Raw genomic sequence first — 72,089 nt, forward strand, 5'->3', positions numbered from 1 at the left:
ATTAGAAAAAAATCTGCCCGCAAGTTATTTTACTTAATTCTGATTTTAGCCTATATTTATGTGCCAAAGGAAAGGGCATATAACTTTCTTTTTATCTTTATGTAATCTTGGTGAGAAACATATGTTTAGTGTAAGACTGTGCCCCAGTGCACAGAGAAGGGTCCATAAAGGCACGGTTGGATGAGTTGGGTGTGAAAGGACTTGACTGTTGTCACAGAGCCCTGACCTCAATCCCATCGAACACCTTTGGGATGAAGCGGAACGGTGACTGGGAGCCAGGCCTTCTTGTCCAACATCAGTGCCTGACCTCACACATGTGCTACTGGATGAATGGGTAACAGTTGATACAGAAACTATTCAAAATCTTGTGAAAAGCCTTCCTAGAAGAGTGGAAGCTGTTATAGCAGCAAAGGGTGGACTAACTACATATTAATGTGTCACAAACCACGACATAGTTCGTCACCCGAGTACCCGCGCCTAGCTCCTGTGCGCAGGGGGCTCCTCCTCTTGTGCAGGTCCTCCTTGTTCGACAGGAGGAGGGCGGGGAAAGCACACGCTCACCACACCCCCTTCTTATCCTCTGCCTCCATGACGACGGAAGGATGCACATTACGTGATGTTACTAGCTGGGGGCGGGGTGGTTGAGCGCGACAAGTTATTGTGTTTGCTGAGATCACTGCTGTTAGTAGTGTATTGCTAAAACTTGTAGTTCTGTTATTTTCTACAGACTGTTTATTTTGTTACTCTGCATCTCTACCTGGCGTACCTGTTCCTCTGAAGGCCTGGTTAACTACACAGCGCACATCATCTCTACCTGGCGTACCTGTTCCTCTGAAGGCCTGGTTAACCACACAGCGCTCATTATTTCTACCTGGTGTACCTGTACTTCTGAAGGCCTGATGTACTACACGGCGCTCATCATTTCTCCAAGGTCTGCTTTAAGCCTTATTGTCTAAGTGACTCTCTGCATTTCTGTCATACCTATCCTGTCCTGTTGATGAATAAACCTGATATTGAACGCTATTCTCTGCATACTGGGTTCCTTCTCCGTTACCAACGTTACATAATGTATATGTATTTAGAATTAAATGTCACCAAAGTTCCTCTTGGTGTAATGGTCAGGTGCCCCAATACCTTTGTCCATATAGTATATAAAGAGAGATTTATTATAGTATATTTACTCAGGGCTGGTTCCCCATTTTTCTGTTTTTGCCTCAAAAATTGTATTATCTTTCATACAGTTCATGCCCTTTTGGCCTCCCTTTTATAGCCTTATAAAGCAAGATTTGAAAGCCAGTAATTGGAAGTGGAGAGAATAACATTGTATTTCCGTTGAACTGTATCTCTGAATAAATAGCAAAACAAGAACTTTGTGTAGCTGTAAAGTTAATAGTCTAGAAGCTCCTACAGGTCAAAGTTTCAGATTACACAATGACTTTGTGGAACGGCTCTTGCTTGCTAGATGTTTTGTTATTTCTGTGCCAAATGAAAGCTGTACATGTCCAGCTTTATAATTAGGATCTGGCTGTAAATGTGTATTGTTTATAGACTGCCTGGGGTAATATGACTTTTGCGTTGTGCCAGCCTGCTATAATTCATTGGACAGCTTGACCTTGCTGTGGTCTGCTACCGTATTATTTTGGTTTCTTTCGCCAATTTATTCCTTAAAAATAACTATGTTCTCGAGCAGTGTGCCAGGAGAAATGTGAAAAACCTCAGCCATTCCAGGAAAACAAATTCAAACGTTTCCTTCATTTGGTAGGATAAACAAAGGATATAGATTGCATTTATAAAATAAGTGTGTCCTTGTATGACGTAGATGACACGAATTATGTATAAAATGCAATATTGGTGCTAAATGGTAAATTGTAGAATCGCCATAGAAACCATTGGAATGTTCATGCCGATTACACGAACCTTCAACAGTTTGTATTGTGTTAACTTTTTACAATGTGTGCACAAAATTAGATAAAACTATATCCACATGAGACCATATCAATGTTATTCTACTGAACATCATAAAAAAGTGTTCTATACATTAAAGCAGAAATTAAGTTATTAATTCTGCAACAATAACCATACCGAGCTTATTTACTAACAAAGCAGGCTTGAGGCAAGATGAAAACATATACTCTTGGCGAGGAGTCCAGTGAAGATATTCTGGTGAGAGCATCGAGGGATACTGGGCCTGTCACAGTAAAACCAGAATACATTAAATATCTATATATGTAAGACAGCAAAACTCACACATACCATATTCCTTTAAAAATATAATATATGTATTTAATATGTGGGGAAATGGATGAAGAGAGAAGATAGAGGCTTAAGTCAAAGGTGATACTTTCTTTTCTTCTCCTTCTACTTCTGTAGAGTCACATAAGCATTCAGACACCTTCAGATGAAAGTCACCAAAATCAGGAATCTGCACACACTCCCCACAGGAACTCAGGTGCTTGATAAAGACCTCATCGTGAGGTCGAAACGTTGTTGTCTTTCTCCTTCAATAAATCTGCCTGATGGAACCCTTGAGTGTCTGGAGCCTTTTTCTATTTTGACCTTCAGATGAAAGACACCTCTAAGGGTCTGAAAGCTTATCTGACTCTTAACCTTTTTCTAAATTTGTCCACTAAAAAGGTATCATTTTCACCTATAGAATCCATATTCTCTAAGTGGCATAATTCAACATCAGGCTCGGTACGGTGTAGACCCATACAAATTCCTTTGATGTCCCAATCTTTTGCTGAATCAGCCCAGGGTAAACCATGCTTGCTTTCAGCCAGAGAACAAGATTTTTAAATATGGAAATGCTGGATAGAATCAGAGCTAGAGCGACGCCTAAGAGCAGGACCTTCTTCTCATTCTGTCCCAGTATACATTAAAATGTGATTATGTTATTGTTATGGGTATATTGTCCATTTTTAGGTTATTGTTAATTTTCTCTCTGCAGTATTATAACAGTGTTATCGAATCAGTAGATTTATTTAGCTATAAATAAAATAATTTGTAAAAATTGCTCTTTACTGAGGTTTCCCTAAAACTAGCAACTACATCCCATAGGCGCCTCGTGGTACATCACATATCCATTCATAACGTCACTTAGTGTTCCTACAAACAACACAAGGCAAAGCACATATCTTGTAACAAAAAATCATTAAACTATTTGTTATCAGTGAAGAATACGCGGAATTCTTGTCCTGTTTGCAGCCCTCAAGTATTGGAGTTGTGTACCCCCGGAATATAACCTTACACAGTCAGGGCAACTAAATTAACATTTAGATATGAGGTCCATTCAAAGAGACACTTGCTGTTAATCCTAAATGATTTAGTCTTCTATACATCTCATATTACTATGATTCTCAATTATTATTATTATTTATTGTTTTATATAGCGCCATCAAATTCCATAGTGCTGTCTCTACAGGCTAAGCTGCCACTAAGGGCTTATATTCTTCAACCATTTCAATAAGTAATACAGAAACAAAATAATTTAGGTTGAAAAAGAAAAGGCACAAATCCATCAAGTGAACCCTGCTGTGCAAAAACTCCACACTAAGATCACGTAAATAGTGATAAAAATCTGATTTCTTACTGGACAAGCTATAACTAATCGCGTTCTAATGAACCTTTATTGTATGTTCTTTGCTTTAAAACTCATCCAGCACATATTTAAAGACATGAATTCAATTTGTAGGGCCAATGGGTAAACATCATCTCGGTTCTCTCTTCAAAGATGCTTTCTTGTCTAGCATGATATCAATGGATTGGCAGAAAGCAAAAGTGGTACCAAAGCAAAAGGGATCAAAATCTCAGCCAGGGAGTTACAGATTTGTGAGCTTGAAATCTATTAGTGGGAAAATAATTTGAAACCTTGCAAAGGGATGATATTGAAGAATATATTTTATTAAATTCCATTAGTAGGAGTCAAGGTTTTATGAAGGATGGATTGTGTCAGACTAATTGCATTCTATTAGATTGTAAACTCATAAATGCAGGGCTCTCTTCTTCTTATGTGTGTTAATGTTATTGTCAATTTTTAATTTCCATTCTTGAATAAACTATAGAAATAAATGCAATGTACAGTAATTAAATAAAGAGATGAGTAAAAATGGGATGTTTTGGTGGCTGAGATTAAGAAAGGCTCAGGCAATATTTCTTGCAACTGGGTCAGAAACTGGCTTAAAGACAGACTTCAGAGAGTTGTTAATTAACAACGTTAATTGTTAAAACTTCTACAACTGGACACGTGCCTGTCCTTGGTCTACTGGTGTTTAATGCCTTTAATGATGTTGGGGTAGGCATTGAAAGTTTGCAGGTGTAAAAGTTTAGGTAATGTAATACAGTCTGAACTAGTTGTTACCTTTTTGCAAGGAGATTTGGTCAAAATGCAGAACAGGCAGCCAATAGCCAGATACATTTCATATTACCAAATGCAAAGTTATGCATTTTTGGGAACATTTTGCGAAATTACAACTTAAATGGGGTTTTCATATGGAAATTGTTACAGTGAAGGAAACAATTATTTGATCTCCTGTTGATTTTGCCCACAAAGACATGATCAGTCTATAATTCTAATGGTAGGTTTATTTGACCAGTGAGAGACAGAATAAGAACGAAAAAATCCAGAATAACACATTTAAAATAAGTTGTAAATTGATTTGCATTTTACTCAGTGAAAAAAGTATTTGATCCCCTATCAGTCAGCAAGATGTCTGGTTCCCAGGTGTCTTTTTACAGGTAGCAAGCTGAGATTAGGAGCACTCTCTTAAAGGGTGTGCTCCTTATCTCAGCTTGTTACCTGTGTAAAAGACCCCTGTCCACAGAAGCAATGAATCAGATTCTAAACTCTCCACCATGGCCAAGACCAAAGAGCTGTCCAAGGATGTCAGGGACAAGATTGTAGACCTATGCAAAGCTTAATTGGGCTACAAGACCAACGCCAAGCAGCTTGGCAAATGGAAGAAACACAAAATAACTGTCAATCTCCCTTGGTCTGGGGCTCCATGCAAGATCTCACCTCGTGGAGTTTCACTGATCACGGAAATGGTGAGGAATCAGTCCAGAACTACACGGAGGATCTTGTCAATGATCTCAAGGCAGCTGGGACCATAGTCACCAAGAAAACAACACAACACCAAGGTAACACACTACGCCGTGAAGGACTGAAATCCTGCAGCACCCGCAAGGTCTCCCCGCTGAAGAAAGCACATGTACAGCCCGTGTGAAGTTTGCCAATGAACATCTGAATGATTCAGAGGAGAACGGGGTGAAAGTGTTGTGGTCAGATGAGACCAAAATCAAGCTATTTGCCTTACAGTGCTGTGACAAAAAACAAAATCCCTCTCAAGCCAAGAACAGCTGGTTACTTAATGTAGGTAAAAACACCTGAGCCTCCCCTTTTTTATTTAAACCCAAAACCCTACTCTCCACACCACACACATGCATAGAGACCGTATATGAGAATTAGAACAGTGGCGTTGCAGTAGCTCTCCTCCCTGGCAGTTAACTCCCCATGTGTCAGTTTTTGCCTTGGATTGCAGAATCGTCTTGGTGTATATTTAAAGCAGAAAATCTCCCACAAGCATTTTTTTTTCTTATAGTTCTTCTCGGTATATACTACAAAAATAAAAAGCTTCCACGTGACTAACAATGTCAGGCTCATTTCGGGTCCATTTACCCTCCAGTACCAATGGGAGTCACATAATTCCATTACATTTTCCTTGTCTAAGAAGCGGAGCGAAGTTCACTGCACCAGCAACCTAATTTTACGATGCTAAGGAATCTGCTGTCTAAAGAAAATATGAATAACCATCGTAATTATTATACAGAAACATACTTGAGCAATGTAACATTTGCATTTGTGTTTACAGTTTTAATGTAATATATAGGTCTTTTACGCACATTTATATCATACAGAGGTTAAGTACATGGGCGACGTTCTCCCACGTTTACATCGTTATTAATAGTGTCAAGTAATCATTTTACTAAGACATATATATGCGCTCCATGGTACATAGTATGAAACATCCAATTCTAATATCGCAATGTTTATAATGTATATTTTTGCCAATGTTTCCAAGACCTGTATGTATTAACAGTAACTAAAAAAATGAATAAGTGGAGCTGTTAGATTGGTGTTTCACGCTAGTGAACAAAGTCTTATTTAGAGCAGTATGTTAGCTATAAGCTTTACGGTGTGGATCTTAAGATCTGGTGACATGTTAATAATGTTAGAAATCAATGCTGCTGTCCAGGGTCCTGAAGACTTTATGTCTGTAGATACCTGCGATCGGATACAGAGGACCATGCATGTTCTACAGTTGGATCAGCCAGCGTCCACAGTCTGATCCATGCTGCCATGTAGGAGATCAGGCACTGCGCCACCGCAAGCCACATCCACAGCCAAATTCCCTCCATAAACCCTCACAAACGCATGATTATAAAGTATGTTACAGACAACAACGTATACCTTCTAATAATTGCCCTCTAATCCCCAGAAAGATTTGAGAATTCTATGCATTGCTTAACCATAAGACTATCAAGTTAATATATTTTGGTGTGTTTTGGCCAACTCAACTACTTTATAGTGACAATAATGAAAGCAAAATCATACAAAATTGTGTTGTATATTTTGTATAATTTTGTTGTATAATTTTTTGTTTATTTTTAAAAATATTAATCATACTTAATGTTGGACTATACATTTCAAAAGTGGTATCAAAAGAAAGCCTATCATTGAAAAAAATGATGCATAATTTGTGTGGGTACACAAAAAAAAAATGAGAATCACGGTAGAATAACTTATCATAAAAATGCAGTTCTAGGCGTCTGGGTACAAATAGAAGAAGGGGTTAACTTAACATTACATTCACTTTTACACAAACAATTTTAAACAAATTTAAAATGCTCAACAATATATATATTGGCTTGTGAATATTGAAGTTGAACAGCACTAATCGACCTACTCTGTGGAAACTATCATGTATAACTAAATGCGGGATTAGTAACACAACTCCTAATTGTATGTCCAGAAACAAATTGGTTAAACACATCTTCTGTTGCCAGACCCAGTTGGCACAGCCACTACCATTCAGCTCCAGAGCTGGCTTGATGACTCAAGTACTTAGAACGTATTCTTTGTTGATGAAGCTCACAGGGACACTGGAGTGTTCGCCGAAACTACCCTAAAGGTTAAGAGTACCTGAACACAGAGCCAGCCATTCAGATGGACTGCAATCATGTATGTGTAGTAACTTTTTATATATTTCAATGAAATGCACTAGCATAGTATGATCACCAGGTTCACCACATGGACTAGTTTTTTCCTGGACACATTTTACATGCTGCCCCATAGAATGTATGATGCATAACTGATTGCCTTCTGTTAGGATATACAGTCTACATATTGCATGGTAGCTCATTTTACTTTCTGGTTAGGTACCCGTGAAATGTCCTAAAATGAATGATAAGTCTTGAATTATGAAAAATTAGCACCAAGTCTCTAGCAAATTTAGAGAGTCCTGCATTGTACATTTTCCATAAATGCTCTAAATAAAATATAAATGTATCAATCCTCCGCTGGTACCCAAAAACCAGCAGTATTGTAAGCTGTACTTCATAAATTTATGTAAAAACATTTTGAATGATTGTCTTAAGGCTGGCAATAATATCTTTAATAAATAAAAGAAACGTGTAAGCAGGTGGAAAGAGAACTCGATGCTTTAATACACTATCCCTTTAAAATAATGCATGGTTTTCTCACATCAGCATGTAGTCTGCGGTTCCCGATAGAACCAACGCACGGAAACGATGATATTATTTGGTTTTGTGTTCTAGTTAAACACACACTATCTTTTAACAGGCAGAGGCCAATTTAGCATCAATAAAGCCCCAAGTGCAATTAAGGTATGAATGATTTAGAGTAAATGAAAACATTATTACTTTCTAAAACATTTCACAGCAAGACTATAGAATTGCCTATTCAGATAGACGGCAACTATTTATATACAAATAGGTTGAAATACACTGGTGTGTTTTCTTGCAGGATTGAAAACAGTTGCCCCGCTGTGTGTTGGAATAAACATTTGTTAGGATTAGGAATGCTGAGTAATAAGAACGCTAGCTAATATTCAAAGCCAGGCTACGGAAAAAGTAACAGAATACTTAAAAACAAATCACACTACGATGTAGCCTGCACCTGTTACATAGTCACCATGCGATATAAAGTCATGGCCACCGCGGGCCGGAAAACGATGATGTATTATTATATATATACAGAATTTAACAAAAATACACAGAAGAGAACTAATGGAAAACTCTCCAACATCCAGCCTGGGCACACTTCCATTGGTCTTTACCAAGCCTACCAGGTAAGAATGACAGAGTTGTCTTCTACCAGCAGCTGGAGAGGTACCATTTCTAGATCACATTCAAATGCTATTTAATTTTACTAAAACTCTGCCCTGAAGCTCATTCCTCCTACAACTGATGGGGTGAAGTCAACATGGAATCCAAACTGGGTTATGATTAGTGTCAAAACATGGTAACTGGGTGGGAGAAGACCTTTTCATGCTTACTTCCACAGCAGGCTGCTGTCTTTTTCTGCGGGGGGCAATTGTCCCATTGCGCCCCCTGGATCCGTCCATGATTTGCTGGTTGTGAGTGTTCCTAAAACTTACAATAATGCATATAAAAAACAGTAGAAAGTGCGCTTATAATAGAAACTGTAAAAACAATAAAATGCTTCTTAATGTCTTCCACATTTACATGGACAGCTAGAACACAGTAGCACAAACTATCAGTAAAACCGTGATCTATCCGTGTCTTTAGCCACAGCCCCTAAATCAAAAGTTCACATTAGAAATATTAGTTGTCCATTTGTACAATATAGTTCTTTGTCGTTTAAACAATTGCTTCCTGACACATTCTAGTCCCATGTCAATGAAATAATTCAGTAGCGTATACACTGCAGTGATTGCTAATTGCCAAGCATTAAGATTTCATTCTATGTTTTTTTTTTCCTTTTTTGTCTTTTTGTTTTTTTTACAAGAGTACAACTCAATATCAATTAGTTCACGACACAAAGTATCCATACTTGAAAAACAACACAAGGGATACACTTCTCTAGGTTTTACTTAATTCACAAAACAAGTGATTACATTTGCAATTAACTTGGGGAAAAGCCTAACTCTCTTGTGCATTGATTTTCTAGCTGAATTATACAGCTGTCTGAAAATCAGCGTTAAATCTACAAGAAAGATTGGATTTTCCTTAACTAGCCATGATTAGCTCAACAGGTACCATTATTCCAAGCGTGATCCAAACAAATGGCGGCGCTGAGAGATACAAACAGAGAATTGACAGCAGATAAGAACCATTCGGCCCATCTAGCCTGCCTATTTTAACCGCTGTGAACAGCATAATCAGTCCTTGGTCTTGCAAATGCCTGTGTTGAAAAGAAATGTGACACACTGTATCTGGGAATGGCATACAATGCTTAAAATACATTTTTGCAATGCTATATGAAAATGTACATGTATGGCTTTGTCATGGAGTTCCATATATACATGCAAATTATATGCTGTCAATGCTTTTGATATTTAGGGTTTAAAGCTGTTATGGGGACAGACAGATTTTATTTTAAAGAATAAATTATTTGCTGAAAACTGCTATTTGTTTATTTTGTTTTTTTTTCTTTCTTTGTTTCCAGGTGTTACAAATATATCTATAAGTCAGTGATCGAGAAACATATCAATGCATGGGTGATACACCATATAGCTCAAGGAAAGCATAACCTGTTAAGATGAGTTCGTTTGTTAAGTAGGCATACCAGCTGTGAACATCGACATCAATTTTCCTTACTTTTCCTCAAACAAAGGATAACTTACATTACATTATATGTATTTTTCAAGCGCCGGCAGATTCCACAGCGCTGTTACTAACATTAGAATAATTTAAAATCACACAAAATAACAAACTGCTCTTGCGAGTTTACAATCTAGTCGGTGGTTGAGGGGAGTGAGACAATAGGAGAGGACTTCTTGGATGGAGATGAGTTGATCTGGTCCCGATGATGTGTTGAACCTGTTGTTATTCAGATGGCTTGATTATGATGATGGCTGAGAGTATTGGGAAGAAATGCTGTACGTTTCCCGGAAGAGGTGGGTTTTCAGATTTTTTCAAGGTTTTATACCTTGATCACCATACATCTCCATTGTAAATAGTGTGGTTTCCAGATGAGTTCAGTTGAAGCAGGTGGAAAGAGAACTTGATGTTTTAATACACTATCCCTTTAAAATAATGCATGATAATTGAATGGGGTGTCTATAATGGTAAGTGGTTTGAAGCATAACAGTTATCAGGAAAGGCTAAGGGATTGTAATATGTATATATGTAATATGGAGGAACAAAGAGAGAGGGGAGATATAACCAGAGCCGGCCTTAGGTGTTCCAGCGCCCTGTGCGGACTACTCCTCTGGCGCCCCCCCATCCCAAAAAAAGAAAGGAATAAAAACTTGTAACAAAACCCCAATCACTATATACTACGCCAAACATTGATGTGGTGTAGGCCTACCACTTCATTGTCTGGCTTAGTAGTATGGATGCACCGAAACAAATTCTGGACTGAAACCAGAAGTGCAGCATTTACCTGGCCAAAACCGAATATGACCCCCCACACACCATAAAAAATCTAACACTTTTATTTAAAGTAAGTAACACACCAAAATAGGACAAAACAATTAAATAACAATATTATATATATATATATATATATATATATATATATATATATATATATATATATATATATACTTAACAGCAATCACATTCCTATCATGCCCAGGCATACCCAGATTCCAGGATGTACTCGCAGACTTGGCATGATAGGAGTATGATTGCCCTATCTACCCCTTCTCACTCTCTTCTGCCCTATCTACCCCTTCTCGCTCCCTTCTCCCTATCTACCCCCTTTCCCCTGTCTCACTCCCTTCTCCCTAGATACCCCCTCCTAACTATCTACCCTTTCCCTCTTTGAAGTTCACTTACCTTTCAGGAGTCCTGCAGTGGGGGTGCAAGGCCTCTGCCTCCCAGCTCTGCCACTGTATGGAACAGTATAGAATGATGGGAGTTATGATGTACTTTTAGAGCATAATTAGATCATGAAAAAGACATTGGAAATGGTACAGCATAACCCATCACTCTCACACACTCACCAATCCAAACATATACTAATCCACACATATACCAATCCACACGCATACCAATCCACACGCATACCAATCCACACGTATACACTAATCCACACATATATACCAATCCACACGTATACCAATCCACACGTATACCAATCCACACATATATACCAATCCACATATACCAATCCACACATATACACTAATCCACACTTACCAATCCACACACATACCAATCCACACATATACCAATCCACATGCATACCAATCCACACGCATACACTAATCCACACATATATACCAATCCACACGTATACCAATCCACACGTATACCAATCCACACGTATAAACTAATCCACATTTACCAATCCACACATATACCAATCCACACATATACCAATCCACACATATACCAATCCACACATATACCAATCCACACATGTACCAATCCACACATATACACCAATCCACATTTACCAATCCACACATACACCAATCCACACATACACCAATCCACTCTCACTGAATGCTTTCCTACCTTTCCTCTTTTCTCCTTACTTTTTATTATTATTATCTTACAGCTCCTTTTCCTTCTCTTCTTCAGTTCTTCTGTCTTCTTCCGGGTCAGAGGGCACGGATAGCGGTGGGCGCGGCTTCAGTGTTGTGCGCCGGGATCTGACAACAAACCCCGGCGCACAGCAGCTGTTGCCGCGCGGATCCCAAGGGAGCGGTATCGGAGGTCTTTAACAGACCTCCGGCTCCCTTGAGTGATTTTAAGCCAGGTTCAAGGGAGATCCTTGAACCGGCTTAAAATCACTCAAGGGAGCCGGTGGTCTGTTAAAGACCTCCTATACCGCTCCCTTGCGAGCCTGCTCCTCCAGCGGCGGACATTACTGTCCGTCTCTGGAGGGGTGCCGGGTGCCCCCCCCGATGAGCGGCACCCGGTGCGGACCGCCCCCCCCGCCCCGCTAGGTACACTACGGTGGCGGCGTCGTCGGACCCCGCGGCGGGGTCGGACCGCGCGGCGGCGGCGCCCCCAGGAGTGTGGCGCCCTGTGCGGTCGCACAGGTCGCACACCCCAAAGGCCGGCCCTGGATATAACAGGAACATTTAAATACTTTAAAAGGATTTAATACAGTACAGGAGAGATGCTTATTTGAATGGAGGATAAATTTTAGATCAATTGGTCATAGTCTAAATCTAGAGGGTTAGGGGCTTAGATGTAATGTACGGAAGTTCTTCTTTACTAATAGAGTGGTAGATAGATGGAACAGTCTCCCAGGAGAAGTGGTGGAGAGTATGACACCAGACCAAGGACTGATTGGTGTTTGAGTCCTTACATCAGGAAAAATGGGCAGACTAGATGAACTAAATGGTTCTTATCTGCTATCAAATTCTATGTTTGGATATGCATTTATTACACAGGGACTACAAGGTGAAAGAAAATGAAAAATATTAAAACTGACAATACATAAAGTTGACAACATTAACTTTACGACATGGTGCAGAAGGAAAAGAGTGCCCCACTCTTGCAAGCTTACTATCTTTTAGGAGGTTATGGAGTATTGAGACAGAAGGTTAGGTGAGGATGACTTCATTATAGCAAGAATCACACGGAGATCCTATAAGTGAGGGGAGTGGATGGCATCAGGAAGAATGTTTGCTTCCCCGAAGCATACAATCAATGTGTGTTTAGTGAGTGTTTAAAATTAGAATAAGTAGGGGAGAGGCTGACAGACTCAGGTGGGGCATTCAAGAGACTAGGTACAGCATGGGTGAAATCCTGGAGACGAGAAGAGTATTAGGAGATAAGAGTAGAGATAAAAAGGGTGCAGTGTTAATTAAAGCTCAGTAGATAAGGGGGTTTTAGGTTTTATTATGGGGGGTTATAGGGATTGTTATGATGGAAAGCAGATTAAGAGCAAATCTAAAATGTTTAGGTTATAAAAGTGTTTTGCTGTTTTTCCAATCTAATGTAATGATATGACTACGTCTGTTTGTTTCTGAACAAACCAAATGAGTAATAATGTTTGCCCTTAAACAAATGCACACATTAAACAAAACTCACTGGGGAATGGAGTCATCTAGTGCCCACAGTTAGTGTGACAGGAGCTAAATATTCCTTCTTACTTTCCTTTGGTTGGTCCTGTCAATTACACTTTCAAAGTGATAACTGCTCAAGCATTTATGGAAGCAAGAAGATATACAAGTACTGTATAATTAAGCAGATGAGCTGCGAGTCACCAGCGCAATCACCGCGTTACAACAATAAAGCAGCAGTAAAGTCCAGTCGTTTGCAGGCATTATATATAGAGTATAGGTATAAGATGCAGGAAGCGCACACTCAGCAACTTAAACTAGGCTTGTGTTAGCCTTTAAAAAAGGGGAACTTTTTGGAAGACATAGACCCTGTTACATCTGGTGCAACGCTAACACAGCACTTAACAATAAGAACATCATACTAACAGTCAAGCTTGGCGGAGGTAGTTGTGATGGTCAGGGGCTGTTTTGCTCCTTCAGGGCCTGGGCTGTAACTGAGCCATGAATTCTGCCAGAAAACCCCAAAGGAGAACGTCTGACCATGAGTTTGTGATCTAAAGCTAAAGTCGAATTGGGTTATGCAGCAGGACAATGATCCAAAGCACACAAGTAAGTCCACCTCTGAATGGTTCAAAAGAAACAAAATTAAGGTCTTGGAGTGGCCTAGTCAAAGTCCTGACTTAAATCCGATTGAGGTGCTGTGACATTAAAAGGCAGTTTATGCTCAAAAACCCTACAATGTGGCTGAATTAAAACAATTCTGCCGAGAAGAGTGAGCAAAATTCTCCCAGTGATGTAAAAGACTCATTGTCAGTCATCGCAAATGTTTGATTGCAGCTGTTCAACCAGTTATTAGTTATTTTTTGACATAGGTTACTTGGGTTTTGACTCTTTACCTTCAATAAACAAAATGATTATTTAAAAATGTTGTGTTTACGCATGTTGTCTTAGCCTTAAGTTAAGATTAGTTGGATGATCTGAAACATTTAAATGTGACCAATAAGCAAAAATAGAAGTGATCGGAAAGGGGCAAATACTTTTTGTATCATATCTCAGAACCCGTCATCAGTTTATATACGGATATTATTCTGTGGTACTGCCCCTTGACATTAAAAACACACCCAAGGTCATTGTGAATATAGAGTAGACATAATGGAGTCATATTTGAGTGTCATAGGCCGGACACCATGTTACTGCTATGAGGTAGATTGGGCCCATACCAATGCGTAGAAAAAAGGTATCATTCTACTATCTACAAATGACTTGAAAATATAGATGTATTAATTTTGCACATGAAGGTTATTCAAACATTATTTTATTTGAAGCCTCTTATCTGTTTCTGGTTATTTTTGCCCTACATGCAGTTAGCCTCAAGGTCAATGAGATGGATTTGTGCTGAATGAATGAAAATGTCTGCCAAGACAAAAAAGCTACAAAATAAGTCTATTTATGGCATACTGCCTGAAGTTTGCTTATTGTTCCCTTATTCTAAAGCACTAATAGAACTGATTCAGGATTGTTTGCCCTTGGAGAACTTACAGCAGATGGGAAGAAGCACCATGAAGCAGGAAAATGCTGCATCTGATGCTGTATCAGGCGTGAACAGCATAAATGAAAAGGCTTTTGAGATCGAAGAAATTGGTGCAGATCGGTCTGCAAACATCATGAAGAACTTTGGAAAAAAGTGTTATGGTTCTTGCTTAGCTGGGTTCACTCAGCATGTTGACTTAAAAACTGCTTGGAATCAAATGCTGAGACTGGACCTCATCACTCAATAAAACAGATACGCAGATATATTTAGACATTATCTTGCATTATCTTTTAGGTAAAAAAGCATGATGTGGTCCTTCAAAGCAATTTGTATCATTATCATTTGTTAAAATTGTGTAACTGGAGTTGCCAACTGTATCTTTTTGATATGGACAGCCTCAAGAGCTCTCTCAACCATGTCAACAGCTCCCACCTTGCTTTGGATGTCAAGATGCAAGCCCCTCACTGGTGCTCCCACTGGTCAAAAAAAAATATAACCAGATATGACTCCACACCAACAATAAATGAAACTCTGGATAACTAGAGGCTTGCGCTAAAAAAGTGCATATATTTTTGGCACTGGTGCCCTTGTCCTGGTGGACAGAAACTTCAAACTTCAGAGAGTTGTGGTAAAGCAGTGTAGGTGTCATGAATATATTATGCTATTCTTCATATGTCCTGGTTCTCCAAGATAAACAAGTCCCTAAAATGGCAGTTGAAATAACCTAACCTGATATGGCATAATTGCTGTAACCCTTGCTATCAGATGAAGATTTTCAATGCGTTGATACAAGTAGGGCTGTAAAGGGTGCCCCCCCCCTCAGTGACAATGTGGACAAAGGTCAACGAAGTCATTTTTTATCTGTAGTTTCTTCGTTGCATATCAGCTACCCATATTATAATAAGATAAAAGCCTAAAGGTAGAAGACCAGATCTAGACACCCCGACCCTGTATTTGAATTCTATGCTTGGAAATATCTAGGAAAATTGTGATTGATTGTGCGTGAAGAAAAACAATGCTTTTGATGATATTGTACTTCTTTGCTCTTGCTAAACATAAACAAAACATTAACTGAATACTTCAACATACACAATAAATATATGGAAAGAAAGAAAACTACTGTATTCAACACCTGGGCAAAAAACAATTCAAACGAAAAGAGTTTTTGATTTTCCACTTCCACTGCTGGCAAGTCAGAATAAACTTTTATACAGTAATGGCACCAATATAACTAGGACAAGGTAAAATAGTTTGGACTTTGTGGCAGATCAGAGCTTAAGACCTTCCCTGCTGCTATGAATTAGATGTGGAGATACCTGCAGCATCCAGGGTATCCTAATTATCAAGATCAAGGACAAACTTGTACAATAAGAATATTTCAGTCTGCAAATAAGAAGGTGCATTACTGAAGTTAAAGTCCAGCAGCCTCTAATTGAAATCATGCACCAGAAGTAAAGTAGGGTATTGGAAGAGCCCAGCGGACATGCTACAGAGTCCATGAGGACACAAGCAGGAGGCCAGCGGTAGCCGGGTATCAGGGAAGGTACAGATTGAATACCCAGAGAACTCAGCAGAGCAAACCAAGAACAAAGTCTATGCCCGGGAAGTCAATTGTTAAGTCAAATTTATAATAACATGACAACTAAGCTACTTTCACTCTGTAGACTACTTTGAGAACATTATGTAAACCCACACCCCCCCCCCAAATGAAAGGACTTTCAGAAGCACAGAGCTAGAAGAGGCATCATGAAGCTCTAACTCTAATCAGAGTTTTTTTTAAATTAAGGATGAACAAAGACTCATATTAGAAAATGAAGATGGAAACATCGGAAGACTTAAGAAAAGACTAATACAAAGTTCATTAGACAAATCTTATATTAATGATTCACTTGAATTAACGTTTAGTGTTTGTTTAAACAACGACCACATAATATGTAAGAACGGGAAGGAAAAAAAAAACGAATTTGAAGAGACAGGCATGTCAAAAACCAACTAAGGCTCCATGAAAAAAGAAAAGAATATTTGCTGGAGAAGAATTCTGTTTAGAAATATATTTGTCTAAAATCATGGTAATACAGAACTTCTCAGTAAATAGCATTGCGAACCCATTCAACCTCTCTCGCGACACTTTTGTCCATATATATGATATAATTAATTGGAGCGTGGAGAAACCTCTCTCACCTTAGTTAATACAATTCTGTATTCTATTTCAACATTAGGAAGAGAACAGTTCATAGATTTAAGAAATTGAAAGTCCGTTGTTTGTTTTCTGTGGAAAGACTTCACAGAGTACTCAAAGCTCCGAGAACAAGTATACCCCATTAGTATAACACACATTTTGAAAACACAATGCCTTCAAAGTTAAACATTTCTTCTCATGTGGTATTTTTCCATTTATCAAAGTTTCTAAAATTTATACAGAAATCCAAATATATCTACCCGCATATGCTTGAATCTTGTTGTCAAAGACGATATAGATTCATCAATGTTGACAAAAAAAAATAAACCCTTTCAAACAATTTCTCAGGTCTTCCAGAACTCTTTCATCCATTGAGTTATTTTATTTTTTTTAGCTTAGCTTTGAGGTCAAAATCCATTTCACATGCAATTTCTTTTGCTGCAATGTTAGCGGCGGCAAAGCCATAGTCCCTGTTAGTATTATTATTTATTGATTTATATAGTGCCATCATATTCCGCAGCGCAGTGCACTGGGTGAAAAAGACAACTCAAGTGGTGCATCACATAAAAATTTGGACAGAAACAAATGGTATTGAATAATAATTTCTGTGTTGGAAATATTGATTTTTTTTCCACGGTCTATATGTTAAGGCAGAGAACTCCAGCCAAACTTGTTTATATGCATGTCCAGATTATGGAAACCCCCCACATGCATAGGATTTTCATGGTTTTGAGGAATCCGTACGGTGCAAATGTTTTGATAGATTTTTGTTCAGGTTCAAAATACAGTTTTTCTGCAAACTTTCCGCAGCCGCAGCACCCCAACTCTGCAAAAGAAGATCTGCATCCAAAAGATGGCCCTGAGCGTATTGAAAGAATCTGTGGACTGTATTTTTTTTGTAAAGGCTACATCACTTTATAGCTCATTAAATTGGCCTATTGCAATTTGGAATAATGTACAAGACATGTAAATACAGGCACGTACCTGGTTAAGGTCACTAGCCAGACATTAATACAAATTTGGAAAGAAATAGGCATCTACCAAATTGAATTCCTAAGCAATATATAGATCTTCACATGTAAGATGTATAGTGGAAAATCCAATGGCCTTTATTAGGAGTGCATGGGTTTGTTATAACCTGCTTTGAAATTACATACCTACATTTTTTTTGTAGTGTTTCAATATTACTCCATTGTTAAGTGCTCTCCTTCCATCACTATCTTTTTTGTTCTTCAAAGGCTCCAGTTTCACACTGTGCCATTTCTATGGCAACGGTGCATTCTAGGTTGGAGGTTGATATCTCCCCCACAGGCACTGTGAATAGGAGGTAATTAAACTGGTGGCTAGTGGAGTACATCACTTCAGACAAATGCTTTCTCACCTTTATGGTGGTGTTATCAAGGGGGCCGTGTCAGCCAGTCCCATGTGGTACCAAGGGAGCTAAGAGTAGCAGTGTGATTAGTCGGGATTTTATACTGAATTTTCCACTTTCAGCAAACATTAAAAATAAGCTCATAGGTAGGACCGCTATACTTACACAGGACCATCTAAAGGCAAAATTGGCACCATGAAGTGATGCACCTATAGAGATTAATAGATGATACCAAAAGTTAGGCACCAGCAGTAAAATTCTAGAATACCCGGTTACCGGGAAATGATTTATTCAGCATGTGTATGCAGTGCTACATAGACATACAAAGCATTGTAGAGATAATTTTATGGCATAGCAAGCAGATCATACACTAAATATTTTTTAAAAAAATCTTATTCAGAATGAGACTTAAGCTTGTGTTTGTATTTGCATAGTTGTTGGTTCACTTCCGGTTTTACAGACTAAAATTACTGTTGACATTTTAAGGATGATGGACTCTGAAACAAGATATTGCTGCGAGTCCTTTGAATAGAAGAAGAAAAAGAAACATCCTGGGGCCGTGAAAATATCTGCAGCTGGAGTCCTAGAAGCCTAGACTCCTCACAGCATTGGCACTTTAGTGGTCACTTATGAAAAGTGGTCTTGTCATAGCAACCAATTAAATCATCATGTTGATTGGACCATTCTGTTGGTTGCTATGGCGATAAAGCCACTTCAGTTGTTGTTGATGTTCCTACATGTAGTACTTTGCAAAGAATTTCACCATTCATAGAGCACCTTCTATGTCTTGAATCAAGTTTCTGTTGGTTTCAGTAGGGACTCCACTAGGTATGCGTGGAAAGCTGGCGCCACACAAGTTGCCTTTTCTTAGCCTAGTCTAGCAAGTGGTTAAGAGATGCCCCATTCTGTGTGTTCAAGTGATGTCACTGACAAAAGAGCATGAGTGTGTGCATAATAACAAACATCTTAATTAACTCCTTGTACCCTTCGTGATGCTCCGTGCCATCATGCCTATAGTGACAGCAAGAAATGCAATGTGGAAAGAAACCGAATCAGCTGAAAAAAAGCATGCAGGAGACTGCCTGAGTTGCAGGAACCATCACTGAGCTCTTTGCTTCAATACTCACAGGATTAGGTGGTTGGGCAGTGAGTGCTGCTGATTGGTCAGTGACATTCATATCAATATTTTGGACTACATCAAAAATGATAAAGAGGAATCAGTAAGAGCACCGGTTACACCAGAATAACAGAAAATGCTCGAACTTCTCTGCTGGCTGTGTCAGAAAGAATATTAAATGTAAAAATGTTCCCAGAAGCAATGGACCCCTGCTTGCTGATCTCTGTGTGGTCATCACTAGTGGGGCTCAAAGTGAAAAGTGGTGGAAACAGTGTTTCTTCCTCTTCAAAGAATTTATGAATTAAAAAAAATATATTTAAAGAAAAAAAAAATGAATTAAAAAAAATAATGAACTCCAGTAATGTCATCGTGAAATCATGAGGGGTAATGTCCAGTTCAATGAGAGATCTCTGAGGGATCACCAGAAAAAAAGTGTAAAAAGTAAAAAACAAATAAAAAAATGGAGAATATTATACATTATACTTAAAAAAAAATCTTTTTGCCCCAATCCAAGGATAAAAAAAATAAATAAAAAAAATGTTGCTCCCTTATAAAAACCTATCCATGTAGGAGTATCATATTCAAGGAATGTTCTTGAACATAAATTAAAGGTGTTTTTTTCAGTCAAGCCTAACTTGTGGAAGAAATATTTATTTTCGTGAGCTATTTTTCCTTTTTTGTTTTCTTTATCCAATGGTTGGAAACTGTTTGACCAATTCAATATGGTGCTTTTAATCTGTAATTCCTGCTGCAGTTGGTACAACTCAGTTTTTTCAGATGCACAACATCTGTTTATTTTAAACCAGACTGTGTGTGAATCCATTCAAGTACAAACCGAGCCATTCAGGCAATACACTAAAGTAATTGACAGGGTTTCACTGTTCATGACACTTACTCCTTACTCCTCAGTTTGTGTCAAAATTACTCCGGCTACGCTTTGATAAGCTTGAACCTTCAATACATACTTTATTAGGTTTGATTTTCTTTTATTATGACGAAGATCTGACTTTAGAGTTTACATAAATATAATAAAAGGGTATGGTGTTCAGTTGTGAAGAACTGGGCAACAACATAACTAGTATTTATTTACATAGCACCTTCATCCCAGTTGGACTCAAACTTTCTTGGTGCACACTCTCGGAATTAAGCAAATCAGTAGCTGAATAATAAACATTATTATTACCCAATGAAAGGTACTCAACCACGGAAGGATGAAGGGCTGAGATGACCTGCTGAGATTTGAACTCTGAGGCTTGATCAGGCTCTGCACTCATTTATTAATGGAGCCATCGCACCAACATAATCACTATAAGTAGAGCAGGAGATGAGAATGGGCTGCACCGACTCATCGTTTCTCAAACAGGCACTCTTTCATCTAGGAAGCTTCTCTTTTATTGGCCATGGTGTCTGTTTTATGACTTCTGCACCACTCCTGACTGCTTGCATGGTTATTATATATGTAGTTATATAGTGTTCATTCATGTGAACAATAGGTTTATTTTCCTCTAGTAGCAGTTAAGGATCGAACCTTGCCAGAACATGGCCTGCATGCAGTAGCCTGTGGAGCATTTCATACAAAATCTGCAGGAACAAAGGAAGGCCAGAAGACTTCTATATATAATGAAAAAGAATGAACAGCATTGTAATAATGACTATTTTTTACATATATTAAAAAAATGACAGGAAAGAATTGATGTACATAAAAAAGTATTTTTCTAATATATATATAAAAAGAGATTCTGGTGGTCTTATTACAATAGAAGTCAATCAGCATTGGCCGCTATGGTAATAAAACCATTTGTAAAGCTATGCACCAGGATGACTTTATACATAACTACTGTTAAGCTCATACAATAACACCTGGCTTAACATGCAATTTATTTTAAAATTTGTAAGGCCTTTCACACATGACTGTGTTATATGGGGCCTAGCATTGGTGTTATATGGGGCCTTCATTGCACATGAGATCACATGAATACAGGGAGTTGCTCTGTTAATGGTGAATTCACTAATTTCACTGAACACTCATCCCTTTGTTAATTAACCCTATACATACCATAAAGTGGAACACGGGCAGCTCTGGCTACCAAATCACAGAAAAAAGCTTGCAGATGTACCTGGCATATACAGCGCACTTGTGTTACATATATGTAAAATAAGGTTAACATACAACTTTAATAGCCATTGTTGACGCTACAGATGAACGGAAATCATTCCTGTGACAGTTACATCACAGAACTTGTATTTTTTACTTCTTCTGTGTTGGTGACCAGGATCCCGGCTGAAATGTATTCCCAGTGCTGGCTGGCTCTTCAGAGGGCTTCTGTCTGCCAAAGAGAGAGGCTGATGCATGTCCCTTTATTTGAGTCTTTTGCGGCGGGATTAGATCTCCATCCTTATTTTCTTGGCTCTGTTGCATTTGTTCCTTTTCTGCAACTTCATTGGCTTTGGTTTTTACGTCTTCTCTTAATTTTTCATTCCTAAGAATTTCCTAGGACAGATTTAAAGAAGTACATGAATTGGTCTCTCTAGTTTGCTAAACAAATATACCTTAGCAGATGTCATTTTATGCTTTCCTCTGGGTTTAATCACATCGAATCACAAAAGCCTTATTAGAATCATTTGTTCCCACAGTTTTTGTGGCAACAGTCTATCAATGTCTGCTTTTCTGTCGCATGATAAATGTTCCTGGTTAAAATTATGAACGAGTTTTCCACGATGAAAGAAATATTACTGGGAAAGGGTTTGGGCATTCAACAGTACTAGCAATGATGTTTTCAATGCTGCATTTATTACAATGTTCAGTTTAACAGAGTATGTAGATCACATTTAAGTATTAATAAAACTAAAACAGGAAAAATGTTCCACTTTGTTAATAGTGACTTCCCGTTTTAATGTAAGGGATGTATACTGAAATAATTAAGACTCCTTGACTCTTACCCTTACAGCTGTGTTCTTTGGTTCTATGATTCATGTCAAATGACTGCAAAAATCACTACAACAGGTAAAGAAATGCTAATATATCTACATCTCAAATGACACTTGGCACAGACTAGTGGCACATCATCAACAAAAATGGCGGACACATTTATCACTAAGCCATTACAATGTTTGTCCCTGAAAAACTGTGCTCAAAGGCAATTCAGTGAATTCCTGTGAAGAACCATTGACAACCCCCCCTCAAAAAAAAAAAACAAAAAAAAACTAGAAGACTTTCTGGAGAAAAGGTAAAGTCAGAAAATGAGTGGGAATGCAGACTCCCTCAGCATTCCGTAAAAGTTGCCTTCTTAGAGGGAAATCTGGCCCTGGCTCTTGGTAACACTTACTGTACAGCATGCCAATAGAAGATGTGATACATTTCACTTAATCCTCGAGTTTAATCTAAGAAAAACGTTTGATACTCTTAGAGATTGAAGGATTACCTAAGGTTTTATTCCTGCTGATTTGGGGACACTTAGTTCCCACGCTATATGCGAAAAATCATTATAGTACACTACTCACGTTCTTCCTTCGAGCCATTTCTTTCAATGATAAACTATAAAATATGCAATTACACAAGCAGATTGCCTTCACTGATCTTGCTTTGTGATGTCCTCATGCTACTATTAATCATTCAAAAAGTATGATAAATGTTATTTGTAAGTATCCTACCAATAAGTTATCACAACCTAGCATCTGGTTCTCATTATTCCACATGAGCAAGGGTATAATTTATTTCCGCGTTTTGAGCAGGCTACAAGATTCTATTATATGAATTAAAAATACCAAAACATATACCATGCAGGGTGAGATGTGAGCCCTGAGCTTAAAGGAACATTATACACACACAGAATAGTAAAATAATCGCACAAACCCATTCCCAGTGCTTGCGTACATGACTGCACATACACGGGCATCTCACACGGCAGCCTGACTGCCGGCAATAAATGATCCAGCACTCCAGAGCGCTTATCTCCATATACTCAAACCATCCTCTTTGCTCTGCCGACAACTAGCTGTTCTCCCCACTACTTCCCATACAAGCCTCCAGGATTTTACCTGCATCTTTTCTAACACATATTCTAATATTAACCTCTAGATAGAAACTCACCTGATTTGAGAAGAATATAACTTCTTAACACCTACAACCCGCATTTTGGAATGAATCATCTGTTCTCTACACCTTTGAGATCTTGAAGCCACTAAATCTTTCTCATGATTCTCACTTGTCATGCAGACCCTCATTTTGTCTCTCAATGCCCCTCCTAAAGGAGCAGGCCCCTTTTCTTTCTTTTATAACAGTATGTCCAATGTGTGTTTTAATGTTACTGGTAATTTTGTAATAGTAACACGGAATCTGCTGGCACGGCACAAATAAAAAGCACTATAATGATTTTACTACACCATTACAGAGAATACTTATTTTCTGACATTTCTGCTAAGCAGAGACTTCATGAGGCCTAATTCACATAAAATGCGGTTCATATAAATAGATTTGCTGTAAATCATGTGACTGTAGGTGACAAACAAGAAACGCACTTTCACATTATTCACCACACAAGGCATTTCCGAAACCCACATACACGTGAATCAGGCTTCATTAGGTCTCTGAAAACATTTCTGATGTAATAAAACCGATTCATTTCTTTGTTTTCTTGTGTGTGCTTCCACTTTGTACTGTTTGTGTTCCATCTAGCTTGTTTTGATGTCAAAAGGAAAAGACTACGCTATTTTGTTAAAGACAAATATAGTGAAGTAAACGCTTTGCTTCCCAGAACCCCCAAAGGAGGTTAAAGAAACCATTACCGTCCAGTTGACTACCATCAGTTCTCAGCCTTACTCCAAAAGTCGCCAACGCTACGAATAACGTATTAACTCTGCGAATAATGTATTGTCACAACCCAGAAGTATAAATCTGATCACATGAAAAGCTGAAACGGAACCAAGGGGAAAAAAACAAGGACATGGCAACAAAAACAGTCTTTAACCAAAGAAACTCCTGCCAGCTCAGCAACTTGAGATACGGCGGAGCCGCCAAGACACATTCCAGGGAAGAGGAAGCCTGTACGGCAAAGCCGCCGGTAAGATATACTCAGAGCTAGGTGGGGAATCTGTTCAAGACAACAAAGGCTACGCGAGCAACGCCTTCCCAAAAGCAGCAGTTTCTTTGTGTTCCTGCCAGCTAAAAGTAAACAGTTGCCAAATCAACGTCAACCCTGATTTATTCAGATTCAATTTCAGAGCAAACATCCTTTGATCAATTATAATAATTAAAATGTGAACAGTATTTGGCTTCTTTAAAATGCATTTTAAGCTCCACGTCCTTCGTTATTTTTACGGTTTCCATGAGCAACAAATCGACTTGAGAAATCTTGTTACTTGGGGACAAAATGCCCCTTGCTATTGTCCTATTGTTGTAAGGAATTTATATGTAATATTTTTAACAAAAGCTCTCATTCTTTTATTTCTATGTTTCATGTAAGCATTCACCTACCCATTATTCTCTTCTCTTTGTAAAGCTAGTTCTTGTGACCTGGAGGTCTCTTGACTTGCAACCACAACTTTAATCAGTGGCCTTTTTTTTTTGCTTTATAAGCTACAGGGTACATCTAAATATAAGAAACTATGAATGCGTTAACTTTAGCACAATTAAATATGTGTTATTTCTGGGTTAAAGGTTACAAGTCATACTAGAAATTGTGTTTCTATTGCTAAATTTGGTTATAAAACTGATCTTGTTGGTGGAATTGGTGAAACAATATCTTTAAACAAGAGAGGCTCTGGTTATTAATTCTACTAACCTGGATCATATCCACATAATTCTCTAGTATCTCTTTTCTGGTTGAATAAATAGCTTAATTGGTGATCACCAGTAATCAATAATACACACAACTTACTATAATAAACATTAATACAACAATGGTACACTCTTTAGTGCTGGGTTTCCAAAGGAAAAACAGCATTATAAATCACAGTTGATTGTATGATATTCACATACCGGCATACATTACTATCCAGGTGTCAGGAACATTCAGGACACCATATATTCATGTTATAAGTATCAGGAATTCAATGTTCTATTATCACATCAGACCTTACTGTTATCAATATATCTCAGCAAGTATAATAAAGTACGCTTGACATTTAGCAAACTTTAATTCACATTAATCATAATCTTTAAAAATGGATGATCTTGGCACTTTTAATTAAACTACGTATGAGGAGCCAATATAATAACCTAATTAATCATATCTAATTCCGAATTTTTTTGTGTGTTAATAACACATGTACCGTTACGGGTGACAATAAGCCTACCCTGGTAACTTGGCACGCATTAAAATTACTAATGCAAAAAAGAAAATAAAAAGAAAATAAACCTTAAACAGTAATGACCTTATGTATACAAAAACATCCCTGACCCCCCCTTTTCCCCAAATTCTTTGGTACAATTCTGTATATTTACCAACCGTTATGTTGGTGTTAATTGACTATTCTGTTATCTCTCTCCTATTGCTAAGTTGCTGGCTGTTGTTGATTCGTTCAGGCAGCTTGATCAGGGGATCAGGAGGCATTGCTTGATCAGGGGTGCAGTAGCCATAACTGGGTGGGCAAAACCAGGGGCAACAAGAGGGGAGTGGGCAGAGCTAAAGACCACCCCACCCACCCGAAGATAAAAAGGCTTCTCCAGAGACGCAGTAATCGGCTGCCCTACTCAGACCCTCTATGACAGAGCAAAAGTTCTCTGTATGCAAATATTTCACACCTTTAGACATTATTTCCGTGTACAAAGATAATGGCTGAACCGTAATTAAAAGGTCGCTCCTGAGCTGCATAACTATACTAATAAAAAACATTTTACCAAACCACATAACTAGATTTGTCCAGATGTTATGCAAGAACCATCATCTGTCACTAACAAACCGAGCCTGGATCACCCCCAAAAGACCACTCTCCACTTTTACAACGCGTTTATAATTCCACGTACACTCTAATTTGCCGTGTGGTACTCTGTGATCTAGATGTGGAGTGTTATGCTAAACTCTGTATCGGTTCTAGTTAATAAATGTATTTATGGCTCTAACTCCCTGCCTGAGCACGACGCCAGTTATTGTGTACGAGCCTCTCTTGGCTTATATTGTCAGCGTTGATTAGCTGTCTGTGAGCAACGAGGTTCAAATGTATCTGCACCTGCGTAGTTCAGGTAATACAGCAACCCAGCAGGTCGATACAGAAAATATCTACGGAGCAATTGACAAATGACCAACATTTCCTTGCATGTATCTATCCAGATACCCTGACCAGTGTTTCCGGTAATATATGTCACTACCGCTGGACATAATCACATCTGGCATCCAAAGCGTTTCAACGGGAATTCCATAGCGCCAGCCATTAAATAAGCTATATTGCAGTTTAATGCTTTGGCATAGGGAGTGAACTATCCTGGCACATGCTAGATGAACATTTGGCTGTTATTGTCTACCACACTTAGGTAGATACAAGTAACTAGGTTGTGTTCTAGATAATTTGAATTCTTAATTACTCTTTAGAACTTATTCCAACAGCATGAAGGCTCAGGTGAGGCACAGATCGGCTCATTACAAGCGCCTTGTATATTGCAGCCGCTTTGTACTTGCCGGATGATCACAATTAAACAGTTATTGTTCTAATAAAAGGCTACAAGAAGCAATTTAGGCAGTAAAAAAAAAGTCAGAGACCTTTTTGCAAAAAGGAAATAAAAGTCAGAAATTATAACCTATATGAAAGATGAGGCCCTTAAATGTAAGTGCTTTAGCATACCTGTTCTACCCGAGTGTGCGGCAGAGAGATAGATAGATCACTGATGCAGCACATAACTTGGCAGATGCCCGGAATACAGGCTTTTAGCACAAAAAGAGCAATTTACCGGGGCAATTGCCATTTCTGAATTGTATAGATTTTTTTTAAAGTAAAAAAAATAAAATAGTTTTTATCCCCCTGTAAACATAAGAAATCAGAAGCCGTACAGTCTGCAAATTTTTTTTTTGTGCACGTTTGCGGCTCAAATCCACAAGCTAATCAATGAACATTATATTCACACGCTGTTTGGGGAGGGGAACATATTCTACACACTTTGGTTAAAAAAAAAAAAGTATTACTCCTTTACACTATCTGAATGCCATGTCCCACCTAGTTTTCTCCATGTCCCACCTAGTTTTGTGTCCTTTACCCATCTTTTGTTCCTCTAGTACAGGGGCGTCCAGCGTGCGGCCCTCCAGCTGCTTCAGGACTACATCTCCCATAATGCTCTTTCCGCTAAAGGGCTGGCTGAGAAGTATGGGAGATGTAGTCCTGCAGCAGCTGGAGGGCCGCACGTTGGACGTCCCTGCTCTAGTATATGTACTCCAATCCTCATAAGCACCCATTCGTAATGAGGCAAAACAGTATGGCATTTTATTATTTCTTTTAAAAGTGTAATCGCATAAAAACACAAATGACAATTGAGAATTCCTGCCAGAAATGATGAATGATACAAAGTTTTAGGAATTAGAAATGTTGTTTCTCATGCAGCATTTATTAACTGTTAAATTTACACGGATTGGACATGTAATGTCTGATATTATTTATTATACCACGTCTCAGCTAAAAGACGTTACAGTGATTAAAACATGGCCATTATCGTCATAGCTTCATATAGTATTGTTATCACATTTAATGGTAATGAAGAAATCTGATCATTAAACCTTTCAAAAATTAGAATTAACAATAAGGTAAGAGAAAGGACGAGACTCATTCAGCTCATCTTCCTGATGTAGAGACTCAAACCTTAAGCGGTCCTAGGTCTCTTCTTAGATCTAGGATAGCTGTATGCCTATTCCATGCATGCTTAAATTCTCTCGCTGTATCAGCTTCTACCACTTCTACATTAGAAAGAGGGGATGAGACCTTAAAACATTATTAGATAGGGTTAGAAAAAATCTAAAACCCCTGAATGCATTCATGATATTCTAGTGCAAAGTTTTAATAGTATAGTGGAATGTTCATACCGAGTAGGCATATAAATACAAAGGTCGTTATATAAATTTCAGTAAACCGTCATTTAAAGGAAAAATAATTTGACTGATTAAAAATCTAAAAGAATACATTCTGTTCAGTTTATATAAATAGAATTAATGATGCTAAACGCTGTGTAGGTGACAGCCCCACATTAATATTCATTTACGACAGTACCTGCCATCCTCCTTGAACAATGAAATCTACTGATGTGTGAAAGAAGATGGTCCTCTATGAATGAAATCACAGACGGTGGGCCAATGGCCAGGAAATACAAAAGGTAAAACGGGCTTGGCACAGAATGAAGGACTTTAATGGTTTATATGTAAAATTTGATAAATGCGCTAACAAAAAAAGTAAATAAGTAAGAATGGTTAAAAGGAGAAACAAAATATTTTTGTACAAACGTTTCAAGAAAAGATTTAGAGAATCCCTTGTATCCCATAAGCAGTCTCTAGCGCCTGACTCTGGGATAGACCTATTAATAGAGATGTCAAAAACAAGTGTCGAAAGCAGGAAGATATTTTTGGAATATGAAATCTTTGAGTTTTAAAGATGGCAGCATAGTTTTAAATGCAAAATTCCAGCCAAACGTATTCTCGTTTAATAAAACAAACAAACCAAAAAAATCTGCATTACAAGTTTTCGGGTGTTAAGTTTGCATTAAATGCCAATTTGGAATTTAAGTTTAAGTGGCTGGAGGCCAATCCAGGTGAGTTTCCCTGCATACTGTGGTAGAGTTGGGTTTCTTAATTGGAACGGATTTAAAAAGTTTCACATTTTGGCCCTATTACTTTTTAAACAGACCAGAACAGTGGTACTGCATGGTATGTTGCCATAGCAGCAGGAAAAAAGTGTCTTTTATGTGATCACCCCCTTCATGATCATGTTTCCCCAGAGCCCCTGGTGCCTAGGGCCCCCCACTTGCTGCACTGCACAGTATGCATACTCTACTTGTTGCCAGATGGGGGCTCATTTGGTGCAGGGGGCCCCTTCTCCTACAGCAAGTGTATTTGCAGAAACACAGACTCCATTATAGGCATAAGGGATGACAGAGCCAGCTTCCTACTTCCTGTCATGTGACAGGATACCAAACACCTCCTCAAGACATTACTATTTGCTCGCATTTAATTTTTTTATCATCATAATGATCAAATATCCTGTTTCGGCTTAATGTTTTCTGTATGAGTTTTCACTCATTTTATCCATCTAGAGACTCCCATCATAACGCTGCTAACACTTTGTATCGTTCTTGAATATTTGCCAGGACAAAGGAGGCAGCCCTCAGGAACCGACGCTCATCATTTTACTGTAACTTGAATTTATTTGGGTAAACAGACAAAATAACAAAACTTGTGTCCATGTGCAAATATTTCCGGACCTACCTGGATATACTATTGTTGGTGTTTTGCTGTCACTGTAAAGTTTGTTTTTACAAATTTAGTGCTGTTTGTTAAAATAATCAGCTCCACTATTTTGAACCATTGGCTCTTTCATAGGCTAACTGGTGTGTCTACCGAGTTTCCGAGAACAAGGAACACCAAGTTACCATGTGCCTTATGTTTGAAAAATCTGGGTAACCACAAACAGTTCCTACTATCCCATCATTTTTATGCCTTAAATGTTGAAAAACTTTTTGAGCCTTCAAAACACAAAGATTAATAGATAATAGATTGTAAGCTCTCAAGAGCAAGACCTGTTTCTCCTTCTGTACCAGTATGTCTTAACATGTTATTCTTATTATCAAGATTGTTCATTTTCACTGTCCCCCTATTGTAATAGCGCTACGGAATTGGCCATTACAAAGTTATGCATTTAAGACTTGTTAATTCAAGTGAGATTCTAAGGAATGAAATCTTCTTCTATACAACGTGACCTCATAGTTTGGAATAGGGATCTGCCGTGATACCTTAATCTAAACGTCTCAATGATGTGTTAAAAGCTTGGCACTATATATTGTGTGTACCGTAGCTGCTGATCTTACACACAGAGATTCCCAGATATTTCAAGCACAAATATTCTGACAGATGCAAAAATTCTAACCACTTAAAAAAAAAAATACTAAAAGCTTAACATAACTTTCAGGACAGTGACTGAACTTGAACATTTCTTGCAATTATCTCAAGTTTCTGCTATTTAGGTGGATATTTCAGTAACTTACATTTTTTTTGTTCAATATTACAAGTACATTTTCTCCACACACTTAAAACAGTATCTGTCACAACAGTATTTAAGAGAATAAAGGTAGGTGGCACTACCACAAAGTAAAGTTCCTTTCATTTAGTTTTACCTCCTACCTGCACACCAAGCACACTGTGTAACAGAACTTCTCCCAAAATATCATATATCATAATGTGACAAATAAAAAATAAATTATTTCAATCAACAAGGCAGAAAAGAATGACAGGTACAGTAACAGTTATATCCACTTCTTATTACCATTCCATCACCGGTAGCCCCCTGATCCCTTCTTCTATGGCTGCTGTATGGAGAGGGGCAGAGCTTTGGGGGGGCATGTAATAGTCCGCTCACCGTCTCCACCAACAAACTGTATTCCCCGTAGCGGCCTACTCACCTTATCCATTAATGCACTTTGGTTATGCAGGGTGCTGGGTTGTACAGCATTGGTGGCAAAAAGCAGGAGGTGGTTATTTCACTTTAGAGATCTCTGGTTGAAGGGTATTGTGTACAGCTCTGGAGACCCCTTCTCCAGAACAATGTTGACATTCAGGGGGGGGTTCAGAAGAAGGCTACTAAAATGTTGAATGGTTCGGAGGCTAAACAGTCACGGTATGTGCAATACATTAGAGTGAGACAGCACTCAAGGGCAGTGGTGCAACACTTTGCTCTGATAAAATCATGTGAATGAAGGCGGGGGTGTAGATATACAACATGGGCAACATCTCTATTTGAGGAGAGAATTTAAACTACAGATCAATTTTACTCCCTGAAATCCCCTTTTGTTTTTCCCCTGGAAGGCACTATTCCCTCCTACTCATTTCATTAGCATGTTGGTTGACGGACCCCTTCACAACGTTGGATACGAAAGGTATAAGCATATAGTAAATTGTGAAATCAACAACTTTCACTAGAAACAACAAGACCCGCTCTGTTTGTGTGGGTGTCACTTGGCAGATGGTATCGCAAGCCTTGCTCAAGTCTGCCCAGACAAAATAAAAAGGAAAAAAATAGCAGATCAAACGAAACCTTATTTAGCTGACATGAAGCAGATTGCATCAGTTCTTAAATCTCTCTGGTGCGTCATAAGGAACTAAGTGTGTGTGATCACTTTGATTCCTGTAACGTAAATGAATCGCATGGTGCGTATCATTAATTGTAACAAACATAGGACAACAAGCCCCTCTGCACTTGACCATTTGCTCGCATTTAATTTTTTTATCATCATAATGATCAAATATCCTGTTTCGGCTTAATGTTTTCTGTATGAGTTTTCACTCATTTTATCCATCTAGAGACTCCCATCATAACGCTGCTAACACTTGCCAAGGAAGGCTACAAATAGTTCTTTGATCTCCAAATACCAGGGCTTTGGGGCAGCCTTTGGATTAGAGAATGGGGATTTGCCTGCCTCAGCCATGCATTTCGGTAGCTGGTCCTGCCCTCTACCACTTACCCATATCGCCCAGACTTGCCCCTGCCCCTCCCAGGATATCCATATCGCCCAGACTTGCTCCTTCCCAGCTAGCCATATCGCCTAGATCTGGCCCTGCCCCTTCCCAGCTAGCCATATCTCCTAGACTTGGCCCTGCTCCTTCCCAGCTAGCCATATCTCCTAGACTTGGCCCTGCTCCTTCCCAGCTAGCCATATCGCCTAGAGTTGGCCCTGCTCCTCCCCAGCTAGCCATATCACCCAGACTTGGCCCTGGCTTTTCCCAGCTAGCCATATCGCTGAGACTTGGCCCTGTACCCTCCCACCTCATATGGATCAAGATTGGGGGAGCACTGTTGGACTAGCTTTTGGAAGATCCAATAAATGCAGTCAAATTGGCCTTTTTTTAATATTTTTAAACTCACCTCAATTGTTGGCGGATCCTTTCTTTTGCCTCGGATCCAAGCTGCAAAAATAAAAAATAAATTGACTGGGATCAAAAATGCAGCGTTATAATCACAAAAAATGACTGATACCGTAAGCAGCATCTTCAAGCGCAAACACAATGGTTCTCTGAAGGTTTCATATTTTCTGTTTTATACAAATGGCCCATTAATGAATTTTTAACATCTTTAAAAAAATGTTTATCTCAGTCTGAGAAATTCCCCAAAGCCTCTAGAAACCTCTAATAGCTCCCATTACCTGATTGTTATTTACTCATGTGCTTTCAGAGACTATGGGAGCTTTATGGAAGAGTATAAATCACATAGGAAGAATTATCCAATTTCTGCACATTACCTGGAGAAAGTCCAAAAATGTTTACCTAACTTAAAAGCATTGTGTATTTCACAAGGAAAGTGTATGTGAAACTGAGCGATTTAGTTTATATTTATGACCACATTTCAAATAATCCCATTTTTCTCAACAATATAAATAGTATAATTAGTCTGATGCAGAATTTACAAATGAAAATCCTAGCTCCAGTGGTGTGTTGAGATTGATTGAAATCTCAGAGGTCCCAAAATCCCACGCAACTTCTATATGTTTTTTTATGTTGGTCCAACAAGAAGTATTATCTCGGACTAAGGACTCAAGCCACCAAAAAATGTATTAAAAAATATAATTTTAATTAAAAACATGTGTAGGGCCGCATACTGACAGTAACTTTTTTTTTGTTAGAAAAAAAAAAAAAAAAAAAATACATTTTGGGTGTTATTTTAGGGTTTTCCCATCACCTTTACCCGCCATAACTTTTGTTATTGGTATATATATATACATATCTGTCTGATGCTCTAGCACTGAATTTATTCATTCTTCATTTTCAATAAAAAGTTTGAGAATCACTCACATAAATAATAAATATCACATTTTGTTCTGATGCCAAGCCAGACTTCCACAGAACGACTAGAACAGGCAAATTTCCTGAACATTACAGCCGGGTCGCAAGCAACCATTACACATAGAAGCAAGAAAAACATTTCGAAAAGCTACAGAGCGATCAAATACATTGAGAAAATTATTTATTTTAATCATGCTGTATTTGCTAACACAACATAATGTGTATAAAATAAGGACTATGTTAAATATAGCTCCCTGCTTACCCCATGGAGACAGTATTTTATTTGCAATATAGACACTTTATTCCTAAAAAGGCAGATATTGTATTATATTTAGTAAAATTGTATAAAGCATGCCAGCCCAACACAAAACAACAAAAATAAGTTATTGTTCTGTACGTAACGGATGTGTTACCAACTAAACACTATATAGTTTGCAAGAATTGCGGTATAAATCCCGAGTTAATTGGATAAGAAGCGTATGGTACACACTATCCAATTAATCTGCATTATGATAAATCACACCGCGATGTTAAAAATTGTAGCAATTCAATGTTAGAGGAAAATTCATGTGTGTTCGAGATTACATAACCTTTCCGACAAAGTGCAAGAGGGTCATAAAGCGGCATCACAAAGGCCACTGCTTATGAGTAAAAATGAATCACTTAGTTGGGCGGCCAGATTAATGACGGATACACATGTGTTCCTCCAAGGCCTTTTACATGTGCAGCTTGTAAAACCATTTCAAACAAATGGGGCATTCCAAATGTCAGCGTTGCATTCATTTGTTGTGCCTTTGGTATCCAGTTTAACTCTTTCAAAGCCAAAACAAAGACGGTAATCTCACCAAAGTGGTTAATGGAGTTTTCTTAAGTGTTATAGATCATATGTAGATATCCGTGTTTAATATCATATTAACGTGCATTCTTTTTTTTTTTAAGTGGGGCTGTCACTGGCAGTAATCCGCCCAACTAAGCCCAACTGTACAAATTGTGTATAGTACTTTAATATGCATTTCTTTAACACGTAAGAAAGAAGAAACAAAAGAAAAAAACAAAAATAAAATTATTTCTCTTGGCAGAAGCTGCAGCAGAACACTTTCATGGTCCAATGATTTCCACCACAGATTGGCTGCTTAAAGTAGTCAATCAGTGGTGGGAAAGCACTGCCAATGAATATAGGGGATTTTCCCCCTATATGCATTGGCAGTATAGGGGGATTTTCCAGACTCACCCCATTAATTTGCAAGGGGACACCACATAAATGTAAAGGTACCACACAGCTATCATATGCATAATTTGTCCTTGAGCAGATATTCTCAGGCTTTTTAAAGGGTTAAGAAGTCAGGCCAAATCTACTGAAGGACAAATTATGTTATGATCTTCAGTGCAAATTGTGGGTCTCCTACTGTTCTGGACACATATGCTCAAAATGTCCATGCCTTACAAATTACCTCTACAGCACGGTAATTTATCTCTGATGGCTTCTCTGCAATACTATCCATCCTTCTAATGGGGCAATGCTTCTTCAAACATCAAGACCAGGTGCTTCAAATACACGAGACTACACAAACCACACACAAAAAAGCTTTATGGGTGTCTCCCCCAACAACTGTCATCAGCCAAGGATAAGGAATGATGTTTTTCCCCAAGTATTTGTATCAGCAAGTGAGGGATTTCTAAAACTGTTCCAAAAAACAATGACAAGTAAAAAGATAAATTGAAGCAACCGAGTTATGCTTTGAGAAGATGGGCTTTGATGTTTCTAAGCAAATTTATCATGACGATAGCATGTACAAAGGAGTTTTATAGGCATTGCTAAAACATTGCTAAAGAGGATGATTCTCTTTGTATTAAGTCTGCACAATATGATGGTGCTATATAAAACAAATAATATTAATCCAATGACATCTATATATACCTTCATGTCTCAGGTAGTTATAAGAATGAGCCATTGGAATTTATAATTTTTTAGTAAAATGACTATTCTCTAGCCCAGCCCAGACCAAATGGTGTACTTGGCTAAATTTCAAATACCTTACTGAAGTCTATCTTGTTTCAAAATCAAGCGCTGGGAGGTGAAATCAATCATAATGGAATATTTTAGTTTTTTTTTTTTTTTAATATATATATAATCAATTCTTAGGTCTCTGTATTAGCACTACTGAACACCTTAAGCATTGTCCAAACAGAGAAACACAAAGGCCTATGCCCACCAGGCTGCCTTAAAACACCATCATAGTTACATTGTAACCTTTTTATAGTCTGCAGTAACTATAAAACATATAACAAAGGGAAAAGAAAAGGAAAAACTCCACCTTTTGTACATACTGTTGGGAGAAGCCATTCTAACACCATGTTCTCAGATTATTCCTCACCCTTGTTAAATTATTGTTTCTTTGGACACTATCAGATTTCACAATAGGCAGCTAATTAACCTGGTCGCTTGGCCACAAAACTGCGCTATAAACGTTTCATTAACTTTCTACCAAATAGTTCCAAAATCATTCTACTTAAATAATAAAAAAAAAAAAAAAAAACCCCCACAAAATAGGGTCATTTCTGATAAATGAATTTTGTGATGCTAAAAACCGTGAAGAAATAGACTGTATGATTTGATATGGTTTAGACTTCGCAACGCACTTTTATTAAGTAGTTTAGATTAAAGCCGTCACCTTTTCATCTGCGTTAATTGCGTTCCGCGGCGCAGCGAGCAGTATGTTCTGTTTTATACAATGCTGTGCGTGTCTTAGCAGAGCTTAAACTAAGATAACTGGACATTTCATACCTTGAGACCCCGGCTTTCTTTCATCTGTGCTTATTTGCATTTTGATTAGTATGCATGAGATTTTCATTGAACTTTAATACTCCGACTGGTGCATAATATACTTTAATGAGCATAAAAGTGAGCGTGCAAATTAAAACTCCCATTAATCACTAAATGTTACAGGAAATAGGAAGGATGGGGGGTGTGGAGCGACAGAATGAAGCATGCACTCTCTAAATCTCCGTAGACATTGCCGGTGACGGATATGCTTTCAGCAGCGCTGCTGACGCGAGAGGGAGAAGGAAGCGGAAAGTGAAATATTCTATCAGCATATACAGTAGGTGACCATTCAGCATGAAAATTAAAGAACAGTAATTTGCAGAGTGCATCCAAGACATACAGCACTGGGGAGAAAAAATAAACACAAAGAAACTATTAGCTTTTGAAACTTGGCCTGCAATCACACAATGCTTTATTAGAATCACTGGCATCTTTACAATAGATGTTATTCATTACGGCACAAAAAAGATGTAGCATAAAAGAAAAAAATAAAACATTTGTGCTTCTGCATTTTTATTGTCAATTAAAGTCTACGTGAATAATAAAACCTCTTGGACAAAAGTGCTTTTTTATTATTATTAGTTTTTTTTTGTTTTGCAAATTTGTATTGCATTAGAAGAAAAAGAAGAGTTATTTTACTGTTCGGCAGCATTGAAATCATTTCGTTTTTGCATTAAATAAAACAAAACAACTATTTGTGCGCCCAAATGGAGTCGTCTGATCCCCCTACCATTTTCTACTTTTGGCCTTCAAGTTACGACATTTTCCTGATAACAAATTGAGCTTTTTCACCATGGGTATTCATAAATTGCCAGTTGGTGCCAACTTGGCCTGAATCTCCAGCTGAGATTATGAGGGTCTGCCAACACCCGGAACCTTGCAGTTATATATCCTTGACAGATCCCCTTTAATCATTTTTAAAGGTAATTAGCACAATGTAAAGGTAAAGCATTACCTTCCCATTCTGTGGGAATGTGGCCAAGCTCGTACTCGAATTCTTTTTTATTCACCGATTCAATAATTCTCTTTGCCCGGGTTTTCTGACCTAGAAATGAAAGATATCGGGGAAACGGTTAATGGCTGAAGAACACACACTATGTTAAGTAGTTGAAGATCACAAGAAGACACAAGAATGCAGAAACCAGAACTGACATTAGTAAGATAATAAAAAGAAAAGATAGAGACCAGGTATTTTTGTTCAGCTCCGCATTGTAAAATAATATGACTGTGGTGAATACAAATGGTTTATACAAGGGTCAAAATATATGCATAAGTAAGATTTACGACGAGGGTCTTTCCATAAACAGTGAAACGTTCCGGAGGTCCTGATGCACACCGATAAGTCTCTAGTGGAAGGCAAAATTAAGCCAACATACTTTACAGAGGTACATCAATATATGACGTTTAGATTTAGATGTCGCCTCCATCCATCCCAGAACCATATGATCAAAAACAGTTATACTACCGTTATCCAAAAAGAATCTGAATTACTTGCAGGCTGTGTATACGTACTAGACAAACGGCTTAACGACTAAATCAAAATGCAGATCATTCATTTGTGTAGAACATAACTGAACAACCCTCCAGCTGTTGTTGGCATCACTCCAATTCAGTCAGATTGGCTTGGGCTGATGAGAATCATAATCCAACAATTGTTGGAAGGATACCAGTTAGCCACTTACAAGTAAGAGAGCCTTTTTTGTAGCCGATCTCTGCGTTCTTGCGTACAGAACAGGATATGTTCCTCTCAGGTAATTAGTAATTAGAAATACTGAGCTACTGTTACATTATTTAGCTATGGCGCTCAATAACTCATAGTTTGACAATACAAATGGCAAGCATGTAATTGACTGTCTGTCTGGAGTGTTTTATGACACACAGATGTGGCTGGTGCTGCGTGCCGTTTAAGTGAACCGTACCATAATTAAGAATCTTGAGAGCAGATAAGAAAGAATGTTAAGGTTAACCCTTTTAGGTGCATGCACACGAGCAGTAGAGTGTATGGCAGGGGAGGAACAATAGGGCATGCAGCTGGTGCAAGTCATCAGGGCTCGCATCCCAAGTGGCCCGGTGAGGGAGATCATAGGATCTCCCTTCATTAGCCCATTTAAACAGGTGACCGAAGCGCAGGTCTGGGCTGCCGCGGCACAAACCGGTAGGCCTCCTCGAGCACACCGGTAGTGCCATCACATCTGCCAACAGAGGATTCAGCAATTGCTGACATATCGTTCCATCAGGAGTGGGATTTTACAGGGGTTGAGTGGAATAATATATATTTAAAAAAAAAAATTTGGTTTATGTTTTTGGCTGTTTACTTCATTTCCCCCATGTATAATTGTGTGTATAGAGGAAAAAAGGAAAGGGGTGGGCTACAAGCTTTCTTGCACCAGGCCCGAGTTGTGCGTGGTCCACCCAGAGATGTTCTGGTAATGATGGGGTGGCCCTGGCACTTTAAGGCCAGTGGCCACTTAATGACGTGTCCAACAGCTGTACACATGTGGCCGCACAATATGTTTTTTTCTCGCGTAGCAGGTGGCTGGGCATAACCAGCTTCTGGAGTGGCAGATCGGGTGAGTGTGTGGTTCTGTTGGCTAGAAGCCCACCAGGCAATTGCCAGGTCTGCCATATGGCCAGTCTGGGGTATGGACTTTTGGTACCATAGGGCTCATTACAATAAATAAATCAAAATTGCTTTTGGTTACAAACATTTGCTCTCTTCACTCATGTTTAACTTTCAAATGTGCATATTAAAAATAATGTTATGGGAGGAGGGTTAAGAGATAATACAGCTAGTAATATTTACAATGGAAACTGCAGAGAGAATTAGCATGGCTTTGAACTCCACAGAGTAACACTGACCCTAAAGGAATTCATATTCTCAGATGGATCAGAAAGAGACTCTCTGTCAGCAAAGGTCACTTGAAGGAAAGCGAGATCAAAGCGCAGTAGACTCCTCGTTTTCAGCCTGTTCAGGAGTCAGAGCCAGCGGCAGGAAAGCACTGCCGGTATCAGAGAAAAGCAACGTCTACACACTGATTGACAAACGAATACAGTGATGTGCGGCGAAAACACAGCTTTACGCTCCTGAAAACCATTTGCCATCCTAGATCTACACATATCTCTACGAACTCTCGTGCGGCAGAATCTATATAGCCTATACATTAACACCTGCCAACCCCCGAGACTCCACATCACGATCTATATGCGTTCATACACTATACAGAGAAAGAACCAGCCAAATACGTGTGCTGTACCGACATAAGCAGGGCTCCGCAGTCCTACATTTCTGATCACAATACGTATGACAGGGCTCGACCCTGCTGTCTCTCCAATCCTCCAGTGAACGTCCGGTGGGTGTCAGCACAGACATCTACCATTAGGGAATTCCTGATCTCGTGAGCATTCCTTATTTATTTAATGGTGTAACAGCGCTCACGCGATACTAGCTTCTGCTGACAGGAAGAGTCCGGGCTGTCAGTATACAGCCTGATCCCCCATGTAGCAGCAGGGAGATGTGCCTGCCCCTGCAGTCAGCACGTATCGGTATGGTTAAAGGTGTTTAACCATTTCAGCTTGAGAAACAAATAAACCTTAGATTTTCTCTCTCTTTATTCTGTTTTTAAACACACACAAAACACAAACCTTTTTAATAAAAAAAAGCACTTCTGGAGGAAGGATCCAAGCAGATTTAAAACTCGTTTCATATTTTCCAAAATTTTCCAAAATTGTACATCTAATAAAAACGCAACTGAAACATAAAAGCAAATGAAAAATAAAATGAAACAAAAAACTACTTTATATTATATATGTATCAAAGCAATCTTTTAAGTTCCTACAATATTAACAGATGTTTTCAATCAATCCAAAGGCGACAAAATAGTTGGATATTTATATATGTGCGTGTACATATTTGTCATTTCAGCAGCCCCCACATTTTTTTTTAATCCTTTTAAGGGGGTGTTTTCCTTTTTCCTTCAAAGAGGTGCTTTGCATTCTCCTTTCATGATTGTTTTTTGATGCAGTTAGAATACACTCATTTGTGTAATAGTTTCTGGGACCCAATTCTAATATATTAATATATTAAGATGTATATTTGATAGGTAAACAAGACTTCTGGCAACTGGAATAACAATCCTGACTTTATGTTTATTTACACAGATTAGATATTCACAAAAATCTCTGCTTCAAACCCTCTCTCTAAATAAATTTTAAGAGTTTAGATAATACATGTTTGTGTTCTCTTCTTCCCTTGTGAGTAATTAAAAGAATCCATATTTCATTAGAGCGGGAACTTACTAGAACAATGACTTCACAGAATAGGAAATGTCTGTTTTTTTGGGGTGTCTTGGATCGGTCTGAAATGTTGCGGTTCCATCTGTAATACCATTTTAGACAGTGTTTATTGTTTGCTCGGGGGGGGGGGCATTTGTAGTCTGGTGGCCAGATCTAGAGCTGTGCAGCAGAAAAATATGGAAAGTAAATCCATGAATGTGGACTTTTTCCATTATTATGGAGGGTAGGTTATTAATAAGACATAATATAATGTTTTCAGGCAGCTGTATATTAGACATTTGTACGTGTTCTAGCTCTGTTATCTTAGCTCAATATATTAGACAAATACCCTGACCCTTATCATCCTGCCTTCTGGTAAACAATACAATCACTCAAGTCATAATCATCCAGCCAGACACGCTGACTAATGAAATTCTATGAAGTAACGCAATTCCATAAAGAATCCGCTCAGTGCGGTGTTCTGAGCAAGGAAATCCAATCTAAATATCCCCTGACTGACAACAATGGCAGCCTCTAGATCTGCAGATAAGTTAAGTTTATTGGAACAAAACAACCTAAAACCAGGTCTGTTAATGCTAACCTACATTACTGTATACGGCGCTGGATTTTATGCTCAAGGAGAAAAACACGGGACTTCCCTCTTTAATAAACAATACCCTTGCCTGGTACAAAACCATAATCAATGACACAAAGTTACAATAGTTGATATAGTTACAATTACAAAACCGGTCTATTATACGATTCCTTCCTTCCACAGCAGCGGTCATTTGCCATTTCTGCTATTGCGAGCTACCTACCATAACCTTGGCACTTCTATTCATTACAGCTGTTACTATAATAGAAGAGCTTGGCCTTAGTGGCTCTCAAGCCTCAGATATCCATCTTCAGTCGAGGGGTCTCTATTAACCTTTAGTTCTCTGTGTCCCCTATAGTATAATGTATCCAATAAAAACATGTTTTATGCTTACAATACAGGCCAAGGTTATTGAACTATCAAAAATGAAATACACCCTAACATATTTGCATAAATTAAATTATTTCAATAATACATTTCCTAGTGTTTTATGAATCATCTGTGACAATTTTTTTTTATAATTGTCATAACCTGTACAAATTATACACTTTTGATTGACCAACTCAATCTAGAAAGGAAAGTTGCATACGGGTGTAGAGTCCAGTTCCTCTATGCACCATGTGGGGGTAAAAAAAAAAAATATATATATATATATATATACACACACACATACACACAAATACACACACATATAGATCTGGCCCTCTACAATGTATAACTTAATGAGTGAGGACACCATAGGGAAATACCAATGATTTAATGCTTCTTCCTGCAGGAGAAGCTCACAGGTGGAGGACCTTCGTAATGTATAATGAAGTCAAGGATTTGAAACCACAGCTTTCATGTAAATGCTCTTGTCAACTATGCCTTTAGTAAATAAATCCCATAGAGTTGACTTTCTGGAGTATTTCATATACTTTGAAGCGTGCCAGGGAAACAAAAGGCTACAAAATGTAAAATTCCTTGGTTTACACGTGGGCCTCCGACACCAATCCTAAAGACAAAGACTTCATTTTGAGTCTATAAAAATTATTTTATTACTGTATCAGCAATGAAAAACACACAGAATGCGCAACTTCTTTTTCCTGGTTGACTGTCTTTACATCAAATGACTTTATTTGCTCATTTTGATACACATTAAGGCTATGAAAATAATTTGCGATTACGGAAAAAGGTCTGGACGAGTTAAATGTTCCGTGCAGCTATTCTAGTTTCCGACTCTGCTTTTAAATAGATTTGCAAAACTAAACAAAAACGTGATGAAGGCTAAATGAGAAGCTCGTATCACTGCCAGGGTGTCTCCAGGGCAGAGTACAATTTGCTGAATAATACTTTGCAGAGCTGGTCAATATTACCATTATTGTTTCATAAAACATGCTGCTTCTCAATTATTTAATATTCATTTCAGAAAATAGTCAAGCTTTCAAGCAGAAGACTATTAGTTTATAATAAACAGAACATATACTTTTATAGATTCCGTTTATGTTTCTAGGAAAGAAACTGCTTTTTTCATGGAGCATAGAGAATCTGGTATAGGCAAAGGGACATGTGCCAGCCAACTTGCCCCACAGGACACATGTGCATGGGCAAAGTACAGTAAATGCCCCCGTAGACATGCGATAAGTACACTCTTGAGATGTTGCGCCTGGGTTTGTGGCCATAGGTGTGGTTTTACAGGTGACGAAAGGGACAAAAACAAAGAAAAAGAAAGAAAAGAGAGAATTGGCAAAAGAAAGTAGAAAAACAAGATAAAGGAACGAGAAGAGATGGATAGGAGAGGGACCTGCTGGGTGTGTACTGGTGGCTTGCTTACTTTCATTACACCAAAGGAGAGGTGCGTTGCTATATAAAAGGATTTGGGGATGAAAATGAACTGATGCTCTTCAAATCATCTGTCTTTAGCTGTCATAGTTACATCATATATTAACAGGACGACATTCTGGGAAGAAACGCCTTGTGATCTTTAAAGATTTATCTTTCTGTCTCTGTATTTATGAGGTTATTTTCTAGATCTGTAATATCTCTTGCATGACATCTCCTGTCATGTTAACATGCTACAAAAATATAACTAAAAAAATTAACAAAAATGAAATAAAGGTCAGAAACATAGTCGGTTCTTTAAGATGCATATTTTCTAACATGGTTGCATATAATATGATTATAAAATAATCCATAATACAGCAATATTGTGCTAATTTCAACTCTTAATGAAAATATCCGAAATTGGAGAGTTACAATTACGAAACATCAAAGTGAAAAATACAGCTAAGGACAGAGTGCCATCTTATTACTCCATGCATATGTAGAAAGTCAGTGGAGTCTTTGAATGGTTGGCTAAAATTCCCTTTTTTGTCAATAAAAGGTGAAAGGGTTCAGAGGTGTAACACAAGCTCCTGCATCTTTTGCATTGGAGAAGAGGTCCTAGGGGTCCCATTGCTTCTCGGTGTAGAAGACAGCCCTTCGAACGTAGATCTAATATGCTGTTAATTAGGTCTGTAAAATCATATTACTTAACTACATACTATCCAACATTTTAGGTATCCAAGCCAAGAAACCTGTGCTGGGAGTGTGGCAAGCCATGAACGTGGGCTGGGCGTGTGGCAAGCCATGAACGTGGGCTGGGCGTGTGGCAAGCCATGAACATGGGCTGGGCGTGTGGCAAGCCATGAACGTGGGCTGGGAGTGTGGCAAGCCATGAACGTGGGCTGGGAGTGTGGCAAGCCATGAACGTGGGCTGGGTGGGAGGCGTCGCAAGGAGACAATGGGAGGTACATTGAGTTTTCACCTACCTTGGCCAGGCAGGGGAGATCAAGGGACAGCGAGGAAGCAGTGTGAGACAGCTGTGTGGGACAGCGAGGAAGCAGTGTGGGACAGCGAGGAAGCAGTGTGGGACAGAGCTGTAATAACTGTCATCAAACTACCATTCATGGTATTCAGAATATGTGCATTTTTCAATATGGTGAAGAGAGAGCACATTGTGCTTTTATTAGAAGAACATATTGTGTAGGTAAAGGAAGAGCCAGTCTTGCTAAAATTGGCAAAGAGAATATGACAGCTAATGCATGAAGTGCGAATGCAAAATGAGAATAAAGGTACAGCTGCAGAGAGAATCAATTAATTAACATAACCCAATGCGACAGCAACTCTGAGATGTACCAGACCGATTTTAACAGGTGACTCCACAATGTCAGTTTTTACAATGAAGAAGAAGAAAAAAAAAAGATTACAAAGTAAAATTATATAAAAATATATTGTGTTGGAAGAATCATTTTCTTAAAAACAGCCTATCATCCTCACATAAGGTAAGTGGACAGGTTTAGTAATGTTCATGGTATCCCCTGGTGCAACAGAATGAGACTCTGCAAAAGAGAGCTTACAGCAGACACAAATGTGCCATAAATTAACTTACTGCTGCCATAGAAAATGTAAACTTACATATGGAATTTACAAAAAAATACTCAAAAACAAAAGCGGATCTTAGAGATTGCAGGGTCATGATAATACAAACAAAAGGCAAGCTTAGTTCACCATTGTCAGAACCAACCTTTTGTTTATTTTTTACTGATTTATATATCACCATCCTACTCTGCAGAGATGCACAATGGGTAAACCGGACATAATAAGTAGCGCATCACATAACAATTTGGACTTAAAGGCAAGGATAAGGTCAATAGCTTGCAGGGCAGGACCCACTCCTCCTCCTGTACTACTAAGTCTTAACATCTGTCTGTATTATTGTCAATATGGTATACCATCAATCTTAATGTAATGGAAACATTATATTATCCCCCTGGAATCTGTGTGGTCATTTATATTGAAAAATGGGTACAAATATTTTTGGAAAAGTTGAGAGCACCAATGTCCCAAGGAACACAGATTGACATCAGAAGACACAGGTGAATGATGAATCAGAACACACATATAAAGTGGTAGCAAAGGAGCCATCGCTCTTTGATGTACTTTCCCCAAAATGCTATTTGCTGAAAACACATGTGGAGATACACGTGTGTGTGTGTGTTTTCTGTGTCCTCCGTTTATGTCAAGTTACCGATAGAGAGAGAGATGGTGTTAACCGCAGGGGTACGGGCATTACTGCTCACCGCTTGATTTTATATTTTATATATTCACTCCTGACTACATGTCCAGCTGAAAATACAGAATATTTATGAAGTCTGGAATTGTCCTATGGTTTGCCCCATGAACTCCTTTTCAACGTGACAGCAGCTTGAATTCAGACTTCGACTCCCTGTTTCTTTATATGGATATGTTATTAGCGAGTAATGATGGAAAGAATTTGATGCCCAATTAGACCTAAGAGAGAATATATCTAAAAGCTTCATGAAGGGAATTCTATACAAAAATACGCCAAAAAGCACTTTTAAACTATGTTTCCAAAAAAGAGAAAGCTATAACATGGCCACGTTCTTTACTAGGAGATGGTGCGACTCTGTAGACAGCAGTATAAGTGATTAAAGGGGTATTTACAAAGGGCCCTTGCATTATAATTCCTTGCCACGTTTTGTGAAGTACCTAAATATTTTGTGCAGACTATAACAATGACCAGTTTGAAACCTGCCCCTTAAACCAACACAAAATGCGGCACTACTAAGCATAAAAGCTTTAGATAAAAGCAAATTGCTAGCAAAATCTACAAATTATATGCTGTCACTAAAAAGCAGAGCAGATGTATCATTTGCAAGTGACAAGTCCACTTTAATGTTAAAACCTTGGCATCCTGCATACCGCGTGATGTGAAAAAACTGCTATGTATACATGATAGATGTATAAAGCCGATGTGGGATAAAGCTGCAAAATTCTTAGAAAATATTCAGATGTATAAAAATGATTAACGGCAAAAAAAAACAAAACATTTTAAATATTACATTTCTGTAAGAATAAAAACGAATACAATGAAACTTTCATACTACATGGACCACTGCACTACAACTACGGCAACGGCTGTAAACACAATCACTGTCAATACGCAAAGCTGATTGCCTGAATATGTTAGTGTATCTGAATAAAATGTCAGATAAGTATTTGGTATGTTAAAAGCATTTATAAACCTTTAGACAGTTTATTTTTTTATAATTTAATTCTGTAAAATTACTAGTTATTGAGCTCCTTTTTGCACTTTCAGAGATAACGACTTAACGATGTAACATTGTACTGAAAGCAGGAATAGAAACCTGTTCCCATGAAGACACCTACTGGACATTGTTTTTTACTGAAACAATAAAAGTTGATTGTAGAAACAATAGCTACAAACTCTAATTGTGTAAAAACGATATGCTTACAAAAGTTTTAAAAACAGACAACTATACACACACACACACACACACAACCCCCTACACATGATAACAGGCGTCATTTCCATCAAAGTGCAGGAATCCTAGTGTGCCGTACCGGCAACCCACCCAAACTTATTCTGCATGAACGTACCCATGACTTAAACCAAAAGTTAATATATTTAGTTGTCAAATGTAGACATTTTTTTTTTGTTAAACTCAATTAAGGGAAAACGGATTCTTTTTCGCCTTCATTCTTGGCCAGCCTGAGCCCTTATTAAAAATAATTTGCAACTATAGGGCTAGGGGGAAATATGCCAGCCTCACAATTTTTGGCATATTTTCGCATTGCCCTAAGGCTGCTATTGTTGATGGCCTTTATGGAAATCTAAATTCAATCAGCAGCTGCAAATTTCATGAGATGTCCATCTTCATGCTGAATTTCTAACTGGGTGTCAAAACAATCTGTGGATTTCAAACCGACGAAACACACATTGAATTGTAAATTTCTGCAATTTCCTCACGTTTGAATTTTCAGCTGCGGGAAAAGGGTGCAAGCTTAGACACTCTGTCTATCAATTTGAGGCAAGTAATTTTTTCTCGTTATCCACAGTACACTTTTCAAAGACGTACAACGTGACAATCCCCTAAATTAGAATCAAGGTTGCTTTTCCACAAAATTAAGGCATTTCCCAAGCAAAGCTTACCACTAAAAGATATGTGTTTCTCGACATGATTTAATTAGCGGCTCGATCATATTAAAACAACGCAATTTTAGACACAGATAGCATGTTCTAACTACAGAATAAGGCGCCCACGCCGACAGCCCACGCTATTTTCTTTTCAATACAAAAATTGGTATAATGTAAAAGGAAAGATTTAATAAATGGTAACAGTTGTGAGATTTTGTGAAAATTTACACAAATATGTTTCTTTTCTTTGAAGTATACAGCGTTACAGCTCAAGGAACCTCCCCTCCTCTTCCAGTTGGCTCCAAATTTGATTCAGTGATTCCAACAGAAAAAAAATAATATTTTCTATTAATTTTTTTTTATTTTGTATTCCTTATCTTATAGCCTTCTTCAGTAACCCCCTTTGAAAGCATGAGGCAAACTGCAACAAGGTTATGGGCTACTCTGCACTAAACTATGCAATCGTACGGTGACATCATGTTCTACTACACATCATTTAATTAACGCACAGTGACAGATGCAAAGCCTTGGAGATCAAATTAGAATCGATTAAAATTTGATCCATGTGAGCAATTACAAAGTTAAGGTGGCCAGTTCATTCAAATTAGCTTGTTGAAATATTTCTGGTAAAGATTGTATTGCATGTTTAGACATGGGGGACAAATTGGCATTTTGTAACCGGTAGCATAGAAATATTTCATTTGAAAATCTTGTAATATTTACCAAAGGATTGTATTTAAAGCCCATCGGACTACGTGTTTTTCAGCTAATTTTCAAGGAAGGATTTGGTTTTGCAAGTCCATGGGCCAAAAAACACAAAGCTCAAGATGTGACAAGGTCCACGTGGTATTTGAGCAATGTACTTCGCGTCGGATACGTAAAACACTGTATACTGTATTCAGCCTGCGATCTGATCTGTGCCAATGCGATGTTAATGGTATCCACTAGTCAGAGAAACCACAGACATTTCAGAAAATCACTCAACAGAAAGCCATGAAGTTTAATATTTAATACAGGAAACCACTTCTGAATGTTTTATTCTGGGGTGAAGGCCAAAGAGCACAGTCAGAGCTGATCACGGCCATAAAACGCAAAATATCTTAAAACAACCTCGTACTGTAAGCCCTCGAAATGTGTAGTCAGAGGCGTCCAAATTACAGTAGGGTAGAAGGAATGTCAGATATCTGCCCTTTCAGGAGGAACAATGGTTGAATTCACTAACCTTGGGGTGTGCAGGTGAGCTGGAGTAGTACAGAGTATTGTGGTTTGCAGTAATTTTTGCAGTAAAGTTTTTTAGGATAAGCTTGCTGGAGTTTCAACCTAATATCAATACACGTGCCGCAATATTAAACTAATAATATTAAAATCCAAAAGGCAAACGTTTCGCATTTATACCATGGCTGTCCCTACCAACACTTTTTTTACTGAAATCAATAAGATAAAATTTAGGAAATCTCCCCATATTTACTAAATATCATACAGGGCCAGATCAATCCTTCTTACCGGATAAGTAGAGTCTGAAACCAGCAGCTGCATTTCAGATAATCATACACAAGATGGTTAGAGACCCCCAACTCATAACTTTAAAGTACCATAGCTTAGAAAGGTTTAGAAAAAAATGTTTGTGGCGAAATGTCTAGTGTTGTTAGAGCTTCGACTGACAACTCATACCAATGACACGGTGACAAATGTCGCCCGGGGCAACCATGTACTCTGACCTATGGGTTAGAAAGTTGGAGTAGGAGGAGAGCTCCTTCCACATTTAGTACCCCCCCAACCCCAGCTCGCTGCTTCGTCCTCCCTTAGAGACTTTGTTTTTTTAGCCACTTGAAACCTATGAGTGGTGGTGCGGATCTACCAAGACCATTAGAGGTCATGTCATATCTGCACCCCCATACAACCGTTTCACCACTAAAGGCAAACTCATATCTGCAAACAAAAACGCAGGTGGACTCCTGAAACCTACCCACCCTTGTGGATCGGTTAGCCGTACGTCTAAGAGCCTTTCTTTGTCTGTAAAGACATGCTGACTCCTCACACATCCCGCAAACAGGTATTTGAGGAAGGTGACCCTGTGAAGTGTTTCCTGTTAGAGCACTGTCTTCTCTCGTCCAAAAATCTGCCAATATTCTGAAGTATTACATTCCTTGCTGATGGAGATTATAAAACTTGGAGGTCGCATGTAAAACACTAGTGCACAAGGTCAGAAGATACTTTGGCTGACGGACACAGCTTTGTAAAAACTCTTTGCTTGCATGCAAAAATAAAATAATTGAAAGTGACACAATCATTGAGTATTCACAAGGACAAAAAAATAAAGGATATACTAACATTATGCCATCAGAATGGAATTATCTGCAGTTCAGTGTTCCTGATTTTACGTGCGCTCTGTTACTGTGGATTTTAAATTTCATTGCATTCGCTAGCACTGAAAAGCCTGTTTCACGAGACATTGAACAAGGGGATGCATCAAAATTCCCCACTAGAATACGAAGACTCATTTATCTGGCCGGCAGCACACCAGACATCACAAAGGCAAGGAAAGGCATTTTCTGTCACATTTGGTACTATTTTTGTGTTTCTGAAAATTGATGAACTGACAACAGATGAGGGCTGGTAAGCAGAAAAAAAAACAACACACAAATACCTTACAATCAATCACGATACCAGCACTAACAAAACGCATGATACATTCTTCTTCTTATTGCCAAGGGGAAAGGATGGACAAATGCCTGTATTGCCTAAAATAATATTTTTGCAATGTTTTCCTACTAGATGTTAATATAAGTAAAACAAAGGTAATGTTGATTGACAGATCTGCCTTTTGTATTGTTCTCCGCATGAACTGTGTGAAACTATGACAGTCCCGATCATGAAAAAAGTGTTTTTACAGAATTGCCTGAAGGCAGAGCAGCGGAGAATGGGGGGCAGGATCACCCCAAAGGATTCTCTGAAGAGGGGGCCAAGCCGAAATACATCACTGGCAGGCACAACCATGGACAAAAAAACCATGAAAAATATAAAAAAAACATGAAAACCATGGAAAGTAAAATGACAAATAAAAAAAAAAACATTCCCAAGTCTAATGCAGTCATACTGTACATTGATCATAATGTCTGTATGGCTACTTTACTTAGTATATGACTGCACTTATTGTACATCCCCTTCATTATATTGTAAACTATAAAGTGCTAAGTACATCTATTAGCATTAAATAGAAAAATATATATACATACAAAAAAACTGAAAAAATAGTAGGCAGGAAAGCAGAGTCTCCGAAGCTCCCCAGCAGGGCCTTAGACAAAATATTGGTGTAGCTTTAAGGTGTCTGCGATATTTCAGTCCCTTCCTGGATGTCTGTTGTATGTTTTAGGGTAGAGCTGCCTTTCTTGTAAATGTTTTGCTATCTTCAATAAAACCTATTTTATGTATATTTGGGCCAACAGTTAATTTAACTCCACTGGGCTACCAAAAGGTATTAATGCATGTTTGAATCACTGACTGGGATATTCAGAGATGACATTACATTCTTATTCTATACCTCACAGCTGTTATGGTTTTCACGGTGGGAAGCATGGGCTGGTTGGGGAGAACATCTGATGCCACCTGACTGGCCCAGGGAGCTGTTGCATAGATCTCCTTTGCAGCTCCTAGGTTGCCCTCCTACCCCACCCCCCTACCAGGGCTACCCTGACCCTCCTCGCTTCTTTGCCATAACCCCAACCCAGGTGTCCAGATGGGAGCTTTAACTCAAGAATATGCCAGAACTGACAATTATAGACCTTCCGTTCTGAGAGACTCCTATCAACCTTTGACTGAAAACCTTTTAAAAGTATCTAATATCAAGTGACAGCCGGACATTCATATCTGAATACTTCTAGTTCCTTCAAATTCCATAGCAGGAGTTTTTCAAATGCAGTAATATAAGTCATGCACATATACACACAGTCTGATGCTGAGCATTAATGTTATTCTGCATACATTATTATGAAACTGGATTGTCTGCATTACCAGAGATAGAACTAGGCGGGATAGAGTGGCTAAATCAGGCCTGTACCGCGCAAAGCCGACAGTGGGATTCAAGGCCATAATCCTGCGGTCCTGATTTAATTCTACTGTGTCTGGCACTCTTTCTCCCAAGCTCCCACCATTAGAAGTTGGGAGGTATATATATTTCTGTAAGATAAGTCCATGCAGGCTTCAGGATGACGGGTACATAAGGGGCACCCAGTTAAAATCATGCCAACTTGGACCACTGCCCAACAAGGCAAAATATGAAAAGCAAATGACCAACATTAAATGAAATCATGCTTTTTATACAAAAAAAAAAACAAATAAATGTGTTTACATACATAAGCAAGCTTTGGTGCTCTATTTTACTTCCAGAGAGGGCGGCAAAAAACACACATAATATATATATATTTATAAAATTAGATAACCTGGTAACCTTCAGCTGCTGTTCACTCTTATGAATCTTTACTGTTTTCATATTAACACCAACTAGTAAAACAAAAATAAGAAAATCACCAATAAAGGTCTGCCCCCCCCCTCTTCTTTTTTACTATTGGTATTTCAGAAATGTGGGTAGAACTGGAGGTAATGCTAGTAAATAAGAGTTTGGCAGAGATTATTCAGAGATGTAGATTTGGTTCATCTGTAATACATAAATACAACTGGGAAGAGTTCGTACAGAGACAGAATCCGGTGTCCATGCACAGATTTATTGTACATTCACTTTTTCTGTAATTAGCATTAGTTGGCATGTTCTAAATATATCTTCTACTAAAAACTATTCCTAAAAATCAGACGCAGAGCTTAAAGCACTGGATTAAAACGATGTAGCTAAAGCAGTCGAAGGGAACGCTGTCACAGGCGGTACACACCGACCCCAAAGTGTACGGCAAATTATGCACCTGCCATAAATATGCAAAAGGCATCAATCTCCATGCTGTTAGCACGAGTGGAAATTACGAATATATTAATATTAGGAAACAGGAGAGACAAAATATTGCAGATGCTGTCTATTTCCTGCGTTGGAAAGCGATTCGGCGAGGTTTGAATACTAGCTCAGGTGCTTAGTAACCGCCACTTCATTTGACTCTTGTTGTTGGCACTCATTAGTGTGATTGTACAACCGTGACAGACAAGTTGGAAGGAGTAATACACATGCTTTTACTGTGCAGCCAGCTAGCATAAAAACAAGTAAACCACCAGACCGGTATCCATAACGGAAAGGAAAACGTGTAGAATATATCACAACTTTCCAAATGGCCAAAGAAGCCCATTTCTGTGTTAAGGAGTGTGTTAGAGATGTAGCTAGGGGCCAGGGCGTTTTAGGTGACAATTGAGGCAATTAGAACAAATGTATTTGATATGCATATTTCTTGTTGGATATATACACATTATTGTGGTTTTTAGGGCTGTAGAACACAGTGATAAATGAAATCCCGGCAAACAGTCTGCGCTCAGGGAAAAGGCATCCAGGTGTGTTACGGCTGACATCCTTATTTGAACGAAGGTGACGCTATTAAACAATGACCAGGCAAGCCTGCAATGAGGGATGGTATTAGAGGTTAACATTTTTGGCGTCATTGCATAGAGGCTTCAGGAAGTGCCATTAAAGGGTTAATATTTCCAAAGTGTCAGCTCATTTATTAAGTTCTCAGGTAAAATGGCGTGGGGGGCATACATTATAAATCTTCATTTTAGAATTACTACAGCAGAACCTTATATCGTTTAGATACATTTACCTGCAATGGCGCTATTGACAGGATATTGTATACAGTGCTATAAATGACACTAAAAATGGTTACTAATTACTTAGTTAGTTGTGCTGCCATCATTCCCAGGTTGAAAGCTCTGCCTTCTGCCTATCGCAGGGATTACCCGTCACATATCACCTAAGTGGGAGTTTGCAGAATAATTGTGGTATCAACTCCCTGAATTCACTATGCATTATCAAGGGCCGTCCCCATCAAATATCTCTGGAAGAAGGGCTGAGCTGCCCCTGTATAACGCATAGGTAAATAGCGAGGTGAAATATTCTTTATACAGGGCCACCCAAGCTATTCTTGGAGCAGAAGCTGAATAGGACTGTGCCGTGTTAATGTAAAATAAAGTCACAGGAAATAGCTTTTCTGCCATGTTTAGTAAATAAACCCTAAAAACCAACCAAACCACCTTCACAAACATCCAAAACACTGCCTTTAATAAATTCACCCCGCAGGATCAGCAAGTGTTATCTCAAATCATTGCACAACATTTCAGAGAGGAGTAATTCAGAGTTATTTTTCCGAATTGGCAGAAAGTTTTGCCGAGAAGATTAATAGCCACAGATAAAGAAATAAGGAAATCCATATAAAAGCTCAAATCCATCTGCTGACAGAAAGGCTTTCCCAAAAGCAGCAACACTGCCAATGAAAAGCAGCAATCCAAATGAACCAGCTTATTAACCATTTTTAAAGCCAAAAAAGCCTGCATTCAGAAAGTTGTTGCCTACTTTGGAAACGGCTAGGAATCCAAACTCCAAGAACATGTCAGGCTCTGGAAATGAAGAGATTCTAACTCTTAGCAATCCACCGTCCGTCCTGTTTTAAACACACTAAGTACCTTTTTATGTGACCCATTGATAAGCTATTTATATGAGACACTAAGAACAAAGTATTTCAGTAATCAACATATTTCTGCTGTTTCTTTACACGTTATTGGGTACTTATGACTGTAGAATACAGTGATTTAGCCAGCAAACAATCTGAGCTCCTAGAAAAGAGTGAGTTAAGGGGCAGAGAGAGACACAAAGGGATTGTTAACAAAGAGGGTCTGTCCCACATAAAGAGGAATGTATGATCTAGGGAGGCTATGCATGCGTGTGCAATAATGCTTGCCCTAACCCATGCATACAGAAAGCAGATCTAGCAGCGTTGCTTGCCAGGAGATAGTAAAAGATGTAAGAAAAGCGTTGGCAAGCAATTCGATGACCTAAAAGAAACCAGCCCAGCTATAAGCTGTATACCACAAGTACTGATTTTAAGTCTTTGAGAAAAAAAATCATGTGAAAAATGACCTTGTCGTATAGTCAAGATAATCTTTTATTCAGATCGGCGACACCGCTGCACAGCCGACTAAGCCTAGGGGCTTGTGACTCTCCCATGCTCTCTCACTCACTCGCACTCTAATTCAGGATCTCTCTCGATGTCTCCCTTCCTTCTATGCCGACCACGTCCGTGGCCTTGTCTCCTTTTCCACAGCTCCGCATCTTCTCGTCCCTTCTAGTTCTTCTGCGGTGGGCAAAGAGGGTAGAGAGGCACTGAAGAGAGTGAAAGAGTCAATATGATGAGAGTGTGAGAAAGAGTGAGAGAGCAACAAAGGCAAACACAGTGATTCTGATTTCCCCCCCTTATATTCAGGCCTTTTTTCCCCCCAATGTTTGGGGAGTGGGGGCTTGGTGTGGTCAACAAATATGGTATATTTTCTTGACTAGAAAAATGGATATCAAAGCACATACCTGCTGAACATATATTTTATATATTCAGCAAATACATTTTGCTTAGAACTGCATTTTTTAAGAAAATATTTCCTGACATTTGCAGCCTAAGGTCCCATAAAATTCCATCGATCTAAACATAAATCTGGCCAAATGTCCCAACACTGCATAAGCAAGCATCTAGCAACATATAGGTACACAAAACCGTCTTTTGTATCAGCACAAGTCACGTATTCCTGAATAATAAAAATAAAAAAACGAAATAACCAACGCCACAAAAAAAAAAAAAAAATGATTACAGCCATTTGCCAGAGTGGACAAGCAAGATATGAAAAACATAAAATTCACAGGGAACAGATCAGTAATTGAAACAGGGAAAAAAAAATGACAATTTGTCTAGGCTTTAGACAGTATTGTTTAATAAATTATATAAATGATCTGCTAATGTATACATCATTTTAAGTGAACCTGTCATTTAAAACCCTGCAGATATACGTTTATATACTGTATGTATCACCTAATAAATTGCAATGCGATCACTGATTAATGATCGGTGTTACCTATCAATAGCCAGTGACCTAATCTGGTCACACTCCCTTTCACTAACACTATATACTGTAAATTAACCCTAACATGTTACCGCACCTAACACTTTTACTATCCACCAAAAGTACCACAACACCAAGTCTTACACTATCTCAAAACTGATGCATCAAAGTTTCTTGCGTATGGGGCTGTGTAGCCACAGACCAGTCAGGGTGCCCATGATGACCCCTGTCCCCTGCCAGAAGTGTTTAAAATGGGCACGTGAGCATAAGAACTACACCATGAAGCAATATCACATGGATGGCCGGGTTCGTCGCTTACCTGGAGAACACACGGCACCAAGATGCATCCATGGAGGTCCCACCTCGCAATTAACAGGATCTGCTGCTAACCGGCCCCGTAAGACACCCGGGAGTCTGCTCTGGTAAGTCGGGGGGGGGGGGACAGAGTGGCAGCATCTCGCGGGGAGGACAGAGTGGCAGCGTATCTCGAGGGGGGGGAGGACAGAGTGGCAGCATATCTCGGGGAGGGGGAGAGGACAGAGTGGCAGCATATCTCGGGGGGGGACAGAGTGGCAGCATGTTTTTTGGTGCTTTTTTAAAGAAAAAAACTTTCTTTTAAAAAAGCACCAAACTTTTAGGGTGTGGCCTATATACGGGGGCGGCCTATATCCGAGCCAATACGGTATTTCACCTAAATATTTTCTAGCACAACATACAGGTACAATTTAGTACCCTAAACAATGCCACCTTGCCATTTTTATAATGACAGGTGAACTTTAATTCACTCACTGAAATAAACAAGTTTCCAAAAAAGCTGAATTATACATTGTGCAGAAACAAATATAACAAAAATCTGGAACATACGTAAGGTAAAGAAGGTGAATAAATCTGACGCATGTCTTGGTCATAACAAAAAATGCCCCATCAATGTAAGCATTGTCATGTCTCATATACCTTATGTAATTTAAACTATATATTTATCTACCAGGAAACACATAAGCAAGAGAATTAAAACAGCACCAAAGCTTTCGTACATAGCTGGGAGGATAATCTGAAATGTGCTAAGAGTCAGTCAATGACTGCAGTCAATCCAAAGCTCATTACCGACAGCTGCCCAAAGTCTCTGGCAGAAAACAGGATATTTCAGTCCTCTTAGGTAAAGTAAAGGATCTCTCCAACATGGAAAGGACGTGTGTTAATGACACTAAACTAGACCACTTTTTTGTGGCTGAATACTGGTAACATTTGCGGAATTTCAGGGGTAGGATCCAACATTAATACTCGGCAAGAGAAAGTACGAAGAGTAAAAGTACGAAGAGTCTTGTCATGTTTTTTTTTGTCTGTACAAAATAAAATATATAAACAAATATTATCATATTCACGTTTTTATTTGCATTGTGTTCTTTATATTATTATTATTTATTGTTTTATATAGTGCCATCAGATTATGCAGCGCTGTACAAAGAGTAGACAGGACATAAAGATTAGTGTATAACACAACAAGATGACACACACAGAAACAACAAGTGAGGAGGGCCCTGCTGAAATGAGTTTACGATCTATATAAACACTGATAATCCAGAATCTTCTTAACTTATTTTGACTAATTACAGTTTTGGAGAGGACGCAACCATTTTTTTTACTACTTTGCACAGTCAATATTTCTTTTACATTATTAAACGCAATGGTAAACAACACAAAACAATGCTTTCCTTCCATGCAGACCAGGGCTTCCCAGCAGGTAGCTTGCAAGCTCCTGGAAGCCCTCTTGCATTTATGTGATCATCATACTCTGTTTTGGGAGGAGGGGGTTGTGTACTACTTGCTAGAAATATATAAAATTAACAGAAATAACCCTAATGTATACTTTTAATATGTTTTCATAGCAGCTTGTTAGTTCATGCATCGCTCTAAATAGACAAAAGCTTTATGTTCTCTGATTGAGAGGATTGGAGATATGTGAAATTGAGTAACGACGTAAAAAGTTTGGGAGGACTTTTGTGGCATGTTCTCTATTCAGGAAGTACGGTAATTAAGAGTGGGAACACAACCGTGGTGTAATTTCAAGCTTCATTTCATCAGAGTTAGGAAAAATACCCATTCCTGCATACTACTACCTCTATAAATGTCATTCCCTTTCCCACGCAAGGTGTATAGATACCCGCAGGAGAAATAATCTGGGAGCTCATAATATTGGTCTAATTTATCCACCACCAGCCACAAAGCCAATGTGAGATCACTGCAATAATAATTATGTTATATTAATAAGTGTAGGAATAAAAAACAAAATCTACTGCCAGCCACAAACTTGCATTCTTAATACAAAATACATTTGTGGACAGAGATCTCTGTAACAAAAAATTTATCTTACTAACCAAATGTCCCAAGTACAAGTATTTTTCTGCTGTCTAACACTCATATAATGAAGGTGTTCAGCTAATTGCATTCCTACCTCAGCCCAAAAAAGTCTAACAATAGTGAACAGTTATTGAGTATTTTATTTTGCAAGCAATAGCACCCTCTTCTGGGTAAACACAGCACACACAGCGTTTACCTTGTCCCTAAGGATGAGAGCAGACTGTCAGTACAATAGGACAATTCTAGGTACTTGTGTATTATCTGGGCACCACCTAGTGTATGATTGGATAATGCACAAGTTCCCAATTCTCTAACTAAAAAGACAAATATAACTATATATATATATATATATATATATATTATTTTTTTTTATTTTTTTTTTTAAACGTGACAGTAGCTGCAGATTCCATAGTATCCAAAAATGTTTATCAGACTCATCTTTGCTGAGTCAAATGGCAGGATATAGTAGTTTTCTAATAGCCTTAGTAGTATTCGGATATTATACAAGAAAAAGGGTACTAATTATGCACGTATTGACACGTATTTATAGTCTGTAGCAGAATATGGGTCCTTTGTAAGGCTCTTTAGCTGTTCTTATGGATGTAACTGGAAATGCAATAAAATAAAAGAGTATATATATATATATATATATATATATATAAAGCTAAACATGGCAGGATTCATTTTTTAAACAAAGTGATGAATATGATTTAGCGCCAAATATTCACACTCTATTCACAGACACATTTACTGCCATGTCTATACACCACAGATTCTCTATGGTTACAGGGTACTATGGAGGATGTACCAGCTAGCAACGCACATCCACAATGTAAATGAAACATACACAACACCTTAATTCAGAACCTATAAATCACACTTGAGAATACATTTATGTTCCCTGTTTCAATAATAAGGGTGATTAATAATGACATTATTTAAACACAAATACACCCGCTTTCAATCTTCCTAGAATTCTATGCACGGCTTTGAAAGGGGTTTCCTAGAAACCGGTTGAAATGTTCTGAGACTGTTCTCTTCCAGGTACACTTTACTTTTATTTCTGGTTTCTACATATCTTGTAAACATGATTTCTTGATCAAAGTAAAACAATTAGGCGTGTAAACCCTAAATATATATCAGGCCTAAAAGCGCCCTGTGCAATTTAGTTTCCAATGATCTGTTTTTAACGATCTATTCAGCGAGGTTACTAACGAGGATTTATGTGACCCTTCACGTAAGGCTATGGGGTTTGTCATTATTATTTATTGTTTTATATAGCGCCATCATATTCCACAGCGCTGCACTTCATGAGCATATGGCGTTTCATTATTACTTAAAGCCCGTCTGAACCACTGTAACTTACAATAAAGGCTCACACTAACCCAAGAAACATACTACACTAGTGGTAATGCCGAGGGAGCAGGAGCGCTGCACTGACGATGGAATGGTGTGTATGACAGCGATTATGATTCTGTCAGTGTCTGAATGCGTGTGATTTTATGGATCTGTGTGTGAGGCACGCTGACCTGATTACCTAATGCTGTCATTGTTACAGGAAGAAATATTGGGTCTGAACTACTACTTCCATCGCCCTGCTGGCTTAGGATCATATGAGTGGCAGTTTCACAACACCTACCACTACAGCCTATCACTGTTATACAGAGGGGATGGTTCATGAAAGCACAGGCATTTAGCTACACCTTAAGGCCCGATAACCAAGCACTGTCTGGGCAGGGCAGTAACCGTTTACCTGTCCAGGTTTTCTGCTCAGGGACGTAATAATATTTATTCCCGAACTGGTCTGCGCCCATGTACTGTCTGACTGTCCTCTGCAACAAGGCGCGCAGCTTGTCCATGGCCCTGCTGGCGAGTACAATGCACGCGCAACCGAGCTACAGCAACAACTACAACACCCTACAGCAACGAGAAGGACGGAGCGCGCGCATAACGTTAAATGACGAACACGCCGCGCTAACTACACGGCCTGGCGTTCAGCCGCCGCGAACAGGAAGACATTCCTACAGCTCGATTGGCTGGTGCTTCGCCTCATCGAGGTTAAGACACGCCTCTAGCGTTCAATTGGCTGGAGACCAGTCTCTTTCAAATACGTCATCAATCCGCTCCTTCGTACCCACGTGCAGTCTGAGCAGTGTGTTTGTCAGCGATGTTCGGAAGGTCGTTTGTCTCATAATTTTCATTTTTTATATCAGCGTGTACTGTATTTTTTCGCGTGAAAAAATGCTTAAGTGGAGCCCGAATTTCCCCCTTTGTCTCTATTTCTGTTTGCACTTGGATTTTATGAAAAAAAACGTTACTCTTTAATACCGAGTTTGCGTTTACACAGGTTATTTGAAGGTTGTCTGTAAAGTAACCCCTTAAAGACAGCTGAGATTTTTATTTTTTATTTTATTTGTTGCATGGGCTGTATCGTTTTTCTAGTGTTTGTGTTGAGCTGTCATTGTTTTCTATCTCATTTACTGAACTAACGTAAATTTATACTTTTTTTTATTTTCTGGACAAGAAGGGCCTTCTTTAGATACGAGGGACGTTCAAAAGGTTTCCACACTTCTATATTTTCGGTGAAGGCTGGAGGAGTAGTGATTGAGCGTGTCATGTGACTAGCTTTTTGAACGTCTTGTACATTATTTTCATTGTATTTAATTTACTATAATAAAATGTGAAAAACAGCACTTCTTCTTCTTACTTACAATGAAGGCTTACACTAACCCCAGAAACATACTACACTAGCGGTAGTGCCGAAGGAGCAGGAGCACTGTACTGACGATGGAATGGTGTGTATGACAGCGATTGTGATTCTGTCAGTGTCTGAATGTGTGTGATGTTATGGGTCTCTGTGTGAGGCACGCTGACCTGATTACCTAATGCTCTGTCATTGCTACAGGCAGATATATTGCACTACAGACGGGGTCACTGAACCAAAACTACCACCAGGCGCTGAACTGCTACTCCCATCACCCTGCTGGCTTAGGATCATATGAGTTGTAGTTCCATAACACCTACAGCCTATCACTGTTATACAGAGGGGATGGTTCATGAAAGCACAGGCATTTAGCTACACCTTAGGGCACGATTTACCTGTCCAGGTTTTTTGCTTATTGCCCAATAACTTGCAGGAAAAAAAGGGATAAAAACATTGCGTATTTCTAAACTCAGGACAAATAGATTCTATTTAGCAGGTTTTATATTAGCTTTTTTAGATTATATTTTTCATTATATATATATATATATATATATATATTTTGTATAGTAAATTAGATGATATGATCAAAAGAAATTGAAGAAGCCCTTCTTGTCCTGGAAAAAAAACAATATATAACTTGTGGGGGTTCACAAAATGGGAGAGGAGAAAATCACAGCTAAACACGAGCACCGCAAAAGTGTTGAAACAGCCTTGGTCAGAAAGGCTACAAAAATAAAAAAACAGCCTGGTCCTTAAGGGGTTAATGAAAGTCTGAGGGACGAATTTCATTAGCATTTACATAAAGAACCAGCTCCATGTGGTGTGTCAGTCACCCGAGACCACAGGTTTCCTGATTTGTAGATTTTATCTGTAGGCTCGTGCATACAACATTTTAGCTATACCCTATCCCCAATTACATAAAATGTAAACATTTAATAACAAACAGTTTATGTATGTATCGCTGTTACGGAAACCAACAGCATTGAAATTGACGATATATGAAATTAACAATTACATTACCACATATAAAAACATACTGGTACTGAGAGAAGGGCCTTTCACGGTAACCCCCTGAGGATGAGGACACCTGGGGGTATGTTTTGAGTTTGGGAGGGGGCAGTGATGGGTTCCTGGAGAAACTCCTTGCCTGGCCAGTCCCCTCTTTTGGCTGCCACCTTGTGTTCATTGGGGGGCGCAGGGTGACCGGAAAACCCTGTGTGGTCTGTCCTAACCAGACCACAGACTAGCCGGGTATGGGGAATTTATATGGCTGGAAACACTCCATGTGCCTGACTGGAATTTAGCCTGGAAGTTGATAGGATTAACCTCCTGAATTAAATATGTTGTAAGTATAAATATCTGTGCTGTTCCCAATAAACTCGGCTCCTGTTTTCACCTCAACATAAGTTTTATCTGATGACTGGGGTGGGCTGCTATGATAACCGCTGGTGTCTCGGCAGAAGGAAGCACATGTAGCGTGTGTACCCAGTCGGGGTAACATATCCTACCGTCATAGGGTCCCTCCGTTTGTGAGTATACAATCTATTAGTGTAGAAGACACTCTCACTGTATATATGATACATTATATATTCCTATATGATAGTGCCACCCATTCGTGGTTACATCCAAACTTAAGCCAGCCCCACTGCTCAATGTGCCGGTGACAGAGGAAGTCTCCATAATGTGCCGGCTCATCACAGACTGCAAAAATATATCTGGGGAAAAAGTTTTTACACATTTAATATTTTGGTCTGTGTATTTTTTTAGGGATTGTACACTTACAGTGTTGAGTTTGACACTTTATAACTGATGGTAGCATTAGAACATTTCGCTCTTTACCCTTCCAAGGAATAATTCTTTATTCATGTAAAATGCCACATTCATGTTTTTTTCCCAGGGGATGTTTGATTGTCATGAGACTCAAATGCGGGTACCAGTATGTTGTTGCCATAGAAACTGCATTTAGAAGAGGGAATAAAATGAAAGATCTATTAAGGCATTTTTTTTATTAACATGCTAAAGAAAATAATAATTTGTATAACAACACCTTTAAATTATTTTCCCTCTGATGATTAGTTTTGCTAGAATAGATGCATACTAGACATGCAAATAGGCTAAAAACGATTCCGGAGAATTTTCCGTTTTGTTTTTGCACATTCGTTTTCGGGCAGCAATTTTCGTTCGCTGCCCATTCGTCATTTTTTATTCCACAACTAATTTCTTTGCCCAGTGCCCACTTTCACATTCTCGTTCACGTTCTCTGGCACACTCTCTAAATATTTCTCTGCCGACCACTTCCGCTGTACACTTTCACATCCTCATCTTCTGTCTTCTCTCTTCTCTATTCTATCTTCAATCTTTAATCTTCTTTCTTCTTACTCATCCCTGGAGACATAACTTCCACCAAGATGGCGCCACCGCAGTGACGTCCTCCCTGATCTTCCAATCGACGTCACTGCAATCGCAGTTATTTTGCTCTGACATTAACTGAAGCGGAATTAAATTGTTCTTGCATGTCACAAAATGTTTAGAATATTGTAAATAATCCAATTTAACCCCTTAATGACAAAGCCCGTACATGTAGAGGCTCAAAATGCATTGTTTTCAATGGGTTTAGGGACCACCCGTTGTCCTTAAGGGGTTAATTTATGGACCTAATTACTAATTAAAAATTGGTGTTCAGGAATTCTGCCTGTTGTGGCACATATATTGAAATATATTATTAGTAGATAACCCCTTTAGCTGCCGAATTGTTCCTGTGTGTGTGAATAGCAGCTTTGAACTCTGAATATCATTTCTCCAATCTCTGGGGCTCTGTTACGCTGACTCTATAACAAACGCTGCTTTGAGCGAACCATGCTGTATATAGAAGTCCAGTAAACAATGTGTCATTGTATTAGTGATTTATCTAATGTAGTCCCTAGAACCACGAACAGCTGATGTATGTTGCTGGAGAAAAATAAACATTTTTATTTCGAGAATTTGCCGCCAGGGCTACAAATCTGTTCATCTGTCAGTACGGTGCTTTAATCTTATATTCAATTTGAAACGGTATGAAACCTCATCAGTCATATTAAATGATGAGTTGAGTTTTGGCTCAAATACTTTTTAAGATTATTCATAATTTGATGTTAGTTAATAATAAGTGTTAATAAATATTATATATGTGCCTGGGAAAAAAATCTGTGATTTGTTTTTTGTTTTTTTAGTCCTGAGACTGTGTTGTCATTTGCAATAAACTAAATAAATGTGAAAATAAAGTGGAGTAACACTGACAGCCACGTATGACAGTCTTTTGGTGGGGGCAGCATCCCAAATGCCGCCAACGGCTTACGTCTGCAGCTGCCATCTACCATGTTGAATGCCAGGATATGACATCATGTCCCGGCACTGTGCATATGAGCCATGAAGTAAGGTCATTATAGAGGCTGTGCCAGTTAGGCGCTGTACTCCATGGTCTATTTACAAGGGCTATCCCTGATCTCACCAATCGGCCAAGGATAAATGGCACATAGGGGAGCCTATAACTAATCAATAAGGTCATCAGATACCCCGTTATACAGCAGAGGGGCCGCCGTCCCCATGGAACTGCTGCCATAGTCGGCCTAGGTGAGTATGCACCCCTGATACCTGGTGGCTATTTTAATATATATATTTTTTAAATCCTTGTAGACACAGAAACATGTGCTTATGTAACAATGTGTAAAATATCCCTCTACTGTTATATGTGAGAATTGTAGCACCGGCTAACGCAGAAAGGGATTACAGGGGTATACACCAGTGATTTTAATTAAATTTCAAATATAGGACTTTGTGATGGCCTATCTTCAGTTTATATCTGTATAGTTTGTAGGTTTACAGTTACTGGGAAGACCCTAAATCCTAACAATATGAGATGAACACCCTATTTGGAATCCGATTATCTTTTCATTTTTACTAGGGTGGGAATGTCTGCTAGTTACAGGTTCCCTGACTGGCAAATCGAGTTATTGAGGTCTGAAGGCATCAAAAATGACCTTTTGAACTCCTCTATTCATGCTCAGCTACACAAAGTTCTGTGTATATTGCTTTCAGCTGTCAATCAGTGAAGTAAAAACAGGGCTATGGAGGGTGTCCTAAAGGTACATGCAAGAATGTCTTGCTAACGAATATGCGTTCTTCATTGATGAAGCAGCACGGAACAATGAAGTGTCCCTTTTCAAAACACCTGTGATTGTTCTCGCTAACTGATCAGGTCCTGTTACCTATTCTATTAGGAATGTCTGGCATCCCATTATATATAGATGATCTCTTTATGTATTCCTTGCACTACGAGCATGGCGTTTCCGGGTCATTAGGCTTCAATACTAACACCATATTTGCTAATAGCGCAAATGCTCTGAAAAACACCCCTTGTCTTATATTCAAGGTCATCTTATAATCAGAATAACAAATAGGAGGTCTGACTCAGATCCAGATCCCCCGCAGCACTGCAGTGGACCCGGATTCTCCTCTCTGGCATCCAGTGGACGTCTGCATGATCATCAAAGCCACAGCGGAAGTGCCGAGCAGCAGCAGAGTCCACCGGCTGCCCCCACTGGACACCAGAGAGTTTAGAGCATGGTGGATAAGTCTGGAGATGCATTGGTAAGTATGGAGGGGCAGAGTGACATTTAGGGGGTATAAGGCAGATCTGGGGGTCAGGTTGGCAAATAGAAGGAAATAAAAACACAAAATGCATTTTTCTCAGTCATGGTTTTTATTAAATATGAAAATAATAGTTTACGTGAATTACCGTATTGGCCCGATTATAGGCTGCACTTTAAGCCTTTAAAGTGGGAGTGCAGCATATAATCGGGGTCTAGCGCAGGAATGCGCAATTCGTATCGCAGAACCCCTGGAACATGCAGTTCCGGGTGCCGGGCAGGTGTTTTTTTTTTTTCTTTTCTTTATCATTTAGCCCTAATGCAAAGGAGCCCCGGCGGCACTACCAGCCAGCAGTAGGAGAGGTTGTCTGAGCGCACCGTGCAGACATTGCCCGGCTGGCACTGGCAGCCGGTGCCCGCCTGTGCAATACACGCAGATAACCTCCACTGCTGCTGCCACTTCTGCCTGGGCTTCTTTGGCTGAGCTTCCAGGTGGAAGTGGTGAGAAGCAGCAGAGGTTGTCTACGTGCGGGCGCCCACCAGCTGCCCCGCTAAACACCATGGAGTCTGGGGATGCATTGGTAAGTCTAGGGGAGGGGTGCAGAATGGCATAAAGCAGATCAGAGGGCAGAGTGGCATATCTGGGGTTATAAAGCATATCAGGGGGCAGAGTGACATCAGGGGTTATAAAGCATTTCTGGAGGGGCTTAACATGTGGTTTGACCTAAAGACTCCTTACAATCAATTTTACATTTTCTTCTGTAAATTTATTCCAACCTGGCATGTTTTCTGCAAATACCAGAGCCTACATGGAAAAGTATTAAATATACTTCTGGAACATACAGTTTGTATAAAAAAAAAATATTTCCTCCCGGACTGATTTTTGGTATTGTTGCACATTTTTTGGCAATGAAGGTTACAAGATCAACAAAATCCTATTTACTACAAAAAAGGGAACCTAAGTGAACAAACAGGACATAAACGCCCGGGAAACAATTTCTCTGTTACAGCCTGCATGCACACACATGTATTAACTCTGTTACTGGACTTCAGCGTGCCATAATATTTTTAAATAATCCGGCTGGTGGAGATTCAGCAGGACGCAGATTGCTTTAACAGGGCATGTGGCCGGTTTCGATAATGATGGGTTAAAGATAGCCCTCAATGCGAACTCTCAGCCAAACAGATATAAACGCAGAAAACCCAACCCACTGACTACTTTCAGCCACACTGAACCAAAAGCACAAAGTAATCTCAACCAAATCACACGAGCTTGAACATATACATCACACCACTCTCAGCTACAAGCGCCGCACATCAGGCACTGGCTGCAGGGACCCACAACAGACAATATCTCGCTTCCTCGCCATCTATACTAACAGTGCCTACTCCCGGTGTGCTTTCAGAGGACTCGGCCCCAAAAGTAAACTGCAAAGCCCTGTTCAATTTAATTTCTCTGGGTGTTGGGTGCTGTGATATCTTATTTTTCATAGGAAGCTCACCTTAGGCATTCTCTATCTTTCCGCATATCTCTTTGACTTCAAAACAATTGGGGAGCTTTTCCAGGGCGCAATAATTGAAACGGGCAGTATTTTATGAAAAGAAGGTCAATGATTGTATTGAATATCTTATTGTGTTATCGGTACTTGTATCATGGGTATGTTTGCCGTAACAAGATTTCACGCGACCAGTATTTTCTCCGATAGCCGATTAGAGCTACGACGTGCGGTCTCACTTTATATGCTTCTCACTGCTTTGGATGTGTTTTACAGCTACAATCAAACAAAACGAGATAGGATTTTTTTTTTCCTGTTACCTTGATTTTTACTCCACATGCCATGAATTAAACTACATTCAAGTTTCAAACAAGAATGACAAACTAGATACCATTTTTATTTTGGCACAATTTGTACAAGAGCCGACAGTTCAGCACAAGCTTGCGTTCGCTGCGGCAAGATGTAGGCATCATTACAAAAAGGTGTCATGTCTTTGCTAAAGACACTCATTCACTGTTATTAATCGTTTCATTGCTGAAATTCCTTATCTGAATTGAAGACATTGGTTGAAAATGGAATTCAAAGTAAGAATACTTTTCATCTGCATCCATTACTACCACAATTTGGCTTTTCAGCCATCTTTACATGACAAACGGCAATTATTTACCAGATAAATAGATGTACATTTGTTGGGAAATATCCTATACATCAGACCATATTAATAAATGTACAATCCTGAATAACTTAAGTAAAAATATGGGTTTCTATGTTTTGTTTGCAGAAGTTCCTTGTATTACAGTGCTTTTCAGCTGGTAAAAAAATCGTTCTGTACTACCAAGATTATTCATCAATGATCTTTGTTCTTGATGTGTCCATTTTGAACGCTTTTCGGTAGCCTTTGTCCTTTGGTATAGGCATGAAACCAAAAGTTAAGGAATAAGATTAAGAAGATGAATCCATATAGCCAGATGACATACAGGAAAACTGGGTACTGGTACGGGCAATCATCCATAAAGAAGAACTGGCCAATGTGGAAGGTAACCATCAGGAACTGTGTCTAATGAACGGAGGGGGAAAAAAGAAAGAAAAAAAAAGGTTAGAGGAAAGTGGTTTTATTTGTTTATTTTTTTTCTTTATTACAGGAGATTAATGTCAGCATTTTAAGTCCATAGATTTCACATTTTGTCTGCATATGTTAACCACTCGTTTTTGATCAAATTCAGTTAGAAACTGCTCGGCAATCTCCCTGTACATGCCTATTTACGTTGACACTGAAACCCCAACACTTGTATGCAACAAGAGTTTTAGAACATATTGCTATAGTGATCATGCAAGCTGGTAAGCTACCTTTCATACAATAGATTTTTGTGCAGGACAGTTGAGAAGCCCTTGAGCGGTTAGGTTCATGTTGAGCGAGCGCCACTTTGATGCACTCCGCCACCTTTGTGTCGTTTTTCTAGGCAAAGCCAGTCCCAGGTAGCTGGCTGTGTCCATAATTTAAGAGGATCCTACAGTATGGTATGGACACAGCCAGAGACTGGCATCTACAGGGATTAGCAGGGAGAAAATGCAAACCAGCAGGTAGTTAAAGGTTCCTGTAAGAGTCCCCCCCTCCCTTTTGCATAAACATTTTTCTTTGGAGTGGGGAAAAAACCCCAACATGTAGGTTCAATGATACTATAGATCAGAGAGTCTCACTTACTAGTTGTATGGAGGTCATGTACTTTTTCCACCAGAGGTACTTCTGGTACGCAGGTCCCAGTGCCGACAAGCCATAATAGGAGTACATGATAATATGAACAACGCAGTTTACTAATGCATGGAATGTGCCCAATCCACCTAAACAAGGAGAAACAAAAATGTAACATTTCTAGCTACAACTAACAAGCCTTCCTTGTTACAAAGCCATAGAAAAACAAAAAAAAACACCCACATTTAAGTAACATTACACATAGGATCAGTTTAGAAAGTTATTTTGAATGACAAATTGGTATTTCCCAATGAGGTTTGTTTCTAAAGAAGAAACCCACAAGAAAACAACCCAAAGTGCCTCTCAGTAATTTCTGAATAAGAGCCAAGAGCTCAAACGTTGCATATTTATTTTGCATAACTTACATAGGTCGCATTTTTTTTTTATAAAAATAGTACCTGCAGCAAACTTGACCCCAAACCACCAAGTCCATGGCATGATGGAATGATGATATACGTGCAAAAATGTAATCTGGCTGTTCTTTTTTCGCAATACAAAGAAGATCTGAAGACATAAAAGGACATATATAGGCATTAACAAATAAGCTTGATAGTTTTGTAATATATTTTAGCTGAAATAAAACGTATATTAGGGTTTTATTGAAGTGTAGTCAGTAAATGTGAATACTTACAGTATCTAATAATTCAACAAACTTTGAGAAGTAGAACAGCCAACAAGTCCAAGCCATCTACAGAAAATAGAAATTGTTTATTGATTTTAAATGCACATCATTTATATTGTCTTTTTTAAATGTGATTTTTTTTTTTTTTTTTTTTTTTTTTTTTACTACACCAAAGCAATATGAGAGAACCACCTATCAACACTGCAACTTCACGACCCTTCGAAAACCACATGTGAAAGGGGTCTTTGTGGGAAATAGGGGGTCTAAATTGCCCTAGCTCCTATACCCCCAGATGCCTGGCAATCAACAGGTCAGGAGCACCGCCTACAAATTGCCTGCCCTGCCCTGTACTGTGCTCATTACAGGGTTAAATCCACTTGCAACAAAAGCAACTGATTATCTTTTAGTTACAATATGTAAAATAATAATTAACAGAAGGCACGCAAATACATTCTTTAATTCAGTCACGGTGTTATCACATTCTTTCTAGTGAATATAAGTTGAAGGGAAGCAGGTTATCACAAGTCACGCCTGAGCGGAATTACTTACCCTTAATGCCTGAGGTGACCTGGAATAGTCAACAATGTCACATTGGAACGAATAGCCTGTAGCCCAGCCTGACATAAGGAACTATAAGAGATCGGGGAAGGAGTATAAAGATATTAGTTCAATTAGTCCATGCGGTTTTATAGACATTATTGACAATTAAAATGGTATTCAGCAGTCAACTTACTTCATAACACATGTACAAAGAGAAGACAACCATAAATAGGTTATAGAGTGCCATTATGTGCTTCAGATCAAACGGTTTCCTGTTCTCCATGAACCTTGGGCCAAATGATGTGACAAAATAAATATAAGCCCCAATGATGATAGTTTGGGGGATTGGCGAGGACATGAGGGGCCAATCTTCCACTCTGGGATCTAGAAAGCAAAGAAAAAAAATAAATTAGGGCATATTAGCCTCATATAACAAGAGTTTAAGTGTAACAGCTGCAGGAACAATTTAATCAAATCTCATTGAAACAATACATATTCACCAAGAAACCTTAAGATACAGCTTAGAACACATCGCAGCCCAACAGACTTTTTGCCCCAAGGTTATTCTGACGCTGTTCGAGAACTTCAGCCAGCAAAGTATAAGTGGTATAAATGCCAACGCTAATCATTAACTTATTAAGAAACATTGTTTCACATCACAGGTTTAATGTACATAAAAAAAATGGCACTAATGCATTACAAGTTACAAATGGGCCATGTTCTAAGACGTCTCCATGCCTGGCCAAAGAGGACTGGATAATATTAAATATACAGTAATGATTCAACATAAGTCCAGCATCTATACAATATATGCAATAAAGTAAGCTTGCTTGAGCAGGGCCCTCCTCGCCTGCTTCTGCAAGTCTAATTGTTAGGTTATATACTACTTGTCATGTCCTCTTTACCCTTTGTACAGCACTGCAGAATATGACAGTGCCATTTAAAACAAGAATTATTAATTATTAAGAGTAAAGAGATGGCCAGTTCTCCACAATGGTTAAGCAAGATCTCAAAACGCGACATGTTCGATCTTACAAAATTTAAAGCTGGAGTGCCAGTGGTTAAGACTTTACAGGGAGTGGGGAAAGAGTTTAACAAGAGTTATAAAGTATTCAAAAGCATTAACAAATCCTACTTACCAGCATCTTTAATCCACTCATCATAAAGAATTACCGCTCTTGATGTTAGGTCTTTGAAAGCCATACTCACTGGACTTCAGGCCTCTAAAATAAAGAAATTTCACCAATATTGTTAACAATGGATACATTACTATTTTCCTAACGCGTAGGAAGTTTTTCTGGGAGCTCAACCTCCATACAAGCAAATCAGTGGGGTCCCCATTGACTTCTGCCTACAGTTTGTTTCAAGCTATGCAGTCTTGAGCCTCATATTATATCATAACTAAGAAACAGAAGCTAGTGAGGCTTGTATTGTGGTAACAGCGCTTACAGATAAAAAAAAAATATATATATATTATATATATATATAAAAATATATAATCTAGTCAAAAGCATTTCAAATTGGAGAAATGCTTTTGACTTGATAGAGGGAGGACTCCCGAAAACTCATTTTTTTTTTTTAAATACTGTTAGTCCAATAAAAAAGGTATTACACGATTCTGCAACATTCTGTTATTTTGCATTCTTATACACTAGACTAACACGGCTACTCCAAACAGTGGATGACATTCTCCAGCGAGATGATCATTTCCACACAAGATGAGTAGAGGGATCTAGTTCAGATTTAATAAAATCAGCCCATAAGAAGAGTGAGTGAGTTTTGCAACTCGATCATGGTCTACAAACACAGAATGTCCGCTGATAACTTAGTGTACAGAAGTATTTTAATAGGACTACTTCTCCATCAGACCCCTGCACTGTCCTGTAGATAAGGGTTTTCTGACTCACTACTACTGGGCAGATTCTGGCAACCAAATAACTATGTTAAATATCACCACATTTGAAAGTTTAAAAACATAAAACCCCAAGCTCGTTCAGATCCATATTACCCGGTATTGGAAACTATGCTGCGCATGCTACTTAAAGACACTGGGACCAGACCCTACATTCTTGATACTGGGAGCTTCCCACAGCAGCATGCCTTACATTCCATCACACTCCTCCTATACGCAACACTGCAAGGGCTTCTGTACCGAATACACCCCGCAAAACGACACGTTTCAAAAACCAACACTGGGAATGGCAAGGGAAAAGTAATTTTATGCAATTTAAGTGATCTGAGTAGCCTTACAAAGTTAAACACATGAATCTACGCCAAAAACACGGGCATCACTTACATGTTCTAGTATGTCTAGTTTCTGATTAATTAAATAAGCCAAACAATGGATCCATACGTATAGAACTGGTTACTCCAGTTAGTCAGATCAGTCTTTTGTGTTTCTGTACCATGACTGACATGATCAACTGGTCCGTCTGCAAACACCAAAATGTAAACTTTTACTCACCAACTCAGAAACATAATATAAAGCAGCAATTTTAGAAGAGTTTATCATTTTCATAAATGGCTAAGCAAAGAAGGGAAAGACATCTCTTATTTTGAGTAGGCTATACCTCCAAAACCTCCAAGTCCTAGTCCCCTGACTAGAATAATGAAAGGCTATCTGGAGTCTCCTGTTAGCTATAAAATGAGACAAAAATACTAAATAATCCCTATTTCTGCGCATCGCATTTCAGTATCTATGTGCGACAGTTTATAGGCCCAGGTCCTGAACTGAAGCGTTGCTGTCTATGCAGCAGGTTATTTGTTCTTTGTGGGTTATGTCGTAGAATGCCGGTGAAGCACTTTTTGAACATGAACAGTAAATGTGATATTTACATACAGCTCAGCAAGCATTGCCATTTAAGTGTATAGTTATAGAGGAAGTTTCCAAACGTAACACTTAAACT

General features: G+C 38.7%; 2 protein-coding genes across 2 annotated transcripts in view; both read right to left on the reverse strand.

Annotated features, from left to right (window-relative positions):
- Positions 1-21,586: 21,586 nt before the first annotated feature.
- Positions 21,587-59,429, reverse strand: NDUFAF2 (NADH:ubiquinone oxidoreductase complex assembly factor 2). The gene is made up of 4 exons (XM_053448031.1): positions 59,200-59,429; positions 37,166-37,255; positions 32,473-32,513; positions 21,587-21,919 (listed from the first exon to the last, which is right to left on the reverse strand). Exons 1-4 carry the CDS (start codon positions 59,303-59,305, stop codon positions 21,677-21,679), a joined length of 480 nt encoding a protein of 159 aa, XP_053304006.1. The 5' UTR covers positions 59,306-59,429; the 3' UTR covers positions 21,587-21,676.
- A 7,199-nt stretch (positions 59,430-66,628) lies between these two features.
- The window catches only part of ELOVL7 (ELOVL fatty acid elongase 7), a 9,666-nt gene continuing 4,205 nt past the window's right edge, over positions 66,629-72,089 (reverse strand). Inside the window, exons 2-8 of the mRNA XM_053457947.1 lie at positions 70,323-70,406; positions 69,377-69,567; positions 69,193-69,273; positions 68,653-68,709; positions 68,420-68,525; positions 67,974-68,110; positions 66,629-67,328 (exon numbers count right to left, since the gene is read on the reverse strand). Of these exons, the coding sequence (XP_053313922.1) occupies positions 67,119-67,328; positions 67,974-68,110; positions 68,420-68,525; positions 68,653-68,709; positions 69,193-69,273; positions 69,377-69,567; positions 70,323-70,386 (846 nt within the window). The 5' untranslated portion in view covers positions 70,387-70,406 and the 3' untranslated portion in view covers positions 66,629-67,118. The remainder of the gene's footprint in view (positions 67,329-67,973; positions 68,111-68,419; positions 68,526-68,652; positions 68,710-69,192; positions 69,274-69,376; positions 69,568-70,322; positions 70,407-72,089) is intronic.

The sequence above is a fragment of the Spea bombifrons genome, chromosome 1 (genome assembly GCF_027358695.1).
Source record: "Spea bombifrons isolate aSpeBom1 chromosome 1, aSpeBom1.2.pri, whole genome shotgun sequence".
NCBI lineage: Eukaryota > Metazoa > Chordata > Amphibia > Anura > Pelobatidae > Spea > Spea bombifrons.

Bases quoted from the DNA above. Each gene is read 5' to 3' on its own strand.
- NDUFAF2 (XM_053448031.1), bottom strand. From the start codon at position 59,305: ATGGACAAGCTGCGCGCCTTGTTGCAGAGGACAGTCAGACAGTACATG. The intron at 37,256-59,199 runs GTAAACGGTTAC...TTTCATTTCTAG, and splicing joins TGAGCAGAAAACCTGGACAG to GTCAGAAAACCCGGGCAAAG. The intron at 21,920-32,472 runs GTGAGTTTAAAA...AATCTGTCCTAG, and splicing joins AGGATCCGCCAACAATTGAG to GAAATTCTTAGGAATGAAAA.